The sequence below is a fragment of the Colossoma macropomum genome, unplaced genomic scaffold (assembly GCF_904425465.1).
Source record: "Colossoma macropomum unplaced genomic scaffold, Colossoma_macropomum, whole genome shotgun sequence".
In the NCBI taxonomy this organism is placed as follows: Eukaryota; Metazoa; Chordata; class Actinopteri; order Characiformes; family Serrasalmidae; genus Colossoma; species Colossoma macropomum.
The window spans coordinates 10,884,218-10,956,306 of record NW_023494801.1 but is presented as its reverse complement, the minus strand read 5'-3'; the positions used below and the strand labels follow the sequence as shown (position 1 = coordinate 10,956,306).

The window sequence follows — 72,089 nt, the reverse complement described above, 5'->3', positions numbered from 1 at the left end:
TCTTCGACATATTTAGCTAGTTTGCTGCGCGCTCTCTGTGTTTCTGTGCGTCAGGAAGCCAGTCGCGTTTTTTTCTTTGTTTTCTCTTTTTTGCATTAGTAGTAAGATTACTGCACTAATCCCTTGTGATTGGCGTTTTATGCAAAGTATTGAAAATGGCCATCCGATGTTTTTGTGGCTACTCGGTAGTACCGAGAAGTTTCAGTCAGTGCCTTTTCGGTATTGAATTTCGGTACCCAGCCCTACTCACATCTACTGTGTCTCCTGATGAAGTATTCAAGTTTCCCTCTTACCAAAATCGCTGGTTCTCAGTGTGAAGTTATAAGTGCTTTATGGCTGCAGTCTTGACTAAATGTCACTGAGTAAATGAAGCTGCAGGTCCAGTCAGAGAAGAAAAGCTCTTAAACTTTAGCTAACTTCATTACCACAGTGCAGCGCACTACACTGTAATTTTACAGTAGTGCTGCCACCATCAGGTCAAAGGAAAAACTGCAACGTACTAGCTGGTGGGTCACTTTTAACACACTCTGAAGCCACAGAGTTTCTACACACTGTGTCCAATCATTGTCCACTCTAGTAGACACTCCTAGCTTGTTGGTCCACCTTATAAATGTAAAGTCAAAGACAGTAGCTCATCTGTTGCTACACAGTTTGTGTTGGTCATCCTGTAGTCCTTCATCAGTGGTCACAGGATGCTGCCTACAGGACGCTGCTGGCTGGATATCTTTGGTTGGTGGGGCTACCTCTCAGCTTAGCAGGGAGACTGATGTGTTTAAAAACTCCAGCAGCATTGCTGTGTTTGATCCACTCATAACACACCACCACCACATCAGTGTCACTACAGTGCTGAGAATGATCCACCACCCAAATAATACCTGCTCTGTAGTGGTCCCGTAGGGGTCCTGACCATTAAAGAACAGGGTGAAAGGGGGCTAACAAGGTATGCAGAGAAACAGATGGACTACAGTCTATAACTGTAGAAATATAGAGTGCTCCTATAGGGTGATAAAATGCACAATGATTGTAGAAACGAGGAGGTGTACTGAGTGAAGTAATGGTTAAACTCCAACAGTGCTTTAGTCACACCAAAGACTGGATCTAAATGAACAGCTACTGCAGTGACTAGTGCTAAATTATTTTGGCTGAATCCTAATGTATGCATGGTTTCTTGCTGTTAGACTGAACGGCTCTGCAGCCGTATTTAGCGCCTGTAGTTAACAAGTGTAACACTCTCATAGCAAGCTAGCAGGCGTAGAGGGTGGGAAGCTAATATCATTGCTTGTTCAAGCTGTAGTGCAATAAGAAACAGTACAATCCCAACTTCACTATCACACATCTGTCATTAGCACGGACACATACAACACACACGCACACACAAATGTTTGGCCACCGTACAGGCCAGGTGGAATGGGACTGGGTGTCTGGCAGCATGTTCCGGCCCTTGCCCCTGTCTGTCAGAGTCCTTGGCCAATCGCTTGCCCCCTGCTTAGTGACTGCCGCAGCAGAAGCGCAGGCGCTGTCCCAGACCAGCCAAAAACCTGCTGCTGTACAATATGGCCTCCCACCCTTTAGAGGAAAACAAAGAAACGCTCATTCACACTTCACCACCGCCCCCACCATAACGCTTGTCTTGCTTTCATCATTCATTTCCTTCCCTATCAATGCAAGCATACACACACATGCGCTCACAGCTGCCAGTCAGACAGCAAATCTCAGAAGGTGGCAAAGCACCAGGGAAATCAGTCAACCTTCACACCTACACTGAAAACACAGACATTATACTACACACACTCTCGCACACACACACACATACACACACACACACACACACACACACGTACACACACGTATATATGTATATATTTATAGACCTGAATCATATGTTACATTACATTTCATATAAACATTTCAATAATTTTAGTATTAGCTCTGAATTCTCTGGAGCGAGAGAGTGACAGGGATAGACAGAGAGAGCGAGAAAGAGGGAGAGATAGAGCAAGAGATAAGAGATGGAGGTAAGAGATAGAGAATGAGGGAGAGAGAGTGCGAGAAAGAAAGATAGAATAACAGAAAGAGTTATGACAGGAGGGAAAGTGATATGATGGAAAAGAGATAGAGAGAGAGGGAGGGAGGAGGTAAAGGAGAGATAGTGAGATGCGATAGATAGAGAGAGCAGAGAGAGAGAGAGAGAGAGAGAGAGAGAGAGATACAGAGACAGAGAGTAAGGAAGGGAAGGAAAGAGGAGGTAAAAGAAGTACTGAGAGGCAATAGAGAGAGCAGAGAGAGAGAGATACAGAGACAGAGAGTAAGGAAGGGAAGGAAAGAGGAGATAAAAGAGAGGTACTGAGAGGCAATAGAGAGAGCAGAGAGAGAGAGAGAAACAGAAAGTGCAAATGGGAGAGAGGGGAGAGAAAGAGAGAGAGAGAGACTGGTGTGTTGTACAATGTGGTTCTTGTCTACACTGAGGCTGCACTGACAACTGCAGAGTCAGAGAACGACAGCTGTACACACACACACACACACACACACATACACACACACACACACACACACACACACAGTTTCTGTTTTACTATAGTTTTCGTTCATCATAATTCTGCTGTTTACATCTTTTGATTTCAAATTTTATGGAATATTTAACAAGTTGATTTTTATTTGTGGTTTTTGATTGATTTATAAGTAAGATGTTAAGAACATACGGATGGTCATGTTGGGTGGGCCAGTGACAAATGAGGGTGGGCTTAGGGCCATTCATACTGAAATCAATGGTGTTAATAGGGAGTTTGTCCCTCTTTACTGCAGCAACAGTCTCTACTCCTCTGTGAGGGCTTTACACTAGATGTTGGAACATTGCCCAATGCTGGGGGGCTTTATACCCCTGTAGCTGACACTTGGCATTAGGCACGGTCACCTTAGGCTGCTCCGGAGTCCCATTCTATCTAGTGCTTTCCTATGGAGATTATACAAGATGTGTGTGTGCAGTTGAACACCTGTCTCAGCAAAAGTGCACCTTAAAGTAACTAAACTGACTAATTACAAGGGGCTTCTGGATACTTTTGGACGATAGTGTCTATGTCAGGATACCTTGAGTACTATATATTGTATTTATTGGTATTATTAGTTTGCTGTTTGTGTTTTGTATTGCTAGCACTAATTTCACTAAGAGTAATGCTGTGTACATACAAGGATAACCAGAAAATAAAGTGATCTCTGAAAACACACACACACACGTGTTGTGGCCCGGAGTGTGTGAGCATTCGTCTGGAAAAAGGTGCCTTCATAAAAAGAAATTAGATTTTATAGGATTAGGAATTCCAGTTTTGGTAAATCAGTCAAATTTAAGCTCTCACACATGAACACACATGAACACACACACACACACACACAAACTCACACACTTAATCAGCTTTTTTACCCTGATTAGCAAACATTGTTTCATATTCTAATTTTCTCCAAAATAAGCCCCCTTACATCATCTCCTCTACTGCTGTCCTCATGACATGACTCGCTCTCTCTCTCTCTGCATTCTCATCTCTTTCTCTTTACTACTCTTTCTCCATTTTTCCCTGTTTATCTTTCGCTCTCTTTTTCCTTCTCTCTCGGTTGCTCTCTATTTCTCTCTGTCCTCTCTCCATCTTTCTCTCTTCCTTTCTTTCCCCCTTTCTCTATGAAAACACTCAGTGAGAGGGAGCAATTTATACCAACAATATAGCAACACACACACACACACACACACACACACACACACAAACACATACACACACACACGCACACACACACACACACGCACACAAACACACACACACACACACACACTGTTATGTGTTTATGAGGCTGTTGAAGTATCACTCAATTTGTCCTTTAGTCAATTCTCACTCTCACACTTTCATATTCTCTCTCTCTCTCTCTCTCTCTCTCTCCCTCCCCACACCCCTCCCCCCAGGCTCTTACAGACTCTATCGTTTTTTCGTTCGATGGCTCTTCAGCTTCATAACAGCTCAACTTTCTGATTACTGCTGCTTCCTCTTGTCATATCCAGCACTTATTGAACTGAACTTATTGGGACATGACAAACATGCTTATGCTAACAGCACACACTTTAAATGTCACTTCCCCTTAAATCACTTTCACCGATTGGGTTCGTCAATAAAAGTGAATGTCCCAATTTCTGCTTTTGACTCAACATTGTGTGTGTGTGTGTTTATAAATTTCAATGCACCCCCCACCTCCCCAAGGTCATGTCTGTAATGAACTATTCCATGTTGTTACATCACAACAACAAACTGGCATGAAGAAGACTACAAAACGATTACCTACAATTTCAAGAGGCGGCTCTTCAGAATGATTTTCTAAATGTCGATACTGAAATCAAAGATATCCAAGTACAGCAGAGAAACACGAAAGAGAAAGAAAGCAAAGACGGCTGCACCACTCAGGAGGCCAGAGCCTCAACTATTTTAAAAAGGTACATTCAGGAGGCCCCACTCCTTTCTATTGCCTAGAGCCCCACATTCACTAAATTTATTACTAATTAGCACTGATTTTTACTAAAATATAATGGAAGGTAGAGTTACACCTTTTTTCTAAGTCATTTTGAGCTGTTTCTGTTGGTCTGTTTATCATGACATTTTAACAATTTAAAGGGTACCTGAAGTTTTCAAATTGTGCGACAAAAGTAAAAACATGACAAAAATGGAGATACAAGTTTGTTGCCTAACAGACGTAATATGTATATGAGATATATGAATGACCCCACATCCTGACATTGTATGTACAAACAAACCTGTGTGCGTGTGTGTTGTGTCTGTCTGTCTGCCTCTCTATTTAATTAGACCTAGAAAGACTGCTAATGAGGCCCCTGGAAAGCAGCCCACAGACACCCAACTCGGCAAGCACACACACACACACACACACACACACACACACACACACACACACACAGATGCACCCAGGCTGGCATATGGAACAATAAAATAAACATGATGTATATCCTACTCTCATTCTGCACTGTTCACAGGACCTATACGAAAATTACTGATACTATAGCCATCATCACACACACACACACACACACACACACACACACACACACACGTACACAATGCGCCCACTATGAGGCAATCAGAAAGACAATCTCTCACTCTCTCCTTTTCTCTCTCTCAGTGGGTGGTCTATAGTGAGCTGTGAGAGTTTGTGGTGTGTGCGTGTATATGTGTGTGTGTGTGTGTGTGTGTGTGTATGATGCTCTGAAATGCCACTTCAGCTCAAACACAGGCAGAAAGAGCGAGGCAGTGTGTGTTTGGGGCAGCGGGAGAGAACGCAGGAGAGCTAAAGCAGCACACTGCTGAAACAAGCACTTCTGTTTGATTTGCTCTGAGATTAGGGAATAACACTGACCCACACAAATAAACAAGCAAACACGCTCGCATTCGTATTCCTATCTTTGTGGGGTTTTTCCATTGCCTTCTTTAATCCTGTAGCCACATGCTGTTATGCTAAACTTAACTCAAGCCTGACCTTAAACCTCAGGACCTAAAAGAAACTGTTGAGCTCTCTAATAAAAGGAGATTTTCTGTGAGTGAATGTGCAAATAAATGAATGAATGAACGAATGAATGAATAAATACAAATGGACACAATGAATACAAAAACAACCATTCTGTGGGACATTTGGTCCCGACAAAGAGCTAAACACACACATATCTTTTATGATTTTGTTTATCACACTATCTAGGCTACATCAGTGGTCACCAACTCCAAATCCACTTTCCTGCAAAGTTTAGTTCCATCCAACTTTTAACATGCTACCCCCGCCCCCCTTTAGCTAATACTAATGCATTCACCCAGCCAATCAAGGACTTCTGAAGAAGAGAATTAGCTATAGCAGGTGTGACACATTGTGCTTGAAAGCAGACTCACAAGGAAGGTACGTCTCTAGGACCAGGGCTGGTGACCACTGATCTACATTAGCTACACAGCACACAAAAAAATTTAAATGAATTTTCGGTCTTCCAGCCCAGAGGAAAGACCACCTCCCTGCAGCCATGATATATTATTTTGTGGCTTCAAGCACAGTGCTGTCCTCCCACCATGCAAACTGCGTGTTACATTAACAGAACAGATCATCCACCTTACTGTTAGAAAGTGTTCAGTGTAATGCTCGCTCTACCATTTGAGAATCACCTTTGTGCTAAGATGCTCCTGGGAAACCCAGCCCTGAGTATTAAACCGTTGCACAAAAATCTTATGTGTATATTCTGCCCTCTTGTGGTGAACATCAGTCATTGCTCCGGCGTTACATACTTCATTACCATTATTTGATCCTCACAGCTCTGAGTCAGCCCAGATCTGGTGGCTTATTTTTCCATGGTGATGTAATCAAAAATGAGAAGATATTTTAGGGATAGGTAAAAGTCAAAAGATGTACTACAACTTACTTATCTCTGGCACGAGGGGCATCACTAGAGGGCTGCTAAGCCTGTTCTAGTGGTGTGTGAGGGCATGGTCCTCCATGAGAATCTTTTAATGGCCCCAAAATGTCTGTTGACCATGAACTTTTATAGCAGCAACAGCCAGAAAATGTATTAAAAATGGCGATTTGGTCAAATTGGCACAAGCAGATCTGTCTCTTCATAGTTTGTATTAAGCAACGAGCTAGTATGAGTCAAACAATATTTCCATGCACTTACAACAGGCACAGATCAAGCAAAGGTACCGAAGTCAAGCAATGTTATCTCCTCTCTCTTAGATAAGCTGCAATGTCCTAAATATACTATTAAATACACAGACTGCAGATCGGTTCAGTCTCAGTAGGTGATTATGACTAGGCATATTAAATATGCTAGGTATCATAATTTCATGGCCATAGTGACACATATTATATTTTCCTCAGTTAAGTTCAATTAAATTCTGTATTCATTTTAACTGAACGCTTAAACAATTCTTAATCGCTTTCTTCTTGATCACTAACCTCCACCAAATCTGCTGCTTTAGCTCTCAGTCTACCTCAGCTTCTTTCTCACCCCCTCCTCACATGTGTTTCGTAATAGATATTTTTTATTAAACTCTGATTTAAAAGACCTCAGGGAAATAATGAGAGATCAGTCAATTCGCTGTTTTTGTTTTAACTGGTAAAAATCTAGTTTTAACCCCTTAAATGGCCAGAGACCACTGGCAGGCCCAAACTTTAATTACATACTTGTAGAACTTCAGAATAGCTCAGCCAGTTTGCAATGAAGTCCCTGTAGTTACTGAACAATAAGCCTTAGCATGTAATAAGCCTGGGATTTTAAGAGGTTAACTAGTACAAATCTCTGACTAGCCCTCGACTGAGCTGCCACCTTTTAATTTCCATCTACAGGTTGAGGAATTGATGGATATAAAATTGCATTATGATCCACATTATATGACTTTTTCACTTAAAATAACTTACTGTAAACAACAATAAATGGCAAATACTGGTGTCATTTCTTTCCAAATACTGCAGAGAACTATAAAAGCAAAAAATATATACTCTCATTATAAAGTCAAAGTAGTTGTTTTGTCAGCTAGCTAGCTAATGTTAGTGTTAGCTTAACCCTTTTCTTTGCCACAAATCCCTACTGTAGGCGGGAATCTTCACTCTGTAACTACTTACTGTTTCACTCAGTAGATTATAGTTTTTGAATAAGGTTGAATGTTTTAATTACTGAGTTTGTTGCCAAAATCCTACCTTCAGCTTCAGAAGTTGCCGACTTACATTACTTTGTAAGTGAGTAAAACCAGAGAGCCTTCCCCAGGTCTGATATGATTGGATTACAATTTATAAGGTCTGATATGATTGGTCAAGGTTTGGGTTACGTTACATTAGTGAATCTCTGCTAGCACAGCAGAGGCAGTGCTGCATTAGAGCAGCAGCAGCGCCTCCACCTGGTAGCCACAAATTAATTATCCCATTACCATGTCCTACTAAGTCATGGTCATGACTTTGCTAACTCATTCCCCCACCTTACTGAGTCATGGCCACAACTTAACTATCACAACTTAATTATCTCATTCCACTATCTTACTAAGTCATGGTCATGACTTAGCTAACTCATTCCCACACCTCACTATATCGGAGCCACAACTTAATTATCTTATTTCCACACCTTACTTAATTGTGGCAACAACTTGTTTTCACAACTCACTGGTCACAACATATATACCATAACTTAATTATCTAATTCCTATGACTTACTAAATTGTGGCCACGACATAATTAACTCGTTCCCACGGCTTACTAAGTCAGGGCCACAACTTAATTATCTCAACTTAGTTTTCTCTTTCCCATATGTTATTAAGTTGGGGCCATAATTTACAAAACACATTCCTCACCTTACTAAGTTGTGGCCATGACTTATCTATCACAACGTATCTCATTCCCATGTCTTAATAAGTTGTGGTCATACATTGGGATCACGTTCCCACACTTTAGTAAGTGGCCGTGTATTATTTTATTAAGATGGGATGTCACCAGAGAGGCCCCATAGAAAACAATAATAACAGTCTCACTGAAACTGACTACCAGCTCCAATAAATGTCTAGAACTGCCACATAGCCAACATATACTTTATTCATTTCATATAAAAACAAACAAAAAAATCAGAACAAGCAGACAACAGGTGCATATTTGAACAATGTTTTCACAGGAAATCAAGATGATCCATTTAATCCTCAAAGAAAAGAAGGAAAACAAAAAAAGCACATTTCCCACTTTGAACCATACACTTATCCTTCATGTTGCCTGATACTGAGCCACTGATGGTGACTTGATCTTCCACCCACATTCAAACTCTACTCCCAATGTTCAACCTCTACAGCACGGTCATAATAGAATGTGATGGTCATAATAGTGTCATAATTTCATATGTAGTCATATTACATTGACATTGTGTGGTCATAGTGTATAGATGTCCGTGATGCTACACTATAAGCTACAGTATGATTATTTGTCAAAATGGTCAGTATATGGCACATATTCAGGTCACACACCTACTTGCTCATAATGTCATGTCAAACAGTAATAAAATACTAATGTGTTACCACTCTGGTCACATTACCTGGTCAAACCTGGAGGGTAATAACAGCTGCAATGTTCTGTGATCACATGAGTTTCAAAGGCATTTCAAAATACTCAAATATTCTGTGGACCGAGTCTCTATAAAAGATGCACATCGACACTTGCCTGCGTGGCTACAGTTTCACTGAAATGGCCCTTTTTGAAGGTGTACTGACCACAGCATTAGCTGCGTCCTTTCATCACCTTTCTGCATATTCCTGACTGGCTATTCTGTTGTACAACACAAGCACACATAGTTGAAATTCCCAGCATGTGCAATTACTGTGATAAACCACAGGCATGAGCCCGCTTACTGTAAAAGCAGTGGTCCTCAAGTCTGGTCCTGGAGTACCACTGCCCTGCATAGGTTAGTATTTCCCCTACTCTAACACACCCACACTGCATCCCAATTATATTCTAACTTCTAATTCTTACTGGTTTTTGAGTATGTAGTATACAGTATGTTCACAAGTGCCAAAGTTGAGTATATAAAGAACCCAACATTGCATACTTGATATATATGCAGTGCAGATTTTTTCAACAGACTGCTGACAGTAGTAACATGCGTATCAGCCAATCACCAGTGTAGATTTTGGAACAAGCATGTTCATTGGCTCACGGGTGCTGATAAGACTGACAACTTAGGTACTGAAGTGAAAAAAAGTACTTATCCTCTACGAAAAAACTTCTGCACATTTTACTGAACAATTACTGTTTATTTACTGAATTTAGCATATTGAAAAAACATAAAATGTGTCTTGTGCAAAAACTACGGCACATATATTTTTACCAATATGTAAAAATCAGCAAATGAATAGAAACTGTGTGAAAGTGAATTCAAACGTATTTACAATGGCTTAATTCATATTGTATGTCTGTGGCTGAAAACTACTTCAACTGCTATGATTTGTTCAAGCCTGTATTGCAAGAAATTTTGAGTAATGAAAAACCTACAGCTCTGCATTCCCTGTGGACATGTTAAAATGACTGCAAGACCCAATTTGGACAGCGCCAGTGGGGATGTTGGACACTACTGTCTCACATTGTGATGCAAAGCAGCAAGGTAAACGTTATAGATGGCTCGAAAATTAGGGAATCATGGCAGTTATGGGGTTGAGCACTACCCAGCTAACATGATCAAGGTGGAACTTAAGGTTAGTAAATTAAGCAGCGCTCTTCTACAGGAATGTTAGTATAAAGCAAAAAATGAAGCTTAAAGCTTTACTATGTAAGTTTTGTGGATTTGGAGACCTCTCTGGTGGAAATCTGTAATTGCAGACAATGCAAGAACATTTTGTAACATTGTGCTTCGGCCCCATTTCCCCATAAACATCAAGCCAGACCTTCTTTTTGACCCTGTGTGTGAAGACATATGATGTGGGCTGAAAACTCATGCACACCATATTTTAGAGTTTTTTTTTTACCTGACTCAGTAATGCTACTTACTTACAAAGTGCAGTGTACATGGTCACATCTTGTTGTGACGTAACCTATACTAGCATAGCAACATCACTTCCCATTAGGACAAATTGGGGCAGCATGTTAACATTCTGTATACTAACCTGCCAAAATCTTATGCCATCACACTAAAGATTAGCATGCAAAATAAACGTTATAGTAGGGGTCCCCAATCCCGCTCCTGGAGATCTACCATCCTACAGTGTTTAGCTTCAACCTCTGAACTTGCCAGGACAGGACTGGGCACCCCTGCCTTATAGTATTGGTGTATATTATTCAACTGGAACCCAGTACTAGTTCAACTCAGGAAAGGTTTTTTTTTTAAGAAGCTGTGCCGGGAAAACACTACAATGTGCAGGGGGTGGAATTCCAGGGCTGCATTCAAAATCACACGCTATTGGAGAACTAGTGCAGTATATAGTGTGTCAGCCATGCTGCAATGTTTGAAATCTCAACAATCAGTCTTTTGGCTGTTCTCCAGTCAGCTCACTATTTCAAACGCTACGAAGTGAATAGTGAATGAGTTAATGAGTGTACAACTCAACACAACGCCAGTCTAACACTGCTGTAAAGACAAAGAACTTCCACTAGAGGGCGCTTCAGCGACTGCTTCTTTCCCTCAGTAATCTACTCACACCCTCTAACTCTTGTCCACCTAAAACCTCTCTCATTCCTTCCTCTCCACTAGGACACTTCCTTTCTCTCCTTCTTTCTCTCCTCACGAGCTGTGATTGGTTCCAGACCTGTTCCGCTCGCTGACTCGACATTCCACAGCTGGCCGTGGCAAAGTTTCAACCTCATGCTCTCGCCAAGAAGGGGGAAAAAATGAAAAGAAAAGAAAAAAAAACTAACACCACACAATCTAAACCCCTAAAGAATTCTGGAAAGAAAGATGAGGAAAAAAAAGGGAATAGGAATGGAGTAAGAGAGATAACAAATGAATGAATACGCTGCTGTTAGATGTCCACAAATGTAAGAAAAGATCAGCAAGCTAGAGGTTTGAGTTACTCACATTCACAAAGAGGAATGCTAAAGCAAAGTCATCTCAGCAAGAGTACAGCTTTAACCCACTCATGTCCTACTACATTTAGTATGATCAGGAAAACTGCCACAGAACTCGGTATTAACTGAAATTGTTGTAGAGCTATACCTTTGAAGTACATCTAATAGGATGCATTACATATTATTTTCATACTCAAATTCAAATTTGGATTTTCTACTGTTTTGTTTAAAAACCAGGGGTCCCACGTGGCTGAAAGACTGAATGTGATAAGTCATGCAAACTCACTTTTCAGCCATATGGTTTGATCACTTTTAAAATGTTCTCCACATTTGTGGTCAGGCAAGCTCGGAGAACATATAGATCAAAATAAATGTGATAAAATTTCAGAAGCGGACATCAGTGGGTTAAGGCAAAATGGCCAGAGTGAAAAGCATTTGAAATCACTCATTCTTTAAATCACTCCAGCTCGTTTCTGTCCCACTGCGTCTTTCTTTTCGTCGTATTTCTGCATTGTTAAACATATCACATGCTATCATTTCCTTTCCTCTATAATCACTATGATTATCGCATACAGACAGCGCACGATTCAGCTGGAGATACTGCCTACAAAGAGAGAGACAAAGATAGAGAGTGCAAAGAGGTGAGGTGAGAGAAAAGATGCATGAAGGGGGGAGGAAAAAGGAAAAAGAAAACACTCCACAGGCAGACGATACGTGGACTCTGACCTAAAAACCAAAGAATTCATTCCACTTCAGTTGTAAAATGAATGAGAAAAAGAACCGCCACCCACCCCATTCCCCGGAGTCACAGTCTGACAAAAATACTGCTGTGGTATAATACTTTGGTTCGGATTATGCATTTGCTTGTGTTTCAACCTCCGTCGTTTGGAAGTTTCGAGTTCATTTTTTTTTGGTTTGTTTCATTTCAGCGATACAGAAAATCTAAAGTACCTAAGGCAGGGTAACACTGGAGTGAAAGTACGGTTATAAACAGCATTTCCATAAAGAGTTACAGTGGAGAAAAAAATACACTTCGGTATGTGCGTATCAGCCAATCTTAGCTGACCTTCTAAATTGGTGGAATCTGATTGGTTGACGATCTCGATGTGTTGGAATGACGCAACAGTAAGAAATGGGGTGGAGTTTCACCTCTGTTCACTTTTGATTGGCATCTGCTGCGCTCCACACAGCTTTCAGAATGTCTCCACAAAATCAAAAACAAAAATAAAAATTGAATTCAGTTCAATTAGTCATTGAATGTGCAGGCTAGTTTTCATTCTTAATAATCACTCGTCCTCCATTATTCCCCTTGCTCGTTTAGCTCCATATCTGACACCAGGATGTTTTTCTCTGCCTCCTCAGAGGGGGTGGAATTAGTGCGGCTGTACCGAGCACCCTCGTACGACCCAGAGGAGCCAGAGCTTCTCCTCCGGTAGAGATAAACTCCGCCCACCACGAGGGCAATCAGGACCAGCACAGCGAGAAGGATGAACACCAAAGCAGGAAGATGATCCACGTCAGCTATGAACACACAGAGAGAGAGAACCATCCAGATTGTGAGTCAAATTTATTGTATTTATTGACTAACATCATTCCAAACACATGCATTTCAAGAGCTGTTGCAAATTAAAGCAACAATTTAGCAAAAAATCTGACCAAAAGTTTGTCTCTTTAGTTTTCTTTCACATTGTTCTAACTGCAGGCCTAATTTATAACATCTGATTCAAATCGCCTCAAATAGTGAGTCATCTCAAATAGACTTATTTAGTTTCTGACAATGTATGACACACTGTTATTTATAAAAATGGACAAAAGTACAAAAGTACAGACAAAATTAAGAACTCAAGGCTGCTACTATTGACTTTAGCAACCTACTTTTGTTCAAATGTGATTTTTGGCTAAATTATTCCTTTAAAAGCTTCTTTCATGATTAGTATATGATTAGTATCACATTGTAGAGTTAAGCAGAGACAGCACTTACCTGCTACACCTGAAGAATCCAGTCCTATAAGAATAAAGAGTTGAAAATGAAATTTTTTTAAAAGATGATAAAAAAGCAGCTAAGAAACATAATAAAACATGATGCGTGATTCTGTACCTCTTGCTCATTTGCATATTTAGACATAATTGTGTGTGTAAATGTCTTGTGAGTAGGGATGCAATTGTGGGCTGATGCCAATATCTGATATTTATCATGTGCATATCTGCAGATACCCACATGGATACATTTATAATATACTGATATCGGGACTACAGCTACAACATTACAGCATTACAGACAAAATGTCACATTTTGGCTCTGTCCATTTTTATAATCTACATTCTTTGATCCCAGCAGCTGCTCAAATTTACATTGTGCGACAAAAATCATGATGAATGGACCAACAGAAATGCTCCAAAGTTGCCTGAAATAAAATCTCTTTACATGAACTTAATTTAAGGTAAAGAATGTTTTTGCTTTCTCCAGTGAAGCTGTTATTTTGAAGATACGTGTTTTTTGAATTGTACAGCGACGATTATTTTGGTGGGGTTACAAATACATGAATGAATAAAATGCAGATATTTTAGATGCCCTTCTCTTCCAGAATACAATAAATCATAAAATATCGATTTGCAATATCTCTCTGGTGCTGATAAATGGTTTAAGCAATTATCTGCTGACGCTGATATAATATTATCGTGCAGATTTGTGTCCCACCTCGTGGCCGTTTGCAGATGACTCCGTGAGTGCGATTCTTGCAGGATCCAGGTCTCCAGAACCCCGTGTTGCTCTGCACCCAGAAGCAGCTGTTAGCAGAGAGCATGCTCAGATTAGCGTCCTGCTGCTCCCAGTTGGTGTACTCCACCACCGAACTGTCCTGCCACTGCAGACCGCCTCCTGCACACAAACACACACACATAGAGAGAGTTGTGCTCAAAGTTAAAGAAAGAATAAAAAGCCCTGGATCAGTCAAGATGAATGAGGCTGCTCTTACCTCTGGGGTTAAAGGTCATGCCGAGCCACGCGCCATTTGCCTGCTCTTGATAGCCCTGAATGTGCTCCCATACGAAACCATTCTCATTCTCATCCAGCACTGACAACAGCTCCGCTCCCACTGAGAGAGAGAGAGAGAGAGGTAAAGTGAGAGGTATCACAACTGTAACGCGCCAAGCAGATTCAGACGCTCGCAGACGTAAAACTCCAAGGAGGCTTTACTGATAGAATCACAATCCAAAGTCGTCGTCACAAAACAATCATGGGTGAATTCCAGAAAGCACAAAAGAAGCAAACACTCAATCATAACACCAGGTGGAATGTCCAAAAAGGGAGAGGCAAAAACGTAGTCAGGAATACAGGCAAAAGGTCATAAGTCAGAGATCGTACACAATGGCAAATAATCCGAAGGGCAGAGCAAAAAGGGCAAAGTCGAGAAACGAAAGGCAATAAAAAGGTCATACACGAAAAAACATACAATGGAATGAATGCTTAGTAGATCATGCAGTGGATACAATACCTCACAAAGTCCCTATGCTAAAGCCCGGGCTATAAACTAAATTCAGAATTCAGGTGAACGAGAGCGCTGATAGGAGCGCGAAGTCACGTGAGGAGTCAGGTGATCTCCCATAGAATTCTGGGATGTTGAGTCCAGGTTAGTGTCGGCATTGGTTGGCTGTGTGGAGGTCATGTGATCTCCCAGAGGATTCTGGGAGATTGAGTCCGAATCCAACGAGATACTCGGAGGATGCGTGACAACAACAAAAGCAAAAAAACTGTAGCCTGTACAGTGTATACATTAGCCTGCAAGATATTATTAGCGAAGGCCATTTTAACAATTTTAAACATATGGTGCCGGTTTCCTAGATCAACATTACGGATTAAAATTTAGACCAAAACCTGGCCTAAAGCCTGGAAAACTGGCGCAAAGTATTCAAATATCCGAACATGTGATTAACTGGAAATCATGGAGGGTTCACCATTAATTCATTACGTGCAACTAACATAAGAGATGATGCATATCTGATCATTCAGTTGGCTTATTGATTTGTGTTTTAGGTGTGTATGATTGGACATGCTATCAGCTGACCTACAGAATGTTAACTCAGCAAGAAAGAGAACTCTCATGATTATACGCTGCACAAATGTCATAAATAAATATGTCACTATATATATATATATATATATATATATATGCCCTTATTCGAACACCTCAATAAGCAAACACAGACTAGGATGAGTTTAGATATCCATATGTTCAAAAAACAACACCCATTTGTACCTTTAGCCAATTGCGTGTGTGTGTGTGTGTGTGTGTATGTGTATGTGTGTGTGTGTGAGTGTTACCTTTTTTGCAGGTGTGCACGGCATCATGCTGTAGCCGTAGCTGGTTCAGGTTAAAAGCATAACAGTAGTTTCTAAAAGGAATCCAGGGCCAGTCACCCAGCTTCTGAAGGCAATGTCCCGGATACCTCCACCTGTGAGCAATGTCGTGCTCTGAGAACAGAAACATGCAACACACACATAAAACAGATTCTCAGAGGTAAAGTATTTAAACTCATTTCATTTTGATGTGTTTCCCTGTGCTTAAAAAACAAGTACTGGGACAGAATTGTTCACAGTGGTGATGACAGGAACCAGATGTCTGAGAGTTTAAAGCCTCTAAAAGCTTGGGTTTATCACCAAGATTGATTTATGCAGAAATGTTTAAAAATCTGTGGAATTCCCCTTTAAGAACTGAAGCAAATCAAAAATATTTTTATTCAAATTGTATATCAATTTAATCAAAGTCACTGAATAATTCAGTGTAGTTACTGAATAATTTATAATGGTACCTGAATAATTCAAAGTAGTCATTGAATAATTTGTAGGTATGTAATAATAAATCCTAAAACAAACTGCAGAACAATAACCCTGCAGTTTAAGGGGTTAAATTTCTGCATCAGCCTTACAAAAACACTCTCTCACTCACACACACACACACACACACACACACACACACACACACACACACACACACACACACACACCCTACCTGTATTAATTTCACAGATGGCTGCGTCTAATTTAGCATCACAAGCAGACACAGTCCATTGGCCCCTGGGAGTCATGTGACCACAGCCAAACACCTGATTGGGCTCTCCATCCTGCCAGTCACTGAAGATGACATCCTCTTCACCCAGCCATCTGTAGCTCCGACCCTAACAAAACAGAGGTGTCATTTATATATGTTTGAGAAGACATTTAAATTTTCACTGGGAACTCATAAACTGAACAGCACCGCCTCACCCCGTCGTTATGCAGGGCGATCCAGGCAGGTTTGCGGAGCGTACTGAGCAGGAGTGTGAGGTATGCGTGCTGCCGCGGGTCTCTTATTGCAGCCAGACTGCCATTAACAGACTCACACACCTGCAGAGCCCCCTTCCAGTCCAGTCGCTTCTGTAACAAACGATACTGAACCCCTTGAAACTCCAATGGCCCATCTACCGCAGGGGGGAGTGGGTCCACACCAGGGGGTATAGCACGGTCTGAACACACATACAAATACATTCTTTTTATACAATGTCAGGATATGCGGTCATACTTATGTCCCATACATACATATACTCAAATAGCATTTCTGTGCATCATTAAAAGAGATGAAACTGACACATGAACCCACACCAGCAGGATTTTGCATTTGGTTGTAGTCACAGATTTCAAAACAGGAGGCAAAACAGTTTTTCTTTACTGCTAGGACTTGCAACTCTTGGATTTAAGTATTTGGATTTGTAATTGAACTACCTGATGGACTACAATTACCATAAACACTAGAACTTAGCCTGAGCTAAGCAGTATATAAAAGCAGTAGGACAAAATATTTGAATAGAGTGCTGAGAATGAACTACTACCCAAATAATATCTGCTCTGTGGTGGGTCCTGACCATTGAAGAACAAGGAGAAAGGGGGCTAACAAAGAGAATGCAGAGAAACAGATGGACTACAGTCTGTAATTGTAGAACTACCTGTGCACCTATATGGTCAGTGAAGCTGATAAATAGTAGTAAATAATGGAGTGGACTTTGTGTGTGGCCAGTTGTTGTGTGTGTGTGTGTATATATATATATATATATATATATATATATATATATATATATATATATATATATATATATATATATCAAGATTATTTATATATGATAAAATGTATACACACCCTTAGTCCTGCTTAGTTTGTCAGAACACTTTGTGCTAAAAATGTATGAAAACAGCCACACTCATCCACAAAGGTTTGGTTTTTAATTTTGAAATCTAAAGAATTCAAACATCTAATATCCCAAAACAACTAGAATATAATAATAGAACAATATATTCCTATTTTTTTCATTAAACCCAAACTGTACGCTCTGCATACCTAGCACCAGAACAGAAGAAAAGCCAGGCATTTAAATCCTTCATGTAAGTATGAAAACCCTGCAACACAGCATGGACTTCCATGTAGCTGTGATACCAAACTGACAGAATGAGGTAGTGGCTACAGAGGAATGTTGTTTTACTGACCTAGTTATGCTGTTCTACAATAATTTGACTTTGCTGCTTAATAAGGAGAACATACCAGTACCTATGTCATTCCCTAATTGAACATGTACGTATATGATTATGACTTCGCTGTGAGCGAGTTACCTTTGTTCTTCATGCAGATGTAGCCATGTTTCTCTCCTTCACAGCTTCGAGATGACCACATCCCTGTGGTTCTGTGAGGACTACTGTGCAGAAGCACCACACAGTTACGCTAGTAAAACACACAAATACACACACAAACAAAAAAGAATATAAAGAGAGACATCAAAAAAAAAGACACTGATAATAAGCCTGCACAATATCAACAAACTATGAATATTGCAATTATACTGCTATATATGATATTCACGATATGCCTATGTCACAATGTAACAGTTAAAGGCTGGACTACATTGCTTTGATACATAGATTCATCAAAACACCCATAAAAACACTCAAACACATGAACTGTGAATGGACAAGACGCTCACAGAACATTGCATAAATAAACTGACTGGTTGGATGGCTCATTTGCATATTGCAGATTTCTTATTTGCATATTGCACATTTCTTAAGGCCAATATGGCAAAAATGATACTAACTAAATATTTATGTGACAGAATAAAAAACAGGCAAATAAGAATTACAGAAGAACAGATCATCAAGAAAGTAAAGATTAAAACTGGTAGAAAGCAACTGAGGTTGGATGGATAGATGGATGGATGGATAGTTATGAGAAGTAAGAGGAAGAACTACTGGTTAGATGGTTTAATTAGGGAGTTTTAGAACACTTTTCTAGTACCGAGTTTTTGTTGTGTCCACTCTTGTCCACAGGCTCCCCAGGAGCCCAGTTTGTGTAGCTAAGCAACCCAGGCTCTGCCCACTTGAACTGTCCTTGAGAATCTGAGGTAAGCCCCACCCACAGATGGAAACTGGTGTTGGGCAGCAGAGTCACCAGGAAGGCTAAGGCAGACAAAGGTGTGGAAGAGTGCGAATAGAGAAAAAAAATATGTTAAACAAAAGAAATTTGTCTGTCACACAGTTCGCTGAAGGATTATCTTTATTGCCAACTGCTATCCTGTTGTTTTGGGGTTCCACAAGGGTGGGCTCTAGGCCACATTCAGATTATTAAAACCATGCTCTTCGCCTTGGCTCGCATTAAAGAGAAGGCAGCTTGAGTTCATTTTGTGTAAGATTCAAGCATGCTTCTTTGTAAACCCAAACTACATGATCAGCACATTAGGCATGCCTTGGACCACAGAGGAGAAACCAGACATTTAAGGCCTTCATAAGTATTTAAAACCCTGCAACACAATATATGAATTTCCATGTAGCTGTGATACCACACTGACAGAATGAAGTAGTGGCTACAGAGGAATGACAGACACCAGTGTTTCACTGGCCACAATACTGCATAACGTTACTTTAACCCTTAAGGTCTCCATACATTTCTTGTAGAGATGATATTTACCAGGCTTAGGCCAACAATATGACGTTAGGGCGGAGAAAGCTAACAACCGCAGACGCTGTGCATAGGCACATGGCAGCTGGGGGAACTCCACGGCCAAACACACTATGTGGCAACGCCTGTGATTGGACGGTGTTTTGGCCCAGCTAAAATAAAACCTTAGAAAGTATGCACGATTATAAGCTTGTGATGGTGGTTTTGGTGTCGCACAAGCCTCACAAGCTACATTTTTCTGGAAGTACACTGAGGCCATTAGAAGTCACAGTTAGTACAACATCAAAAGCATATTGTAATCATATATTAATTGCTGTCATTTGTAGCTCACTGAAACAAGAAGAGAAGTATCTCTGAATGTGTGAATTTTAAACCTTCAATTCCCACCACTACCTCTACTTTATAACCCTTAACTACATGCTTTATAACTACTTTATAACCTTATCTTTGTTTCCAACACTGAAGGTGCCTCAAGTTGGCTTTCCAATGCCACTCTTGTTCTCACAGGTGGCCGCATATGCTGTCCAGATTTGACCAGAGAATATAAAAAAATCCACTGTATATGTATCGTCGTTTTGTTACATACATTTATAAGTTTCTCTTCCATATTTGTGTAATACTGTAGGGAATAAGAACGAAATGCAAAGAATGAAAGGAAGAAAAAGTTCAGAGAGGTAGGGCTGGGGACTTTGGAACCCCGCTTCTACGATTAGTCCAAGAAATTTCTTTAAGACAATCATTTAATTTAGACTGTTGCTCCATCTCATCGTAATTCATTCGCATAAAACTGAGATAATTTTAGCTCAATTTATCACGTCATTTTGCTGCTGTGTTGCTTGTTACTAGGTCGTGGCTACACATCACCTGCTCCCTTAGGAAATGACTTAAAATAATTTTATTTTGCTTGACATTTTCAATACAAAAGAGACATTCATTTATTTGCATGTTTGTGTGTGTCTGTACCTTGTTCAATGTGACTGGGCACTGTAGTTAGTTTTGCCTCTTGAGACTGGCACATCATGTTGGCGGCAGACCAAGTGACACGCCTCAATTCCTCTTGCCCAAACAACTTGTAACACTAGCAGAGAGGGGAGGGGTCAAAATACAGAATATAAACACAAATAGACAAATTTAATTGTTCTATAATGTTTAGGCTAATCATTACAGAAAGTATTCAGCGTTCACGTTCAATAAAGCACCACTGAGGATGATGTTCTACAGAAGTACTACTGAGTAGAAAGTTATGTCTTTACTTTGTGAAGGAACGGACTCCAGCCATCAGGACAGCCTGCTGGGATGAGGGGCGGAGTCGGGGTGGGTGGGGGCGTGCCCGTGACATTTACTCTTTTACAAACATATGGCAAATCTATATGACACTTCTGTTCCGCCCATTCACCTGAGAGGGAGAGAAACTGAGAGTAAGTTTTACTGAATTTTAGCTGTTATGCTACCAAAAATATTTGTGATATTAGATATTATATACTAACATACACTGGAATGGCTTTTACTGTTCGATTAGTAACACTTTATGACATTATCTTCTTTTGGGAACTGGACTTTGACCAAATAGTGAAAGCAAAATGCATTTCTTTTTTACTCCTGTATCGAAAATGTATTGTGTCATGGTAAAAAAAACATGATACATATTGTCTTACGACATGTACTGCATTAGATGTCACGCCTCTAGTGTATGTAAAAGAGAGACACAATGCACACTGCCGAACCTTTAGACCCAGATATGTAGACACACTTGGAGTCTCTAGTGAGGGGGCGAGGTTGCCCAGGTCCCCAGGACACATAGTTGAGCACAGAGTGATCAGACCACCTGTATCGGCCATCGTTCTCAAATGTGTGCAGTCCAATCCAATAAGGATCACTGTCCATTCTTGACACCTGGAGACATACATACACAGAAACACACTTTTCTGAAATAGAAGGTAGAAGTGGGTTGTTCGCTTCACAAGATATCTTTATAACATTTCACACTGTAGGATGTTTATGCTTATCAGAGTATATTGATATGTGTGGATATCTTTAAAGCAATAGTTGAGGGAAAAAAAATCAAATTTACACAATTTTCCATTTACTTCAAATGTAGTCACTCACCCAAACTGTGCCCTGCTTCTTTAATTTTGCACTGGAGCAACAAGGCTAATGTAGCGAAGACGTGATGGACGCTTATAGCCACTTGTTAGCATGGTGCAAGCTGCATGCCTAAATCATCACATACTTTCCTTAAACCATGACAAGTAATGTTGAATAGACCCGCTTAAGTGCTTTCTGACACTGTATGACATACTGTTATCTATAAAAATGGAAAAAAAAATGTATGTCACACAGCAGCCATTCTGAAGCCTGGACTCTGTCTGTACGTTTGTCTGGTTTTATAGATAACAGTATGTCATACAGTTTGAGGCAAATACACTCATCGTCAAAAAAAGTTGCACCCAGAAGGAAGTGTCGGATTGCAGTGCTATTCAGAATAAAGACAAAGGTTACCAGACTGATATGGGCAATATTTATTAAGCTACACATACAGAAGTATTGTCTCTCAGTATGGCGTCGGGCCACCATGTTTGCTAACGAAACATGCCAGACGTCTCGGCATGGAGTTGTAGATGTTCCTAATGGATAATCCATCCCATGCAGCTTGAATATTCTCACACAGTTCCTGCAGATTTTGTGGTAGGGGTGGAGTGTTAGTAGCATGTCCAATAGCATCCCACACATTTTCAATCGGGGACAGAACTGGCGATGCGGCTGGCCATGGCACAGTATCTGTGTCTTCAAGGCAAGCTCTTGAGACGGCAGCAGTATGCGTACGAGCGTTGTCCTGCTGGAATAGTGCACCGGAGTATGAGTTCAGAAAAGGTAGAGCCATTGATTGCAGAACCTCTTTAATGTAACGGTGGGCTGTCAAAGTGCCTGTAATGAAGTCCAAAGGCGATCTTGCATCGTATGAAATTGCAACCCACACCATGACATCAGGCCTTCTGGACGCGTGACGCCTGACAACAAACCGTTCATCTTGACGCTGACCACGGTGCCTCCTCACACAGATTCGTTGGTCATCTCCACCAAGACAAAAATGGGACTCGTCACTGAAGATGACCCGCTGCCATTCTGAGTCACTCTATGACATTCTGGCACAACGCCATTGCAGTCTTTGGCGACATTGATGTGGTGTTAAGGGCAGTTGTCTAAACAGTCTGCGTGCATGTAGTCCTGCGCCGTGCAGCCGTCTGCCAATAGGGCTGGCACTAACAGGATGACTCATGTGACCCCTCTAGAACTCTTCCGACTGCTCGAATTGCTTTCGAACTCTTCTCCGAGGCATACTTTGTTTGGAAAGGATGCTACCAACATAAAAGCACGAGTCAGAATTGAAAGCACGTGCAACGGGACGACCTTATATAGTCAGTCAGGTACAGCGACAAGGCCCATCCTTGCTTATGTCATTTGTGCGGTCAAGCGTGAAACTTGAATCATTTGCACATCTTACGATGTCAAACCTACCCACAAAGTTTCATTCCTTTTGGTTGATTCCTTTTGGGTGCAACTATTTTTTATAGATAAGTGTATGTGATGATTAGGCAGGTAGTTTTAAGAATGCATGCTAAACACTATCAGCAGAGATTTGCTCTTAAAAAATATATGGAGATTAGAAAGGTGTTTAGATTTGACCGATGTTTCAAACTGATATTTGATATGTTTATTGTACTCTGGAACAGCAGACTGTTTTGGGTACGCTGGACTCTTGTATGAAAATGTTTGCATTTTATACAAATACCCATAATGATCCATAAATCCATAATGAGAATTTAGGTTGATCTACTCCAAATTTGTCCAAATTTATCTGCATCAGTATCAGAATCGACAGATACGTGTGTGAAAAATATCAGACATCAGCACTGGCCCACATTTCTCATATGCGTGTATCCCTAGTTTGTATGATACTAATTCCTACAGTTTAAGCTTCTATTACTTGTTACTGTACCAGCCTCATAGCTGCAGTGCAAAATCAAAGAAGTAAACTTTAGACACGGAACATGTTGCTGAATGACTACATTTGGAGGAATGGAGGAAATTGTAAAAATGTTTTTTTTACAAAACTTAACCTTTAAATGACTGACGCAAAAATCTGTGTGTACCTTGTGCACGATGCTTGCCACAAACTGTCTCTCTTCGATAGAGTGTATGGAGGCGAGGGAGGCGGAAAACCAGGAGCAAATCCTCCGGGCCTGTTTCCATGTGGAACGATGCGGAAACAGCTTGTACTGGGCCTCTTCGAAATTCACCCACTCAAGACCAGAGTCTACACACCAGGGTACAGACACATGGACACAAAACATATTCCATATATTTACCATAAAGTTTTACTGAGCTTGTTTAATTTTTGGTGAAACACAAATAAGAACGTCACCATCTTGAGTAATTTACAGATTTTTACCTATTTTTTTCCCCAGTCTAGCCATGGCCAAATGCATTCGCTAGCTAGGTTTCCCCTTGTCACACAGTGCTACCAAGATGGGAGGATGAGGGCTAGCACATGCTTCCTCCGAGACAAAGCAAGCCACTGCATATTTTGGACCCATTGCTATTTTAGTGTCAAACATCATTGGGTAGCTCAACATGCTTGAAGGAGAGCGCTAACTGGCAATTCTGTCATGTCACCTAGTAGACGCCCACAATGGCTAGCATCGTGCTAAATGATGGGGGAGAGGCAGGGCCATCTACTTATGCAATCTCGGACTCCCGACCACAAATGGCTGTGGCATCGCCAGGGATTGAACACACAATCTTCAGTTTCCCAATTATTTTGATGATTAATTAAGTAATCAGAGCTTTTAAAAAAGGCAGATATTAAAAGTGAAACAATAAGCATCCACACACAGCCTCTGAGATTCCAAAATACAAGACAGCTTTTAAAGACTTCATTAAAACATAAAAAATGTGTGTCTATAAGGGTGTTTCTTACTGTAAGAGAGAAACTCTTATCAATTATTTTTTAAATCTGAGTAATTGTTTAATTGATTAATCTTAACAGATCTAATTCATACTGGCTCTTCCACACATACAAGAACACACTTTCACACTGGATGCTCAGACAGATTACAGTGAGCTGTTGTGAAATGGACACACTCTCAGTCCACAACATACACACACTGTGTCACACAAACCGACACAAACACACAGAAATACACACTAAAGATGATCCAGCATTACAGACCTTCAGCTGTCTCAGGCTCCAACTCCGCTTTTCCTGAATCAGACAAGACACAAACATTTAGACTCAAATAACCAGTGTGTGTTTGTCTGAGTGTGGTAAGTGTGTGTGTGTGTGTGTGTGTGTGTGTGTGTGTGTGTGTGTGTGTATGACAGAGAGAGAGAAAGAGAAATATTACCTTTGGGTATTTTGCAGATCCAGTCCAGTTCAGTGTCACATTCTGTCTTTAGCCAGTTCATGTCTGCAGGGTTCGCTGCTCCACACTGTGCTGAGCTATACGGACCCCTGCCAAAGTTCTGATAGGACACCTGAGAGAGAGAGAGAGAGAGAGAGAGAGAGAGAGAGAGAGAGAGAGAGAAATAGAAATGCTTCAGCCTTATAAAGATATACAATACTGTGCAAAAGTCAGAGACCACCCCTCATTTATTTAATTTCCCGTCAAAATAATTTTCGGGACTTCAGATTTGCAGTATCTTCTATCTGATCTCCTCAGAAATATCTCCTGGAAAATAAATTATGAGGATGATATGAGTACAGAAAGCCATTACTTACACTGTTATTCAAAAGTTTGAAATCAGTGTTAATATTTAACAATAAAAAACAATTTTTCTGAAGATAAATTTATAAAATGAATCTAATTTGAAGCTAGTTTTCTACATCTTCGTAGGTTTATAATAATTAGCGGCAAGCTGTAAAAATATGATTTGTCTGTCACTCCGGGAATTTGTGATCACAGATTCATGTAAATTCAATCAACTCAATAGCTTGACATTTTTTTTTCCTCCAGTGCATTTCAATGCATTATTACTGTACTAAATGTCAAATAACATGGATAAGATGATTCTAAAATGACTAGGAAAGCTGTAAAACACTGAGAATGAAGTTATCATAAGATTAATATTCAGAATACTTTATGTATCAAATTTACTTGATGGGAAATTACCATAAATAGATCATTACAGTATACTTTTTATCATCTCATATTGAAATAATCTTGTCTTTAAAAACTGAATAAAACATCTAAAAATACCTTCTGGTGTTTATAATATTTTAATTTAGTGCATAATATTTCAATCTACACTGTATAAGAGTAGAACAGGCTCACTTACAACTGTTCTATCACTCCATGTCCAGCTGTCGCTGTTCCGGCGGGATAAACCAATCCAGATCCAGTGACCCTCCTCATCCCTACACACACAGCCAGTCAAAACACACACACACACACACACACACACACACACATAGCCGTAAGTACTCCTGTTCGTAATTGCTCATGCATGAGTGCAGAGTGAAATTTATGACTTTTGTCATTGGCTCACATTTTTGGGACCAAGGCCCAATCCCATTTCACCCCTTGCCCCTACCACTTAGCCCTCAGCCCTCTGTTTTGCATGTTCACGTCTAGGGTTAGAGTGTTCCGATTTTTATTGAGATGGAGGGGTAGGGCGAAGTGTTAGGGCTACATGGCCCTCCAAACGGAGGTTTTTCAGAGACACACTCCAAACAGAGTGTTATGAGAAAAAAAAGAAAAACTGGCAAGATGGCTGCGCGAGCGACCAAAGAAACCCACAAATGTGAGCATTTTCTCCATTAAAAATTATGATAATCATTGTATTATCTTACTTTAATGTTGTTTCAATGTATTATGGTCATTTTCTTCATAACAAGCATAAAAAATCGCTAATAGCATGCCAATATCTCAGTAGCTAGCTAGCTAACTTTCCCGTTCCACCTTAAATGGTGCAGCAGTCACATTCTGGCGCTTAAGGCGTCAGAACTGCTGGAACGGGAAAATTCGAACGAGAAGCTGGTGAATGGCTGACTTCAGCTTCGTATCACCAAAGAATTAGGGTGGGCGATAATAAATAATTGTCTTAAACCCCCTCTTTTAAGGCATTTGAATGCCCTAAATGTAACTAAAGCCCAGCAGCAAAGTTACTGAACTTTTCCCTTCTCTGCTATCACGGAAGACGGGCCGGGTCGCCTACAGAGCACCGCTAGTAGCCTGTTAATAAAGCAATGCTCTTTTAATTTGAGGGTTGTCCCATTTCGTATGGTAAGATTTCAACCACTACCCCTTGTAACTCCAGTTCAAAGGGGTTAGGGTGACACTTGAAAACAAGGGGTAGGGGTAAAAAGAAGAAATGGGATTGGGCCCAAGAAAGTCTCCATGAAGCAAATATGGTGGCATTCAAGACATACTTCTGGGAGCCATGCACCACTGAGCAATTCTATTGAAAACAATAAGCACTAATGCTAAGTCTCGCCGAAGTCCTATACTACCTCTATGGTATCATATGAACATTATAGAGCATTATGAAGTATTTTTAAGTCAACAATGCATTGACAGTAAAATGTCAAAATGACTGCATGTATTGCGGCCATTTTAGCAAATTGTGTATATCCATTTTTAAACAATTTAAATAATTTGAAAACACCAGCTGCCCTTTACATTTTGGGAAAACTTCATGATTAGTGACTCCTGTGAACTCCTGCAAACTTACCATTGCGGAGATATAAAGTTCTCGTCCAGCCACGAAGGTATATACATTAAAGAGCATTATAAAGCATTTTTAATAATGGCATAGTGAGTATAAAACAACACATCAGCAATTGTTTCATAATCTTCATCCTTGACAAATCATCTAAAGTCGCTGCAGCCCTACTTCACAGGCAAACGCAGCTACTCAGAACAATGCAGTAAAGCCACGTACACACACAAATACACACACACTCCCTTTCACAACCACACTCACCCGAAGGCCTCATGAAGGACCTGAAAGACGAAGGCTTCCTCATCTGAGTTGCCAAAGCTGGCCAGCTCAGCACCGTGCTTCTGACAAAACATATGAGCCTGGATCCACGTCAGCTTCTTCTCCAGCTCCCCCGCTTGGAAGACCTGCAAGAGTCAGCAGTGAGAACACACACATACACACGCCTGCAGCCAATGACAATCCCACAAACGTTCTACAACCCACAAAAAACAGTGTTGGGAAATATATATCGCCTGTATTAGCACTAGCGTCACACATCCATCCATCATCTTAACCGCTTATCCTTCTGGGTCGCGGTTAGCGTCACACAATGATGCTTATTTTAGCTTTAGCATGATTTATACACAACAAAAAACATAAACCACATCGACTATAAGTGACTTTATATACAAGACAGGCACTAAATAAACAAAACAAACAAACAAATAAATCATTGTATGTCACTTACTGGGCACTTCAGATTATTTTGAAAGGACATAATATTCAAAGTACATCTTACACAATATTTCCTTTCTGGAAATGTGCTTTGTGGTTAGTTCATGTTTATAATACTGATCCTTTGGCGTAAATTTTTTGTAGCAAAACAGACCAAAACAGTTCAATATGCAAATTATGTCAGGTCTGTTAGAGATTCTTTTAGTGTAGAAGATCACTTATCAGGAACGTCTGGGTTCTAGGTATCTAGAGTCAGAAGTTTCAAAAAGTCAAATAATAAATTATGATTTTTGATAAACAATTTAGCTTTTCTCCAACATTATATGTTCTCATATTGAAGAACCATGAGATGACTGAACAGAGATGGAGACTCAAATCAGTGACTGGGACACGAGTCGCATGGTGACCTGATTCGTAACTCACCTTGGACTCGTGCTTAACTGACTCCTGACCTGGCTCGTGCTTAACTGAATTACGATTCGACTCAGACTCAAGTTTAACTGAATCCCAACTAGATTCAGACTTGCACTTAACGGACTCCTGACTCATCTCAGACTCACGGCTAACTGACTCCTGACTCGTCTTAGACTCGTGGTTAACTGACTCCCAACTCATCTCGGACTCACGCTTAACTGACTCCCAACTCATCTCTGACCCACGCTTAACTGACTCCTAACTCATCTCAGACTCACACTTAACTGACTCCCAACTCATCTCAGACTCTCGCTTAACTGACTCGCAACTCATCTCAGACTCACGCTTAACTGACTCACAAATTAACTCAGACTCTCACTTAACTGACTCCCAAACAGACCCATGACTTGAAAAAAATCAGCCAGGGGGAAAAAAAGCACAAGCGAAACTGACTGAATAAAGAGCGCCAACAATAATACAGTAAATAAATACAACCATACATGTGCAAATTTGCCTTTTAGTTTTACTATGGTCATGCACAGTGCATTATGGGTACTGTAGTCAATTTAAGTTATTACTTTGGCAACTGCAGTCACTGCTGTGATGCAGAACACTCTTTTTTCACTTTTTCTCGTTGGCACCATGTTTTTTGTTTAATAAATGAACTGTCTGCAATAATGCTGAATACTTCACCAACATTCCAGTCCAACTCAACCTTTTGATAAAGGAGAGATGCCAAGGTCCGTTCAGTACTGCTTCAAATGAGTCTTTTATTATGGAACATCTTTCAGTCTGAAGGACAGAACTAAAGCACTTCTCGTAGTAAATGTGTTTAAGGGAATGAGGCAAAACTAGCAGTAGCTAATTCAGCTGTAGTTGTCAGTGAATCTACCTGAAGCACCATATTTTCTGCACTCTGTCATGAAAGGCTTGTTATTTGGCAGGAGCAGCTTATGACAAACTGAAATTCTCTACTAAAGACTCAAGACACGACTCGACTCAATCTGCCTCAGGCTGAATGGTTTTCTGTAATGTAAGGCTTGTTATATAAAGCGGTGTCAGACTTGACAGATACAGCTAATAATGAGACTGAAATTCTGTACTAAAGACTCGAGACTCAACTCAGACTTACACCTCAGAGACTCGAGACTCGACTGGGACTCACACCTCAGAGACTCGAGACTCAACTCAGACTTACACCTCAGAGACTCGAGACTCGACTGGGACTCACACCTCAGAGACTCGAGACTCAACTCAGACTTACACCTCAGAGACTCGAGACTCGACTGGGACTCACACCTCAGAGACTCGAGACTCAACTCAGACTTACACCTCAGAGACTCGAGACTCGACTGGGACTCACACCTCAGGGACTCGAGACTCAACCCAGACTTACACCTAAAAGACTCAAGACTCGACTGGGACTCACACCTCAGAGACTCGAGATTCAAGTCAGACTTACACCTAAGAGACTCGAGACTCGACTGGGACTCAAACCTTAGAGACTCAAGACTCAATTCAGACTTACACCTAAGAGACTCGAGACTCGACTGGGACTCACACCTCAGAGACTCGAGACTCAACCCAGACTTACACCTAAGAGACTCAAGACTCGACTGGGACTCACACCTCAGAGACTCGAGACTCAACTCAGACTTACACCTAAGAGACTCAAGACTCGACTGGGACTCACACCTCAGAGACTCGAGACTCAACTCAGACTTACACCTCAGAGACTCGAGACTCGTCTGGGACTCACACCTCAGAGACTCAAGACTTGATTCAGACTCGCACCTCAGAGACTCGAAACTCGACTGGGACTCACACCTCAGAGACTTAAGACTCGACTTCAACTCGCACCACAGAGACTTGAGCCTCAACTCAGACTCGAGACTCGACTCAAACATCTCAGAGACTGGACACTTGAGTCAGACTCACACCTTAGAGGCCACAGCGTCAACTCAGACTCACACCTCAGAGACTCGAAACTCGACTCAAACATCTCAGAGACTGGACACTCGAGTCAGACTCACACTTTATGCTGGCCTTACACCAAACGACTTTTCAAGGGATTTCGCTGTCTCAGACAAATATCCAATGTCGAAATAAAATCATGAGGGTCTTGCTAGAGTCGCGTCGTCTCAATCGTTTAGTGTAAGGTGGTCAAGATGGTGGTCTTAAGTCAGTCTTTTTGCCGTCTGGACGCCACGACAAAATCAACCGTGTTTAATATTATCGTAAGTTTTAAGTCTTGGCTCACGCAAATAGTGACGCGCCAGGGGTGCGTGTGAGTACTTGCGAGCTCCACTTTAATACAATAATCATATTAACTTGAATGTAAACTGCCTGCTTTAATATTTTAGGTTCACTGAGGTAACAGTGATGTAATGAAATGCACAGAGGACTTTAAGAACGACATTATTGAAGAATCATCGATTTTTTTTCCTATTTTGCTTCCTGTTACACTGTTTGTTTTTTATGGTTTAGTTCATAATATCCAATCAACAATGCTGAATCGCTGCATGTTGTGTTGATGTGTAAATCTTCATATCAAATTTAAAAAGTATCTGCACTTTTTACAGGTTAATTAAAAGATTCTGGGTGATGATCTGCCAGAATATGCAGTTCTACAGTGAACTGGGCTGAGCCTCAGATCCTGACATGTTCAGCCAGTGTATCTTCCCATCTGTATCACTATAGAGTGGAAGGAAAAGTGTTTATCTGCTTGTGAATGTCCACCAGGTGCATGATGGGGAATAATCTCAAAAATCTAGTTGCAGTCTTGTAAATAGTGACACTGCAAGATTCCTAGTCTTTGCAAAATCATAGTCTGTGACTAAAAACCGTGACACTGTCTTTAGGTGTGAGATGGTGTAAGACTTCGGTCTTTCAAAAGTCTTTTCAAAGTCTTTTCAAAGTCTTCTAGTGTATGGATAGCATTAGAGGCCACAGTGTCAACTCAGACTCAGTTAGGGGTTTTTGGCTGTGCTCATGGCTTGGAGAGGAGATGAGCACCATTAAATCTCACAAAGCTCTCTGAAAAGACCAGATGGGCAGACAGCAGCTACTAATCAACAAGCCAGAACGGTTGAGGCCCAGATTAAGACTGACCCCGCATCCAACTTGCAAGCTCCAGGGTGGGAGTGACCAGTGTGCTACTAGAGCCAATTCCACCAATTCCACTATCAAGCTACCACATAAGAAGTGTTGCAGAAAAGTGGCAAGAAAAAATAAAGGTAAGCTCAAATTTACAAGTACAGTCTAGTTATTTAGATATAATAAATGTTTTTATCATTTAGTAAATTTATCACATTTGGTATTGTAATAAACTCTTTACAAACTTGCCCTTTTTAAGCCAAACAGTACGATGTGACAAGGCTAGTAAGTAGACATTAGCTGAGGTGAAAACAGGCACATTTGACTTTATGTTGCCTTTTTCAGCGTAAAATTCAAGTCACATGTGACCTACTATGGGTTTTTGTGGACAGGGTCTAGGTTTCTATATAGTACATTAACAGTAAGATGCTAAGTGGTGCTTCTTTGTGTCCAGCGTTCAGTAGGCCGCTCTACCAGTGACATGGAAACATCAACAGATATTCTTATTGATATATTCAACAGAAATATAATTCAAAATGTAATTGTTTCAAAATATTTAAAAATTCCAATTGAATTAAAAATAATAAAGACTGAAACTGCTTTTGTGATAACCTGTTGCCATGGCTTACTAAATTTAGAAAATACTGATGATGAATTTAATCAATACCGCCTACTACGTGTACTGAAAAAAATCCATTTAAATATAACACAAGATCAACACCATTATTATCCAGAGAAAGACAGTTGTATTAAAGTAATAAATTTCATTAATGTCTACACATTTCAATCAATTACATTCAATGCCTCTTGTTTATCAGTCTAAAAACACGCTTCAGTCACACAAACACACACACCTTATAGCAGTGGCGCAGCGTGCCGGATGTTTTCCACTCAGAAGGGCACGTCCCGCTAAGAGAGGGAGTGGGCTGTGGTTTGGGGGGTCCAGGGAAGATAGTAGAGTCTTTTTCTTGTCTGCAGATGTATTTGGAGCGTGCACTCATGCACTCCTTCACCTCCCACAGGCCTGTAGCATGTCCTGTCGCCATTGCAACACATCCGCCTTTTATAGGGGCTGAAGGTAAAAGAATATCATACAATAGGTTGGCCAAATTTACACCATTTTCACAAGTGTAGTCGATCAGGCGAGACATGTTTGGTGGAAAAAGTTTGATTTTTTGGTTGTGCAGTGGAGACATAAGACTAACATTGCTAAAAAATTAAATAGGGGCTTAAAAACAAAAACACAAAATCTTAACAAACCAGAGAAAACAAGGAATAGATCTTGCTTTTTTATTGAAAGATTAACAGGCTATGGTAGATTTGTAAGTATAAAATTAATCAGATAGCTAATAGCTTTTAGTAACTTCGTCCACATTTTCTTACTTCGACAAATTAGCTAATTTCACAGACTTCTTACAGTGAAATAAGAAACTTCCTTTCAGAGAACTGAAAAGTTTTAAGGCTCTCCACTATGAAAGAAGAAATTCAAGAATTTCAAGATAACGGCACATATTTTAGGAATATAAATAACTTTATATCTTAAAAACATTCCAAAGCTTTTTTTTCTCAAAATAAGTAAAACTGTCTTAAATTTAGTCTTTCATAGTGGAGAACTTCAACCCTTTTCAAGATGGCTGATTAATCTCATACATACTAATCTAGTCTAGTACAGAATGTTTTGATTTGAGCATTACAGTATTGATTTATGACCATTTTAAAGACTTTTTACAGTTAAAAGCTTCTCTAGTATTGAGTATAAAGCTTGTTCAAACATTCCCATTTCAAGAAATTTTGTACAAAGTGAGGTTTTGAGAAGATGCTTAAAACAAGATTGATGTGCTAGTTTTTTCTCAGTTTAGTTGGATGACATTAGATCAAACTAGTGTTACTTAAACCCAATAACAACACCTGAAAGCAATGAAATATTTACTGATTTTACAATACTAAGATCATTTACAGCACAAGGTATTTTTAAGTCTTTTAAGAGATCTTTATTAAGCATTTTTTCACCATGTTGACATATTTTTTTTAATTTTGCACCTTGATTTGAATCAGTTTAGCACTGTTTAAACTGCATGGCTAAATCATCACAAACTTGATTCAAACTACAAGGAGTTGTTCAGTTATATCAAGTAGACTTGCTAACATGGTTTCTGACACTGTATGACAGACTATTATCTATAAAAATGGACCAAAAGTTTGAGGCATAGCTAAACACAGGAGTAGCAGCCACACTGAGGCTAAAATGTTGTTTTTACTCCCAAGTTGCTGGCCATAGAGCTCTAATTTACTCACCACAAAAACAAACACAATGGCCAATCTCATCTCTGTGACTACTGGGTAAGCCTGGGTTTTTATTGTCTGTAACTGTCTGTAACTGTCTGTCTGTCTGTCTGTTGGATAGAAAGCAAGCTAATCAGATTTTCCTACTATGCACTAAAAGCGTAATTTTGCTAGTATTACTCAGTGCACTACACAGCGACGATGGCCTTGGTCTAAATAGTTTTGTATTTGTTGGACATCCTTCCTATACATGCAAGCAATGTGAAAATGTGGCATTTGACAAAACGATGCATTGTGCAAAAGTGTGCGCGGTTGTAGATGCGTGTGTCTTTATGTGCGTGCCTTTATGTGTGTGTGTGTGTGTGTGTGTGTGTATACCTGGCTGGTCCCGGTTCCAGTTGGCGTATGTCAGTTTCTCTCCAGTGAGCCAGCGGAAGGGGCCAGTGCTGTTCTCATCATGCAGACCCAGCCAGAAATGATCGTTTGAACGGCCAAACACGAGACTGTTCACAAACGCCTGCTCAAACCTACACACAAACAATAAGCAGCACATCAAATCACCAAATAGATACTCTTAATATTATACGTACATCCAGTGCAGACGTCAGAGACCACTCTTAATTTAATTAACTTCCAGTCAAAACAGCCATTAAGTACAAATTATTCTTTTTTTAATGTCAGGAAAAAAACAGAAAATATATATTTAACAGAAAATTACACAAAAGTCTCGACAACTAAATGTAAAAGGTTCAGTAATTAATGTATCCACTCCTTGCCTTTATTACAGCTTCCATTCCTTTTGGAGACTTGCTTTCAGTTTTTCAAAGAATGATACAGAGATATTTTTGAGTTGTCTTCTCACAGTGGAGGGATTTGTTGATTTATTCAGATCTGAAGTAAGAGTGGCGCTTGACTTTCTCCTCTCTCTCAAAGATGGAAGCTTTCAGTACTTTTTATCTGATGGCGACAGTGTTGGTGGTCCACCAGGTCTTCAAAGGTTGTGAGTCCCATTTTCTCCATATCTGATCTACTTATTTTTTGAACTCCTGTTTTGGAAACTCCATTTTCCATTTACTTCCCCATTTATTATGCAACTGCAAGTAGTTATCTTACATTTACTCTCCTCAGAAATATCTCCTGAAAAATGGCTGTTTTGGCTGGAAATTGAAAAATTCTTTGACATTTGCACTATATAAAGAAAAGGTCTTTGACATTTGCACTGTATAAAGAACTGTATAAAGAAAGCAGTGATGGACACAATGTACATATCGCTGTTGTCGGAAAAAAACCTCATATCTCCAAAATGATAACTTTACAGGAGAAGACAAAAAAACACTTTTCTTGTAATGTAAGTCAATGGAACCAGACTTTTTTCCAAGTCTTTTTGTGCAGTTTCTTTTGGTCCATTCATCATGACATTTACATACAATGTAAAGGGCAAGAGGCATTTTCAAATTATGTCAAAAACAACATGGAGATATGAGGCTTTGTCCCGACAGCAGCGATATACACATTACACACATACACATATAGTATGACAAAAAGATAATATTAATTAAAGTTACCCTGTAATTATTGCAGACTTTAGAATGTATTTTTAGATTCTGATATGTTTCGATGTGTTGCTTGTGTTTAAGAGGTACACAACATGTCAAAAATGCTAAACTGTTCACACACCGCTTGTATAACCTGTATAGAACAACTACTTTGTATTGCGATTTAAAGAACCACATAACATGCATTTCAGTCTGGTTAACGTGGCTTCCATCACTTTTGAGATAAAGGCAAAACAGAATTTATAAATTTTTGGGATAACAGTGCAATATTTAGCCTCCAACAGTGTCAATTAAATGGAATCACCAATGCATAACTATGCTTGCTCCTTCTCCAATACTATAAGTGAAGTAGAACATCACTAAAAATAAAACCTCTAAGGTGTTAATTAATCCTTAGCATAGCAGTGCTAGCATTTAACCCCAAAAGAGTTACACTTAGATAAACAACATTTTCCTCAACAATATATAGACTGATGCATTAACGTTTTGGCACAATAAAACTTTAAAGAAGTCCCAGAGTAAAGAGGAGAAAAAGGTGTAAAAAGGAGTAAAAAGGTGTTTACGAAAAAAATAAATAATTAAAAAGAAGTTGAAGGTAGAGGCAAAATGTGCCTAAGTGTCAGAGCACTTAATGACCAAAGGGGTAAAGTATGGTCATTTTTATTTTGGCTGTCCAGAAATGAGGTGTTACACTGAAAATAAAGTAGTTTTTCCATGTTAATGAGGATGAGGACTTTTATTTTGAAAAATGTCTCTCAGTAAAATGACATAGTTGCCCATATTAATATAATGTAAGACATGTATGCTTTATAAAAGTTGCTTTAAACATTCATGAACATGTTATGAAGTGTTTATGTAAGATGTTATGAATGTGTTGTATAGACACCCAAGTAAAGTGTTACCAATTTTTCCCATGTTAAAAAGTGAATTAAATGGAAAATTGTCATACAGCTGTCATGTATAGGCAGAAGACTTTTACCTGTTGTTGATAATGGCTAATGTGGAATTCTTGCTGGCACATGCCCTTTTGGCATTGTTAAAGGTTACAGACTCCTCTCCAACCCAGAAACACGCAGGACTGTGCCACTTCCAGCCCTGGATGGAGAAATCAGGAAAAGGTGGGTGGGGGGAGAGATTAAGAGAGAGAGAGAGAGATAGAGAGAGAGAGAGAGAGAGAGAGAGAGAGAGAGAAAAATGTATTTGTATGTATATGTAATCATAGACTGAGATGGACATGCTCTCACAAGAAGCCAAATAACCCAAAGGCATCCAGCTGTCAGCCCAGCCGCTCACGCTGGGGACAGATGTGTTCTCTCTTTGGGTGTCTGACCTCTCAGTAACTCCTAATGCAGACAGTCTCATGAGATATGAATGCAAAACAGGATGAACTTAGCTTTAATTAGGTAGAACCCAAAAACATTAGGCTGGTACACTTTACAAAAATCCTACACATAATCTCACTGCTGTCTTACCAGAACCTCACACACTGTAACCTTAAGGGAATGGTAAATGGTAACTTTGCAGCAGAAGGTAAAACCCTTAAAGCTACACTATGTCAGATTTGGGGATCTGGAGACCTTTCTGGGGGAAATGTGTAATTGTAAACAACATGTGGAAGAACATTTTATAACGCTGGTTGTGCTTCTGATCCCCTCCTCAAGCTGATCACAGCCCATGTAAAGAGCAGTAAGAGCAGCTGGAGTTTTCAAATGGTGTAAAAATAGAAATTAATTTAAACAAAGAAATTACAAAATTTTGACTTGACAGTGAAGATTTACTGTTTTGTTTTGCTATTTGCTATTTATTTTGCTGCATTTGGAGCCTTGTGAGCCTGAGAAGTTTGGTGGGCCTAGAAGTAGCCTTTAACCTTTGACCTCCTGACAGGGCCATCTAGGATGCAGCCATTTGGGAGGGAACTCATATTACAACTTAGACAAAAGGAGAGGTCACAGTGAGGTAACAAGACACACACACACATTCATACACAGACTTATTTACCTAATTAAATGAAAGCATATATAAGAATGTTCTAGATGGCCCAGGAATGGGAAGCTTTAGATGAAGGATAGAACTAAGAGACAGAAGGCAGAAGGAGAGAAAGAGTGAAACAGAGAGAAAAAACAGAATAACAGAGAGGAAAGAGGTCAGAGAGAGGAACAGATTTAGCAGACGTATGAAAATACTCACAACTTGGTGTGTGTGTGTGTGTGAGTGTGTCTGTGTGTGTGTGAGTGTGAGTGTGTGTGTGAGTGTGTCTGTGTGTGTGTGTGAGTGTGAGTGTGTGTGTGTGTCTGTGTGTGTGTATGTGTGAGTGTGAGTGTGTGTGAGTGTGTCTGTGTGTGTGTGTGAGTGTGTGAGTGTGTTTGTGTGTGTGTGTGAGTGTGTCTGTGTGTGTGTGTGTGTGAGTGTGTGTGTGTGAGTGTGTGTGTGTGTGTGTGTGTGTGTGTGAGTGTGTGTGTGTAAGAGTGTGTATGACTGCAGTATTTACAGTGTGTCTCTGGCAGGTTTGTGCAGATTGACTACATCTGGAGTTCCAACAGCATGACACAGCAACACTGAAAAGACTCTTTATGTGAGAAAGGGAGAGAGAGAGAGAGAGAGAGAGAGAGAGAGAAAGAGAGAGAGAAAGAGAGAAAGCGATAGATAAAGAGAGAGACAGATAGAGAGGGGTATATAAACACAGAGAGATTCAGAAAGAAAAAGACAGGAATCAAGAGAGAGACAGAAATAGAGAGAGGTACATAAACAGCAAGAGAGTCAGAAAGAAAAAAGAGACAGAGGGACCAAGAGAGAGAGAGAGAGACACAGACAGGGGAAGAGAGACACATATAAAGAGTGAGAGAAAATGAGAGAGAGAGACAGAGATAGAGAGAGAGATAAAGACAGACAGCGAGACAGAGACAGAGAGAGAGACAGAGAGAGAGAGATAAAGACTGAACTTTCTAAAATAAAAACTGAATTTAACAGGAGGAAACACAAACAGTTGGTGTAGTGTAGAGGTAACACTGCTGCCCTCCTTGAGTTTGACCGGAGTTTGGTTTCCCCGTCTGGTCAAGCACACCACACTTAACCAATAAGAGTCCAAGACTCCTAACGCTACATTTGCCTTCCTCTGTAACACGATTAAAACTTGAAATTACTTTGGATAAGAACGTCTGCCAAATGGTGTGAATGTGAAACTACAGGCTTTAGAGTAGTTTTACATGGGAATGTGAGCTGATGCAGTTATTACAAAATTATCTACTATAAAACAACAGTAGAAATAATCCTGGTTACATTATTCCAGTATTAGAATGAGAATGAGGTTTCACATATGAAGTATGGAGGCACTTACTTAAGAACAAAACTAACAACACACTGCATTCATCTGAGAAAGCCAGGCATGTGGCTCCGGTAAGCGCAATTATGATAAAACTTATGTACTTGTGAGCAGCTGAACTTAGTCAGTATGCAAGATCCCTTATCAGTGAATCAGTCATAAAAATTACAGACATCTTATGTTAAATTACATCACCACACCTCCCCACGCAAAACTAATCCTGTAGCAGTGCTTCAGCCAGACAATTCATTTAAAATAACAGAAACAAGAGACATCATATCTTTGCCTATCTAGTCTGTGGGAATACTAGTATGACCTTTAAATGTGTTCCTTAATTTCTATTTCCCTTTAATGATTATTTTATTTGTTTTATTATCATCCTGTTCTTCTATTTTTTTATTTGCTTCCATTTTGTTCATGAATTATTATTATTATATCTCTGCTGTCGGAACAAAACCTCGTATCTCCATATCTCCAGTTTTTCACGTAACTTGAAAATGCCTGCTGCTCTTTACATTCTGATGAATGGACCAAATTAAATGGCGCAAAACTACTTTGAAAAAAGTCTGGTTCCATTGACTTACATTGAAAGTGATTGATGTTTTTTCCTCCTCCTGTAAAGTTACCATTGTGAAGATATGAGGTTTTGTTTTGACAGAAACGAAATATTATGTAAAAATATACATTTATAATAAAACTACAGTTACTCTCCAAACTGTATGACTTATTTTTATGAGAGCTCCTTTTAATTGTTTATATGTATATTACTGATAATATAACCAATATAATCAACATGAATTATATTATTTGATTTGATCTGAGAGACAGAGCGATGAAGAGTCAAAGGGAAGGAGAGTAAAAAAATGGAGATGCTTAACATGTTAATACTTAACATGGTGCACAGCACAGACTGTAGACAGAATGAGAGAGGACGGACAGAGAGAGAGTTAAAGATGAAGACATGTAGAGTACCGGTCTGCAGCCGTGGTCCTGGATCGGTCCATCTGTCTTCTGAGCAGCTTTCTTACAGATGGAGGGCAAGGAGACATTACAGGGGCTGTCATTCCAGCGGCCCTCCTACACACACACACACACACACACACACATTCATGTACAAACAGAGAAAAATTAATGAGTTACATGATGCAGGTGTATCAAATTCATTTTTAATGCTTGTTCATGAATTTGTTACTTAAAAGGCCACAGTCCATAACAAAAGCATGGTATAATCTGTAGGGATGTGATATTTGAGTATCTGTGGAAGTTCATTACTATTACAGTTGTTTTGTAAAAATACAGGAAATGACTGTGTTTTAATTTGTAGCTCAATACAACTACATTACAGTAATCTTGTGGTCTGAGTGGAGTCACAGTATAAAGTTGCTATTTTACTGTTACTTAGTCACTATGGAAAGGAAAATTAGTGTGAAGATAAGGCAGCTGGTAGCTGGTAATTTACTCTACTTTTACACTTATTTTGTTTTACAGTTAACGTAAATTAAACATAATCCACTACGTAAGTAACTGTATACTTAACTGTGTAATTATGTAAGTAGATCTGAATTAAAATGACAGCAATAACGAAACTTCTGAGGGTTAAATGCCTTCAATTCCAAATGCCTTTTCATCGCACTTCTGAGCCACGTAGCATAGCAGAGTGACTCAACATAGCTGGACAGCTCTAACTGACTGCCCACACTTATTACAGAATGCCTGACCAAAACAGCTCTCTGGGAAGCAGAGGAGTCTATTGTGCAATACCTCCATCATAATAATAAAGCAGCCAAACGCCTTCTGCCGGCACTTCCGGTCGCAGCCTGCATATTAACTGACCGCTCTATTCAGGACAACCGTCCACTAATGCTAAATGGAAAACATTTCATAAGCAGGGTATATGTTTTCTTCACTGAGCTCCAAATAATGTTAAGCACTTTTAAAAGGGTTTCATTCCATTACCCAGATCTGAACAGACAAGAGGTTCCAAAACCACCACCTACAGTGTAGAGCCTGACTGTCTGACTGTGTAACTAAAACTACTGGAGTATAAAATTATATCCTAGTATATATATTTAAAATATAAAATCATATCAGTCAATATTATCAGTACTCTAATTTTTTAGCCCCTTAAAATCAGTATTAGCCACACAATTTTCATATCAGTTTAGTCTTACTACAGTATACATAAGTAGTGGGTGATAGTGAATATATATCACAATACTTCACAATACTTCTAAGAAATGTTCACAATACACAGCACCACAATATTTATTATCTTCTAACATCTGATAAGTTGAAACAAGCAATAAAGAGCCAGTAGTGCCACATTAAAAAAACACAAAACTAAGCCCAAATGATTATTATTTAAATTCTGACATTCACTAAACCTAATTAAAAAGCACTAACTGTGCTGTCATTGTAATAAAGCACAGTTAGTCTGTGTTCTAGAAGTACTGACGATAACTACAACATACTCAAAAAAGCATACTGTGACACATTGTGATACAATTTATATTGCCCTAAGTGCGCACTGGACCAATGGGGTACAAATAGCTGTGAGTGATGTGGTGTGGCAGGGCAGGTTTTGCCTGATCAGGAAGCTATTTAATCTACATAAATCTAGAGTTATTATTATTATAATTAATATATTCTATTTATATATTCTATGTGAACTGCATGTTGTATATTCCATTTGAATAGCATATTATTTAAATGTAATTGTGTAATTCCAAAGTTACTTACATAATGAACTACATTTACATTCGACAGGTTCAAATCTGCAGTCAGATGCAAGCGAGGGGCTAGAGGGGGTACTCACCGGGCCCCACATGGTGACGCAATCCTCCTGCGTGTTCAAGAAGTTGTTGGGCTCAAACGGGTGCCAGAAAGTGAAGATGACTGGGGTGCGGTCTGTCCACTCAAAATTCATCTGCATGGCGGTGTCATGCAGGCCTATCCATAATTCATCTACATCTGAGAGAGACGAACAGAAAGACTTGAGTTGTACACTCAGATACTGTGAGTGTGTGTGTATGAGAGAGAATATGACAGTGTCATAGATGCCATGTTTGAAATTTGGCCTTTAGGGTCTGTCACACTGTCAATGTCTTATTAAGGCTCTTTTTTGCACCGTTTGAAAAACCCAGCTTTACACTGGGTGAAGATTTTATTATGAATAAATCAACAGAAATGGTAAAATAATTATTTAGAATAAAGCTCTGTTACTTAAATTTATATTAAAAGTTAAGAATGTTTTCTTTCACCTATTGACAAGATATGAAGCTGAGGCTTTGTTATAACAGCATTGATATGTGTGTACCTCTTTTCATTTGCACAGTGATGAACTCCAGCTCCGGCAGGGTGTGGATGCTGACTAGGTGGGCATCCATCTTCTGGCAGGTTTTCTGGGCAGAGTTCCAGTCCATCTTCTCAGAGTTCAGCCTATAGCATCCAGCCTGGAAGTTCTGCCAGCCTACATCACACTGATACTGACCATCATCTGCCCACGAGTCTGAAATACACACACATACACACAGTGATGAATACCTGCCCTGGGTTTGAGATGATCTTCAGAGCCTAGAACAATAAAGACATACTAATAATTTGTTACAAACCCAATTCCAAAAATACTGAGACAATTAATAAAATGCAAATAAAAACAGAAAGCAGTGATTTGCAAATTATTCTGACCTGCATTCAGTTGAAAGTGGTAAAAAGACAAGATATTTAAAGTTTCAACTAATTAACTTTTGCGTATATATGATTCTAAATTTGATGCCTCAAAAGTTGAGACAGGGGCATGTTTTACATCACCTTTCCTTTACATCAACATTCAGTAATCGTTTGGAAACAGACACTAATTGTTGTAGTTGTGAAAGTGGAATGTTTCCAATTCTTCCTTGATGTAACAACTCAGCTGCCCAAAAGTCCAAGGTCTCTATTATTTTGCGTCACACTCCATGTACTGCACTTCGTAAAGTGCCACACATTTTCAATGGGAGACGTGTTTGGTGTTGTTTTCCTGAAACAAGCAAAGACGTACCTGAAAAAGATGGCAACATATGTTGCTCCAAAATGCACACGTACCCCGCGCACTAATGGTGCCCTCACAGATGCACAAGCTAACACTGATGACATTGCCACTAACCCACCCCTATACCACGACAGGTGCTGGCTTTTAAACTTTGGGTTGGTAACATTCTGGATGGTCCTTTACCTCTTTGGCCCTGAGAACCAGATGTCCATTATTTCCAAAAACAGTTTGAAAACTGAACACTCCTTTCCCACCTTTCCAATTTGTGTCAGTCCATCTCACATGAGCTTTAGCCCAGAGAAGTCGGCGGTGTTTCTGGATGTTGTTGATATATAAGCCTTCTGCTTTGCGTAGTAAAGTCTTAACTTGCATTTACAGATGCAGTGATGAAATGTGTTTACTGGCATTCATTGAAGTTCACAGGGATTCAGTATTGGTTTTTGGCCTTGTACTGTACACAGAGAGATTTCTCCAGATTCTCTGAATCTTTTAAAAATGTCATGGGCTGTAGATGGTGAAATCTCTGAATGTCATGCATGTTTAATTATATGCTGAGAAACGTTTTTTTAAACTGTTGGACTATTCGTTTATGCATTTTTCGCAAAGTGGCGACTGAGTCTTTCATGAACGCTCCTTTTATACACAATCATGACAACATCATTTATTACCTGTTCACCTGCAGAAAGTTCCAAAACAGTGTTTTTAATCATTTTACAAACTTACACTTTTTTGGAATGTGTTACAGGCGTCAAATTTGGAATTAGTATATATTTACAAAAATCAATAAAGTTGATGTGGTAAAATATTAAATATCTCTTCTTTGCACTGTTTTCAATTAAAAACCTATTTTAAGAGTTTACAATTCACTGCTTTCTGATTTGATTTGCATTTTCCTACTGTCATAATTTTTTTGGAGTTGGATGTGTACTTTGTATACAATATTAAGTATTGAGATATAATAATAACTCTCTAATATGTCTATTTAATTAATATAAACTATTCACCATACTGTACTTCTAGTTTCATTCAATATGTCAAATATTGGCACAGGAAGAAGTTTGATAATATAATTTAATTCTCTGTTTTAAATATTTTTTTGCCAAGTCATGTGCCTTGAGATTTGATCACCCCCTTAAAATATGAAGCAATAACTAATTTTGGACATTTTTATATAACTTTAATCTTAACGTTATACAGCTTTCTCATTTAATATGGAATTGTCTACAGCTCTGTTCATCTTTTTACCTTTTTCACAGCTCCCCAGCTACCTGCTAATTATTCAAAACCTGTGGAGGTGCACAAGACTGGCATATATCTGCAGCAACTAGTTTTATATTACTAAAAACATTGATTCCAACATTTTTAAAAATGTTAACATGTTTTTTACCAATTTTTAAAATCACATTAAATCTTTTAAATACCTTCCTAAGACCTCTACAAAGGAAGAATAATAGATTTTCCACTTCAGCTCAAATATGGCATTTATTAAACGGCCCATATTCTGTATTGTCCTTCTATTTTATTTTTTTCTCTTAAGGTCCACTTACAATATTTGTTTGGTTGTATGTGCCAAAAATGGCTATAATTCATTTTTACATTAGCATTTTTCAACCTTTCTTTATCCTTTACAATTAAACAGTGGCTTCAAGACTGATATAAAATAAATGAGCTCTGTTTTGAATTGGCCGTCCAGTATTGCGCCTCAGTCAAAAAGCACTCAGAGCTGAAACACTTCCAAGAACTTCAGATAAACTGTTATCTTTTCTACTGCTTAATCCGCGGTCAGTTTCTGAGCAGAGGACTACAGTCTGCTGGATATTTTTGGTTGGTGGACTATTGTAAAGCAATTTAATATACATGACTTTTTCACCCCAGCCTTTACGCTGAATATTATAATATATTAAACTGAATAACTTATATATGAAAAAATTAGACATTTCTAGTCTTTTCATTGCCTAAAGACCTTTTTAAGGTATTATTAAAACTTTTGAATGACCTGCAGTAACCTTGTGCCAGTGTATACATATACACACACCTGTGGTGAAGGGGTCCAGGGTGGCGTTGGGTCTTTTCTTGCAGATGTAAGGCAGAGCCATTGAACAGTCTCTGTTTTGCCAGCGGCCTGAGCTTTCAGTGCGGATCACAGCACAGTTCTGATCCTCCTCATGATTTGGCTGGTCTAGAAACACACAGACACAGAGTCTTTATTCAAATCAAGCCTGCCTTATACAGACAATTACCTGCAATCTCTCAGGCACCAAATAATGCTCTCACTTGCCACACTGGGTGAATGCCAGGCTTACAAGCTGTCATTTGAAGCCACCATGAGTCAGCGCTAGCTTAAAGACTTACAGTAATCAGCAAATAAATCAAGCTATTGTTCCACCTGGGAGAAACGAGTGAGCACATGTTATAAAGTCTGTAGCTCTGTGAGTGTGATTCTCTCACCTGTCTCCCAGTTGAGGTATTTAAGAGGGGCAGAGTCAGCCCACTGCCAGCCTCCATTAAGGTCCAGATCATTCAGACCCATCCACAGGGCAGCACTATAACCAGTCAGCAAACCTGAGGAAGTGATTTTGTTCCAGATTTAGCACTTTTTTACTATCATCAACATTATATATAAAAACTAAAAACAAATGTAACTGTTTTGAAAAGTATAATAAAATGGAAAAAATTTGCACTGCAGGCATCACAACCCCTGGTTCCTATCACTACCACTGTAAAGAAATTAGAGTCAGTGAGTTTCTCTGCAACATAACATTTCACATCAGACCACCCTCAATGACTGTTTGCATGTCAACAATTGAAGTATGAAGAAATCCTGAAAAACTGAAATGTGGAATTCCTCTTCAAGTCATCACAAATAGAGATTTCCCTGCTTTTTTCTACAAAAATGGACAAAATAATGGATCTAATTAAGGTCGCGAGTACCGCCCAAAGGTACATTTTCTTGCTCAAATGTTGCTGTTTGGTGGCTAAGAAGGCCGAATTGTGATTCTCCTGAAATTCATTAGACAAAAAGGAAATATGAGATATGACGAGAGAGGAGAGTTTAGCTGCAGATAAACATGAGTGTTATTATCTCATTTACTGAAACTCAAGAGGCACATGTGAGATTAGTGAGGTCCTCTTCTCAGGAGAAACATTTGAGCAGCAGGAGACTCCAGCAAAAGTCTCCTTTATCTTTCCTTATGATCTCACTGTTATCTAGGAGAAACTGCAGAGATATTAAGGAGGTCTCTTTTTAATTTTTGTCTCCTATTGGCGTTTCATCTGTTTAAAATACTGGTTTAGCACTGTTTCATATTAAAGATAAGAGTAAGTCATAGAGTCAGAAACCATGTAAGTATAAGCTCCCTTTACTTGCTAGTTTCATTAGCCTAATTGCACCAGTGTAACACTAAAGAAGCAAACTTCAGCTACCAAACATGTCTTGGCTGCTCAATTCCATTATGACTAAGGGGGAAATTGTTGAGAGCACAGGTTTAATCATAGAAACTCATATTTTCTTTGAAAGTTCTTTCAATTGTTACTGATAGTCCATTTTTACCATGACTACCATCAGCTTCATTATCTCTGTTCCTTTCTCTCTGTCTCTTTGTCAGTCTCACCATTGATGTAGCTCTGCTCCTCCACCTTGGTAATGCTCAGCAGGTCTGCCCCCTGCTGCTGGCAGCTGGTACGAGCCTCACTCCACGACAGAGTGGCCTGGAAATTAAACTGGTAGCAGTTATCCATCAGAGAGTCGGTGTCCCAGAATGTCTCACAGTCCGCACCTACACATACAGAGAGAAAGAGAGAGGGAAAGAGAGAGAGAGAGAGAGAGAGAGAGAGAGAGAGAGAGATTAAACAGGCATGTTCTTCTCTGAGCCAAACTACTGAACTGCAAGCCACTTACGTTAGTGGCACATCTGAATCACTTGAACAAACAGCATTAACTGTTATGGTAGGCTGGGGACAGCTGTAAGAGTAGGCGGTTTCTGGTAAACTGGACTCACTCTTAATGGGGCAGAATCCCCAGCGCTCGTCCTTGCCGTAATCGTGGGTGGTAGCACACCAAAGATGGCCGTCCTCCCGCCCAACACTGGTGCAGCTGTGGAACCACTGGCCATCGTACAGGAAGGGCAAGTAGCAGGGCCGGCCATGAGAGTTCCCCTGAATAGTGTAGATCTCTATGGAGATAAATTTGCAAGGTAGCCTTAGTCAGCTAATCGGCCAGGCATACAAACTCTGCAATGCAAGAAGTTCTTTCGAGAAGTTCGCGCATGAAATTTGAGCCCTGAAGTAGTGCCCTTCTTTTTGTTGCAGTTACTCACATAGGCTTTAGCATTCAAACTTAGCAACTTAGCAGAGCAAAGTGATGAAGACTTGGAGTAATTTGCCACCTAAAACCAGCAAACTGAATGCTGTAGCTTTGAATCATGAAGTATTTGAAAGCAGTTTACTGCTGTTACTTATACACAGATTTGTCCACCATTATTTTGGGGAATGAAATAGGAAATGTGTCAGGTCGCAGTGATTTCTGGGCAAGTTTTGCTCAGCCCTCTGAGGGCTCATCTAACACCCTTTTCACTTGGTCTTAACACGGCATCTGGGATTCCCCTGAGGAGAAACGCCAAGGCCAAGTGGACGAGGGCATGTTAAAACTGGTACTGAAGTGGGCAGATTGTTAACTTTGGGTAGATCAGGTATCTTGTACCTTTTTTGACTGACTTTGTACCTTTTTGACTGAGCACCTCACGTTAAACAAAATGGTGACAATAACTGAAGTCGTATATGGAAATATATGTCAGCAAAAAGTTAGTGTGAGTTTTTTGATCATGGAGTTACTACATGAACACCTGCATTTCATTTTTTTGTTAAAATCATACAACCACCAAAGTACAAGCCTAACGTGGCCAGACTGGCTGACTACTTAGTAGCTAATGTCTAATGACTGTCCTGAAAATAGACACTTTTGCTTTTATGTTTTTGACACTTTTACACTACACTGTTGTGTAGAATTATGTGTAAATCTTACGTTTCTCTTGAAAACATGAAAATTTGAGGGAAGTAAACTCACTATGCTAGCATACATGCTAACAACATTAGCGTTAGCTACCAAGCTAGCTAATTAGCAAAAGTCTTTACAAAGTTATAATTCAAGAAACCGCAATCCACACAACATATCATTCTAGTTAACTTTCTGGAGCACTTAGCAGTCCAGTAATACGGCTCGGTGAGTTTATTCTCACCTCAAACAGCAAGGAATTCTGTGAAACTGTGTTCAGTAAGTCTGTTGACTTCAACTGCAAGTGCTTCCAAAGATAGAGGCAAACTTCTAACTGCATTCTTAAAGGGCTCATGTCATGCAAAACTGGACTGTTCTCACTTTTTTTTTTTTTAAATAAAAGACTGTAATGTAGTATAAAGACATTGCTAAAGTTTCAAAACCATCCACTCACTAGTCTTTAAGGTCAATATATCGCTGCTGTCGGACCAAAACCTCATATCTCCATTTTTCAGTTTTTGACATAATTTGAAAATGCCTGTGGTCCTTTACATTGTGTGTAAATTTCATGATAAATGGACCAAAAGAAACAAAATTACTTGGAAAAAAGTCTGGTTCCATTAACTTGCATTAAAAGTATAATATGTTTTTTCCTTCTCCTGTAAAGTTACCATTTTGGAGATACAAGGTTTTGGTCTGACAGCCAGCAATATAGAAATTAAGCTGCCTGTTTTGAATTAATTGTTTTTGTGACATCATGAAAAGTAATATATTTGCTTATATTTCCGCCTATTCAGCCTACAGCAGCTTAGCTCCGCCCATTCACAGTGAAGATATATGGAAAGTTTCAGGCGCAATAGAGGACAGCCAATCAGAACACAGATCACTTACATATATCAGTCTTAAAGGCACAGTAACAAAAACAGCCTGTTTAATTCTAAAGGATAAGGAGAGGTTAGAAAATGGTCATATAAAAATGAATTCTAACTGCTTTTAGTACATGAAAGCACCAACAGCATTATAAGTGGACCTCAGAGCTTCTGTTGCTTTTGTGAGACGCATCTCAGTCAATGCATTTACTGCTTTATTTATACTTCTATTTTTTGTTGCAATGAAAACATGACTATAGGAAATGATTAGAGTCAGCTTAAATAATAGCGATCAGCTGAAATAACTGCAGCCAGGCAATTATGTAATAACTGTGACAGGCCTGTAGGTCAGTTTGTAACATGTTAAATCACATACAGCTAAACACTAAATCAACCCGAGCAATCGGGTCACCTCTGTCACACTAGCTGCACACAAAAGTTAAGCAAAGGTTAAACTCTGTGTTATAATTTTTTAATCATAAAAATATTTAACTGTTCCTTGTTGAGATGTTCAAATACTGTTCCATTAAACTCTGGATGTCTGAGAAGCAGAAGTGGTTAAAATACTCATGCCTAGTTCTCAGTCTTGTTCAGCTTGGCAAAAAGCCTGTTCAGAGGAGGCCAAAAACACTCAACTGCTGTTGCTACACCAACACAGAAATCATTACTGGACACATTTGGCTGTTCTGACTCGGTAAACAACAGCGACAGACTAAGCCAAGAAAGGCATAACTTCAGTCAATGATATGACAAAAGAGCATGTTTATTAAAAGAGAGCCTCTCAGGACGCATCTGTCTGCCTGAGCGGCTTTGGCTGCTGCGCACTACTGTAACTATAGAACGGTTTTGAGCAATGATCTCTGTCTTTTCCAGGAATGACTCGCTTTTGGGTAAATGTGCACAGGCATATTCCATCACCCCACACAAACTCTTTCTCTTTCTCTCTCTCTCCCTCTTTCCCTCCTTCTCCCGTCGCTCTCTTTACTCGCTATTGACCGAAGTTAATCTCTACAGTCAAATGGGATGCCCGGCGGTTTCTATAGCAACAGCCACATTCCGAAGGAGGAGCAACGGAGAGAAAGAGGGAGAAGGGACAGAAAGAAAGAAGAGAGATGGAGAGAAATATGGACAGAGAGTGAGACAGAGAGATACACAGAGACACAGAAAAAGAGAGAGAGAGAGAGAGAGAGAGAGAGAGAGAGAAAGAGAGAGAGAGAGGAAACCAGAGAGAAAAAGTAAGCAAAAAAAGTAGAAAGAAATAAAACGAAAACAGAGAGAGAGAAAGAGAGAGAGAGAGACAGAGAGACAGAGAGAGAGAGAGAGAGAGAGACAAAGAAAGAGAGAGGAAAAAAAGGAAGAGAGAGAAACAGAGAAAGTGAGAGAAAGAATAAGAGAAGAGAGATGAGGAGGAATATAAAGACTCAGATAAAAGAGAGAAAGGGGACAGAAAAAGTGCAAGACAGAGAGAGAGATGGAGAGAAACAGAGAGACTTGCACTTTTTTCTCTCTTTTATCTTAGTTTATACTTTATACTCCTCCTCATCTCTCTTCTCTTATTCTTTCTCTCACTTTTATATATATATATATATATATATATATATATATATATTTATATATACACACACATAAAGAGAGAGAGGGTGAAAACGAGAGAGAAAGCATGAGAGAGAGAAACACAGAGAGCGAGACACAGAGAGAGAGAGTGCAGTGGAGAACTTTGAGACTATGTGAATGTGAATATGGGAGAGAAAGTGAGAGAATGAAAGACAGAGTGTTCTGCTGTTCCACTGACTGTCACTCGTCTGTGGAAAAGTACGACACTCCTATTAAAACCACACACGCACACACTCAGACACACGGAGTGAGTAACGTTAGTGGCATCTCCTCAGGTTGGAGTACACTTCACTGCTGCTGCCTCACTATGACAAAGATGACAAGAATCACAGACGAGCAGAGAAAGAAGACAGCTGTGTTAAAAACAACACATCATCTTTAATCCAGTTTAGGTCAGCCTCAATTCTGCACTACTTTCAACACAACCACTTTGTTGCCTTTCAGTCTGGCAAAAATTCTAATTTACTCAGTTTTCCCTTCAGCCCATATAAAGTCAGTCAGCCAGACATGACTTGCTTCTTTAGTTTTTGCACTGGAACTATGAGGCTGACGTAGCCAACGAGTAATGGAAGCTTATAAATGCCAGATTAACAACATTCAACCTTAAATCATCACACATGCTCCAAAATGTGTTGAGTTGTTTAATAATCTCAAAAAGACTTGCTTACAGGAACGCATCAATATAGGATTTCTAATAAAGTGTTGAAACTGGGGAATCAAACTGGATTAGCATTATAGAGAAATGTTACATTCATTTCTATACATTATAAATGCAGTAAAAATTAATAAAATGCAGATTGGCTAAACATTCTGCTCCAGAGTATAGCACACATAATCAAATATTGGTTTGAAATATTGGTCCAATCTAAGCATCTGTCTACAATTTCAAGCAATTATCTTCCCTTACGGATATGAAACCAATATTATCGTGCATTCCTGCTTGCATATGTGGTTTCTGACACTGTATGATGTACTGTTGTCTATAAAACGGGATAAAAGTACAGACAAAGGGTGACACACTTTGGTTCATTTTTATAGATAACAGGCCTGTCATGATACAATCAATAATCATGATTCTTTAACAGGGATCTCTAATGTACAAGACTAAAGTGGCTCCTAACTTTAACTCCAATAAACCCCCTGACCCGTCTCAATAAATGTGGTTTCTGCGTTCTTCTATTTACACGTGCATGCCTCAACGGACGCAAATGCAGCCCATTCACATTCTGTTCGTTGTGACATATACATGTTGCGTACGTAAAGGCAACGACTGTGTGTAAATAACAACTGCAATCAGCTCAAATAACTGCGGTCAGGAGATTATATAATAATGATGATAGGCTTAATAACAGCAGAGGTGGCCAATATAATATGTTATCATTATTGTGATAAATAACCTCACAATATGCACAATTCTAAAGATTATAGAGAGCCTATACAATAATGATAACCAGCGTAATAGTAACTACATAAACTGCACATTAACAGGTATGTTTGATTTTCCTGTTCCTTCTTAAATAGACTATTTCTGCAAGCAAATGATTTTTTAATGTGACACAACTATTCTGCTGCACTTTGTCCACTCCAACTGCACAGAAAAACTAAAGATTGTGATATATATGGCGCATCATGAAAGTGAAGTATCGTGATGCTATATTTTTTGCCATATTGCACATTTTTATGTCATACAGTATCAAAACACAGACAGTGTGTTTCAAATGTCTAAGTCAGAGATATGCTTTGTTCTCATGTCCTGAAAAAAAGCGTGTTAAAACAGCGATAACACAAAAAAATGTGTCGTTATTTAAAAAAAATCTGTGCTGGCTGAGACATTCAGGAAAAAGAGTGTACCAGCCCTCAGACTTTCGCTGGCTGTAGTTAAACCACACGGACTGTCCCTAGAATACTGAGCTCAGTCTGTGAGCTCGGTTACAGCTTTCTCACTCGGGACACGAAGATGTAATTCTGGAACACTGACACAGTGCTGAGATGTTAACTGAACAATGACAAAAACCTTATTTGGACAATTTTCCACATACCTAAAAAAGCCAAAGGTATGTCAGACACATAGCTAAAGACGGTAGTAGCAGCCTGAATCTTGTGCTTTGGTCCATTTTATAGCTAACAGAATGTCATACAGTGTCAGAAATTGCAGAATTGGACCCAATTTTCCCCCCTTAATTTTGTCATGTCCAATGTCCCACCTGCTAGCTAGGTCTCCCCCAATTACAGAACGCTACCAAGCTGGGACGGTGAAGGCTATCACATGCTTTTTGTGAGACACATAAAAAAAGCCATAGCATCGTTTTAAACGGCGATTAAGGCAAAGTTATCGGACAGCTCAACACACCCATGTTGCCCAGTATTGTGTTGAGTGATGGGAAAAAGCCATCACACCCACCCAGAGAAAGCGAGGATAATTTTCTTTATCAAAGTTGGGAACCACCATCAAATAGAAGCAGACAATCATGTAAACAATCACATGAAACATGTGAACTGCTTGCTTGGAGGCTACGGAAAAGGCAAATCCTTCAGGCAGTCAGATGGCCACGGCTGTGGAAAGCATTTTTAGTTGAAAACTTGCCAAAAATTAACTAAAGGTATCAACAGAATGTGAAGAAAGAAGTTTTGATGTTATGTCAAAGACACCAATGTACTGTGTTGCAGAGATATCCACTGAAGTTAGCATGCTGATCAGCTCGTCTAAGGCCCGCCATGTCTTGTAATACCACTTTGTACCTCAAAAGGTGACAGTGAGTCACTGTAGCATCGAGTCTGCCATCAGTCCAACATGAGAGGTTGAAGAAGTAGAATGCCCGCTCCCAGCAAGAAACTGCAGAGAATAAGTGACTTAAGTAAAGGGAGTAAAGGGAAGAAGTTTGATGCTAAAGTCGCAACACTTCTTCTAGACTGGTAAGTAAGAGGGAGGAGGAGGTACTGTTTATTGTTTATTTAAGAAGGGTGAACATGTCAAAATAAAGCTGAGTTTAGGCAGTTGGATGGTCGCGCTACTTGGGAGCAATGCAGTTTGAGTCAAGTAAGTGATGATTTAATCCGTAGTTAGCAAGACGCTAATTAGCAAGGTAAAACTTCTATTACTTGTTCGCTACATTAGCGTTAAAGTAAAGAAGGCACGTCTTGGCTGACTGAGTACATCTGGAGTAAAGAGATGGTCATTTGTGTTTGATTTTTTTGCCAAATTATTCCTTTAAAGGCTGTAATACAATTGTAACTAATGACAGACAATAAACAGCAAACACTGTATGATATCACGACAACATATTTGTAATGAAGTAATCTTAAATGGAGCAGTGTGTTTACAATCACTTTAATCTGCTATTTTCTCTTCAGACCCCTTGACATCATTGCTTAGCTTATGGCAGACATCTGGACAAGCTCACTTCATGTCTTAGATAAGCTGAATCCAGTGGACAGAAAGGCGAGTGAATCAGTGTGATTCTCAAGCAGACCATTGGACGATTGGACACTGGCACGGCATTTCACTAGACTACACTTTTGGTATTTAGTTCATGATATCAGTTTAGATTTTATGAGATAGAATTAACCTTCAGAAGTCACATTTATTGTTAAATGTAATTTTGTATGATATATTTCTTGTAGCTCATTGAAACAAGAGGAGAAATTCTGTTGAACATGCAGATTGTTTCAATCTACACCACATTTGTGTTTGTCAGTAAAAGAGCAGTTTTTATTATAATTTGAATTTGAGGAAAAGCTACTGTCTGCACTTCTCTTGTTTGATGGAAAGGAAACACATACTTTAAATTTTTGCCATGTTTTTTTTGGCATTTTCCAAAATCAAAGCGTTAAAAAAGTCGGACAATAAAATTTCAACATAACATGTTGTAACATAAGCTGAATGTGCTGCAAAACCACAGTAATAATTGGTGAGAAGTAAAATGGGTGAAAAGTAGAGAGAGAGAAAGAGACAAAAAGTGGAGAGACAGATTGAGAGAGAGGCAGAGAAAGAGAGAGACAGTGAGAGAGAGAGAATAAGAAAGAGACAGAGAGATGGACGTAGTGAAAGCTGATAAAGTTCTAATATCAGGCTGCATTGCTGCACAGCTGTCGGACGCTGAGTCTCTCTACTGTTTACAAACATGATCCAGCCTCCTCACTGGCCGTCTCTCTGGCAAGCAGCCAAACAGGCGGCATTCAGAGTTGCCCTTGGCTACAAATCCGCCAGTGAGAAGCAGATCCTGGCCTAAAGATCCCCAGATGTGCTGCAGACCTCCATCACAACGGCTTACATGCTCACTCTGTTTTTCTGCCGCTCACACTTGAACGGATGAGCGTAGCCTAGATCAGTACTCTAGTGATATCACTGATACGTGGATACAACACTGACACAAGCAGAAGTAAAAGCACCTTCCCAAAAATAACTTACATAGAAGTACAAAAGTGTCAGGTCAAAAAGCTACTGAGTAACTTGGGGAGCTCCAGTGGAACTTCTTAGTAAATCCAGCGTCACTCAGCGTAGGACCTGAAACTTGTTACGCTCTATTCTTCTCTTTTTGGGTTTTTCTTTAGCCTGAAATAAAATGCTAAAGCTGCAAGGAGTCAGATGTGACCAATCACAAAGCAGTACAGATGTTATCACCAATGAAACACATTGCGATTAAACACAAAAAAGGTATTAGTAACTAAATATGAACTGCAAAAATGTAACTGATTGGACACCCCTGCTTCAGTAGATAGTGGTGTAGGCTACAACCCAACCAGCTAGATACGTTAAATCTCATCATTTCTCACTGGATTGAACAGGATTTTTGCCAAAGCTCTCTAAAGCTTGTCATAACGGTTACTACGGAGGAACGCAATTGTGGAGCATGGATAGGTCAATTGCTGACATTGTTGGACAGCGTAAAGGCCTATTCACACCTTCCGATTTTTAAAAAAAACAAAAATGCATGTCAGGTTTTATGGATGGATGTGGATCAGACTGACTAAATACAGCTACACTGCCATGGTTGCAGTTTTAATAAAAGTCTGTTTATTCCCAGTCTTTTTGTGGACTGAGGTGTACCCAGTATAAGCCTTCTAATTGCAGTGCTTAAAGAAAAAAATGATAAATTCATCATCGCTACTTTGCAAATTTTTCTTCCTCTTCCATCTTCTTCCTGTTTTCCCAGAGCATTAAAAATAAGACCATTAGATTTGGGGTGACGGTTCCACTATGCGAAATATTGCATCTGTTTTTCCATATGAAAAAATTGTACTTGTTGTGAAAAGCCTTAACTCTGATGCTCTGCTTACATTATGACAGCAGTGTACGACAAAACTTTTGCCTTTAGCTGCAGCAGGGTATAAACTGAAAGTAGATTTTTTGCACTGGACGCTTTTAGTTGAGGTCTGCACGTATGCATTCACGTACAATATCAACAAGAACACATCATTAGAAACATTAGCATGCAATCGAAACACTTTTGGGATAAAATAGCGTTTAATATAATCACCTCGCATACCGGTTGGAACCCCACTGTTATTCCAGTAATACTATCCCCACAATGCTGTTTACATGGCTGCATGTCGGTGTAGGATGCTAATTACAACACCTCTGCTGTGATGCACAGAATAAGATGTAAACGCAACAAAACATTCAAGATTCTTTGTTGAAGACTTTTTTTGTCACACAACTACACTGGCTGTATTTGGATTCTGCATAGCTTCAGGTCCAAAGTAAACAATACACAATATGCTAAACACACTGATAGCTCTGCAAAAGCAGATTTCGCAAACATTCTCCTCCACTTTCCTCCAGAAACACAGCCCACCCTTGTCTTACCGCGGTATGTCTTTGTGCAGAGGTCCTGATCGTCCCCGTACAGTCTCCACTGCAGGTTGTCGGGTGGGCGTCTGACAGGCAGGGTAACTGTGGCCGAGCCGTTGCGGTCAGTAGCTGGTGGTTTGGGATTGGGCAGGTGCGTATTGAGGGACTCCAGGAACTTGCTGCAGCTCCAGGACCAGCGTACCCGGGGGGGCTCCCAGTCACAGCGGAACATGCCCAGCGGAGAGCGGTCGGCCAGTCCGCTCAAGTTGCCCACGGTAATGCCCAGGCAGAGGGAGGATCCGAGGTTGAAGAGGCGGTTCCTGGTCACCCACTTCCACAGCTGAGCATCTTCATTGCAGGATGAGGAGAGGTAAAGACTGTGATCCCGAACACCCAAACAGCCCTGAGCACCCTCATGGTAAAAGGCAAAAGTGTCCGACTCAGTCGACTTAGCAGTGTGTGCTAAAAGAGAGACAGAGAAGAAGGGGAGATGAGAAAGAGAGTTTATTTTTATTAATGTATTTTCCTCTGTAATCATTATTAACATTAACCATGTCATTTTTTTATTGTGTGTAAATGCAATTTTTTTGTCATGCCAGCTGTACAAAACAATTCAATATCAAAAAGCTGCCGTTGTGCCGTCCATTTTATCTAAGTACAACCAGAGAACTGGACAGAACTGTGAACTGTTTTCACAGCAGGGGGTTCTAAATCCCCCGCTTTCATCCATCATTGCTCACCAGCAGCTCGACATAGTGTCCCGAGCGACAAGATTAATTGGTTTCATATCAAACTTGCAATTTGAAAGAATGAAATTTTCAAATCACAAGAGCTGCAGGTCTAAATGATCACCTGCATGTCTTAAAAGTTTAAAGTGGGAAGATTTTTGCACATTTTTTTGGGCGACTGAAATACTGGGATTACACACTAAACGATTAGGGATCACACACTGCTTAACTTTTCAGCTGCTGCTAAACCGAACCGAACTCACTGAACTCGAGCGAACTCTCGCGTTCTTCCGTTACTAGGTTCCGTTACTGATTTAAAAATGTGATCAGTGTGGTATTTTTTAGAGTTTTAAATGTTCATTAACTCGATTGTGCTCATGCCTTAAACTCCACTCATTAGAAAGCTTCTCTCCACACGTGAGTGACTTCTTGCCATTTTTCTTTATTTACTTGCTGTATTTTCTTCTTTTGTGCTCCCTGTTTTCATTGGCTGTTGCAGGAATCTGTTCAGATTGAGTGTTGACCAATTTACACTACTAGATTACGCTCAGAGTCCAGTCGGAAAAATCAAATGCAATCGGGAGGCACAAAATCTGAGTCTGCGCCGCTCACACACTGCTTGATTCTCTCTCCAACTGTCCACTCCGACTGACCCAAAAATCTGCAGACTTGAGCCAACGAGCACAGACTAAGAATCAGGGCTAAAATCATGGAAAAAGTTGTGTAGTGTAACCTCGGCTTCAGCTGACAATACAAAGCTTGTGAACCACTTGTGGATGAGTCAAACCAATCAGTAGCAACAAACACAAACTAACTGGCAGTCAGCTACACTATGCTTAGTGTTCAAGCCCTGGGCCAGAAAAAGTAGATGAAAGCGGGTATTGAAAAAAGGGGTCACTTTTTAAATCTCAATCCCAAAACATTCAATTAGATATCTTGCCCAAATCATTCAGCCCTAACAGAGCCAGAACATTCATACACTGAGAGTCACAACACTTTATAAACAGAGAATCAACAGTGGCCTAGTTAATCTGACAACACAGACAAGGGGAAAATTTTATTTGATTAAATTAATTACAAAAACCCAGTTGATTTAGATTCCACCAGCGAAAAATGTCACTAGGGGGCAAAAACTACTCATAAATTTAGGCCTGCGAAGCCTTTTAAATCTGAATAGGAGCAAGAGAGATAAAGAGAAAGAGAACGTGAGGGAGTGAGAGAGGGAGAGATGGAGATACGCACAGAAAGAAAATGAGAGAGAGAGATTTCATAAAGAGAGATAGAGACAAAAAGAGAGACACGGAAAGAGAGAATGAGACGACGAAAGGACGAGAGTGGTGAGAGGGAAAAGGACATGAGACACAGAAAAAGTAAGAGAGAGAGAAAGAGAAAAAAGAGATGGACTGAGTGAAAGGACAAAGCGAGAATGCAGTTACTAGCGCAATACTAGAAAACCGATAGAGAACCGTTATCTGAACGCTGTTAATGTGGAAAAGGGAAAACAATCAATATCCATAACAGATACAGGCCCTAGTGTCCTCTGTGGCTTACGATCAAAACCAGAAACACTAGGAAATCAATAGCGCACTGTATGATTAATAGCATTTACTTATCTGTATTAGAAAGTGCTGCTCAGCTCATCCCAACACACTGAGAGTGAACAGACAAGCCTTAACTCGCCCCAATTCACACTAAAGGTTCCTTTAGTTATGGACCTAATAGTGGACTCACTCTCCCAGAAGTGAAAAGTGTTTCCACATGGCCGATTCAACACCTTGATTTCCTGGTGGTCATTTTTGTGTGTGTGTGTGTGTGTGTGTGTGTGTGAGCGAGCTGTTAATAAAAGCTGCCGAGCTGTGACCTGACATGGCCTTCTCTCCCCCAACAGTGGAAGATTTTGTGGTGAATGTTCAGCAAAGTTGTTGGACGCTATTCACACAGCGCTTCTCAGACTGAATCTACACTCTATTACTTGATGGTTTGGCTTTGCAGCCCATCGTAATTCAAACTGCAAAACACATTAAATACATAACAGAGTTCTAAAATCCAACAACCAGCCTAAGAAAAACGCTTTGGGAAATTAGAAGCTCTGTAGCTTTTGCAATGCACATGAAAGCGTACGTCTACAATAAACCAACAGCAATTTTCACTCGCTTTGGGGACGTTTTTGAGCAGCAGCAGCTTAAATGAAGGAGGGACCTGGAGGCCGAGAGTAAACTGAGCTCTGAAAGAACCTTTATTTAACAACATGGAATATACAGAGACCAAGAACTGAGGAGGTGAAGGAAGACAGAAAACAGGGAAAAGAGGGGATCTGGAGCTTGACTGAGGTCACAGGGCTGGAAGGGTAGAGAGAGAGAAAAAAAGAGAGAAAAAGAGGGAGACAGAAAGAAAGAGAGACAAAATTAGAGACAAAATGAGAGAGAGAGAGAGACAAAGAAAGAGAGGCAAAATGAGAGACAAAGAAAGACAAAATTAGAGAGAAAGCCAGAAAGAAAGAGACAAAATGAGAGTGAGACAAAATGAGAGAGAGACACACACAAAGAAAGAGAGACAAAATGACAGTGAGAGACGGAAAGAAAGAGAGACAAAATGACAAAGAGAGCAAGACAGAGAGAGAAATACAGACAAAATGACAGAGACAGAGAGACAAAAAGAGAGAAAGAAAGCCAGAACAAAAGAGAGTGAATAAGAGTGAGACAGAAAGAAAGAAAGAGATAGAAAGAGAGAGAGAGAAAGGGAAAGACAAAGAGAATGACAAAGATCAAAACAGAGAAAGCAAGAGACAGAGATGAAGCCAGAATGAGAGAGAGAGACAGAATGACAAAAAAATAGATCAGAAAAAGAGTAAGAGAGAGAAACAAAGGTATAGAGAGAAGGAGAGACAGAATGACAGTGGAAGACAGAGAGAAAGAGAAAGAATGACTAAAGGAGAGATAAAGAGAAAGACAGAAAGTAAGTGATTAAAAAGATTAAATTAAAAAGAAAACAAGACCGAACAAGAGCAAGAGGAAGAGAAAGGAAGGAGAGAGGAGAAACAGGAATGAAAGAATAGAGACAGAATGAGAGAGAAAGAGAGAGAGAATGAGAGACAGAGAAAGATAAAATGAGAGAGATGAGTGAAAGAGAAAGAAAGAAAGAGACTCAAAGAGTGCCAAAACCAACAGCCTTCCCAAAAGCATGGTTTCCTCTCATCCCTCTCTCTTTCCTTCTCTTGGAGTGGGAGGTGTGTGTGAAGTTACAACCACAGATCCACTGAGAGAGAGAAAGGGTGAGAAAAAGAACGAGTACCAGAGCGCAAGAACAAATGCAGACAAGTGTAAATGAGTGCAGAAAATGATGGTGAATGAAGAAAAGAATGAAAGAGAAAAAGGCTAAATATAACGAGAGAGAAAGATTACTTAAAAATAACTTAATTTCTAATGTTCTACTGTAATCTATAATATTACCTTTCTCTTATTTATGTTTATGTGTTTCTTGTTAACTGCTTTGGCAATAGTGTATTTTACTACCACGACAATAAAGCACTGTTGAACTGAACTGAACTGAACGAGAGAGACAGTAAGAGAGAGAGAGAGAGAGAGAGAGAGAGAGAGAGAGAGAGAGAGCAGGAACAACACAGCTGTGATTTCAAACTGTGGCAAGGATAAAAAAGAGAAAAAAAAAAGAAGTTTGTGATGAAAGTGGTGGGCAGAGAGGGGAGCACCAACCCAAAACCAAACACAGGCTCTCCTTACTGACCTCAAGCCTAAAGAAAGAAAATAAGTGAGGAGGTAAAGATGAATAAACAGTGGACAGTGAACCGCTGTAAACCTACGACAAACTCCCGGAAGGAAAATGTGTTTTACAGTAACTGCAGTCTATAAATACCACTCACACACAAACAAACACACAAACAAAGCTGTTAACTCCTTAAACTGCAGGCCTTAAACTAAGAAATTAAGACTTATTATTCAGGAACTACTTCATTATTTGGTAACTACTAATTACTACTAACTACTAGAGCTGCATGGCATGAACAGTGCATTAGTATTAGGATCACACTGCCACATATTGTGACTACAACAGAGCTTTCATTGGTGAAATGTGACATGGTTAAATAACGGGATGCTTTAACTTTTGCTGGACTGCACAAACACCTTGATTCATCATGAGACCGACAGAAAATGCTGTGACTGGTCAGGATGCTCACAGCACACAGTACAAAACACTGTGATTGGCTCCCCAGTTACAGTGTCTAAACATTAGCCCTGGTGATGCCACAGCCACCCGTGACCAGGATTCTGGGTGTGTAGGACTGTGAAATGGGGGGTGACCCAGCTAGTGGGTGAGAATCGGCTATGACAAACTTGGGGAGAAAAACTGGGTTAAACACCCCCACCCACCCACAAAGAAAGTGTGATTGGTTAGCAGCCTCATTTCCATATTTCCATGCTTCATCTTTCTACAATATCAAATATCAAGACAAAGCAACAGTAGTAGGGATGTGCGTGGGTACTTGGTCAACCGCTTTCAATCCCAGGCTTATCTACACAGACTACAATGCATATTCGCTGAGCTGTTCTTAGGTTATAGAAGCGTGTAGTAAAACTTTAGGCCTAAAGGGTTAAGCCTATAGCCCTCCCTTAATGTTTTGTTGTTTTCTTCTTTCCCATGGTTAACCAGATATCCATTCAAAAACCCTTTCAGATACTCAAATATTAAAATTATGATCTCTAATAACAACCTGAAACAAACCTGATTATAAGGGTGTGGAGGAGGCTTAGGCTTAATACAATACCCACCTTCAATTAACACACAAACACACACCCACATCAAAATGCGTCATCATCATTATCATGACCTCAATACCATAGCTGATGATGATGATGATGATGATTGCTGTAGACCTGTAAACGCTTTTCTTTTTCCATAAACACGCACAAAGCTGAAACAGGCCGCAGTTTGCTACTAATATCTCCTGTCTTCCTCTCTTGATTGTGAGTGAATGGTCTGTTCAGACTGCGGTCAGTTCACCCAGTCGCTGCCCCGAAGCACACAATGGGAGTGAGTGAACCACCAGCTGGGGTGAAGCCGTAACTCTCTAGAGTGCACGTCTGTGTGTTTTGAGAAACGTGTGGCAGCCTGTGTGTGTGTGTGTGTGTGTGTGGTGTGTGTGCTTCAGGGAGTGTAATCAGATATAATCACTGCCCTCCTCTTCTCTCTCCACGCTGTTCACTGAAAAAATGTGACTCGCTGACGTTACTTGATTCGACTTTGTGCATCATTTTCACATTATTAAACTATATTACATCAATAGAGTTATTACCAAAAGTGAGTGAACTGAAAGCAAAATGCCTGGATGTAGTATATATTTCAATCATGTGGAAGTGATGTACATTTTCGAATCATCGTGTTTTCAGTGTGGATGCTAACTGTGAGCGAAGGCCAACAAACACTGGCTACGTTACGATGCCATAAATGCGTCCTAACTAGGACAAAGCCCTGGCAGTAGTGAGCCTTTGGAAAAATCCAAACTGGGAAAAAAAAGCAGAAAGAACACAAGTCGAAAAAATTGAAACAGAAGGTTTGAACTAGGACGAATCTTTCCATGAGGCAATGATTCTGCATTTAATGAAACCCAATCTGTGACAGGCGTGGATTAGATGACTCCTTCCATCTGTGTTTTCACCCCTTTTTCTCCTGCTGAACCCAATTCACCTTCTCTCAGCTCAGAATGCAAGTCACGTGACCGAGGAGAGCGCTGTGATTGGTGGAAGCCAGATACCCTTTATTACATCACAGCGGACTGAACCTTTAAAGACAGCAGTCTCGTAAGCCGTCTTGTAAACTTCAAAGGGCTTTTTTTCACTGCAGGCTGAGCAATTAGCTACAGCCGGATGAAGAGGATGGATATTTTTGCGATTTACTTCAAACCATCTTAATACTGTCACGCTGAATCTGGAGGTGTTCCTGCATAGTATTGATAAAATGGAAATTCCAAATAGAAATGCAGACGAATTAGATGATGAAATCCCAGTGCAATAACCTACCACAGTTGCACTGTGAGGCACTATTGCCTTTTGGCCAGTCATAACACAGTATGTTACTGTTTATAACAAAGTCATTCTATATTTATTACACATTAACAAGAAATTTGTTAGTCATGCATTTCTCTAATACACTACGCCATCAGGTTACTGATCCATATTGAATCAACTTACTAGAACAATTGCAGGTATAGGCTGAACTTTATTTAAACTTAATTCTTGTGGTATATGATATTACATGCAAAATCTAAACCTATAAGTCAAATCTGACCTACTATTTGGCTGCGGCCCCATACAATGGGAAAAAATGGTGCTACGCTTTAATTCCATTATTCAAAATGAAAGGTTCCCTGAAGCATAAAGCCCTCTGACTTGGTTCTGGCGCTGTTGCTGTAGTGTAGGCCACTGGCAAGACATACTGGCTGAAAGCAGGCTGAGTGGACGGCCATATGAACCTCCACAGTGAGAGCTCACTTACATAATGCTGCTTTTGGCTTCAACGGTAGCAAAGTGTGGGCGAATCTACTCACGGAGAGCAGTCTGCGATGCTCATTGGTGGGGAGTTTCAAGTGATTCTGATATCACTGTAACCATCAGAAAGAAAGTCAGGGCAGTGTTATGTCTGATGCAATTTATCTGGTGGAGATGTTGTGGATCCAATACCTAATATCGGTGTCGGGCCGATACTAGCAGCAAACACTGAATCAGATATTGGAGTAAAGAAAAAAACAAATCCAAGTCTTTAACAAACTTATCCTGAGATGTCATAAAATGAAAGTATAGTAAAGTAGGTCAGATGATATGTAGCCATTGTAGCCATATCATTATCCTAAGAACAAGTAGCTAATTAAATAGTCTAATTTTGCACACATTTCAATTGTAAGTGATTAATATTGTTGGCTATACTTGTCTTCTTATAGGGTAGTAAGTACTTGCTTGATCATTTTAGCATGGTACTTAGGCAAAGTGCTTTAGTTAGCCTAAATATAGCTCATTTTGAAGTTTTCAGAAAAAATATCATATTGGTGTTAATATTCAAGGTTTTAATATCAAATCAGAAAAAAAGTGATACTGTGCCATCTCTGCTAGCCTATCTGGCCAAACAAGGCTAACATGCCAGTGGCCTCTCCTGCCACGCAACCTTCAGCATTCAGAGCAGCAGGTTTTAACACAGCGTTCAATTTAGCCTGCAGTAGAATCCTGTCATTTAGATAATTAGCCATGTTTCTGGAACATCCCACAACCGTAAAAGGCTGCTAAAGGTTTTGTTGCTGCAGCTACAGTCCAACACTCACGTTCCCAAGCAATAACACAACCTTTAACTTATTGCACATACAAAGCGATATGCTTCAGTCTTGGACGAGTATTTAACTGATGGACCGAACAGCATCCAAACTGCATCTGGTAAGACTATCGCCTGATGTTTTAGCTATTTCTATAATTAGTCGTGTTTTTTCTGGCCTGCTGCTACTTTTTAGTCCTTGTGCAGTTATACATCAACAGTAGAGCATGCTAGCAAAAGCAAAGGCTGCATTGCAAAGGTGGTCCTGGCTGTCTCAAGCATGCATGCACCCTAATACATCTGACTAACATACATGTTCTAAAGGGAATTACAACACTTAGTCTGCACATATTACAGACATAATACTGTATGGTAGCTACACTCTGTGGCTATTACTAAACCTAAAAGAAGATCTTATCAGTAAGTACTAACATGTTAGCTTATAGCTACAGTGTTAGTTTAGGGCTAACATATTAGCTTGTGGCCGAAGCTTTAGATCTAGACTCTCTAAAGCACAGCTTTTGTTTCAATTTTTGGAATTCCACCATGTTAAATGCTCTATTCAACTGAAAACGGGAAGCATTAACATTAAAAAAACATAAGGCACATTTTCAGCCACTCCATATTTTTGCTTTATCAAAAAGTACCATCTGTATACCGTATCAAATCAGATTCTTAAATGTGTGTTTTGTTGCACCCTTACATACAAAATACAAGAAGTATCCATATAACAGACATAAGCAGAATAATCATGTTTGCTGGATGGCCTATGAGGGCCAGCAGCTCCCTTGGTGTGAGGAGCGTGATCTTAGTCATGCATTATACTGTGGTCTTCTCATGTTCTGCTTCTGGGCTACCAGCTCACTGAAGGTTTTATTATGACAGATGTTGGGGTGGGGGGTGGAGGGCACAGTGTGAGAGTGGAAAAGGATTGAGGGAAAAGGAGAGAGAGAAAAAAGAAAACAGACGGGACAAGGAATAGAGGGTAGAGAGAAGTCAGGGTTTTATATAGATGATCCTTTTGTTCTGTAAACACAGAAAACCAACACACAGGAAATTCTGGCAGCTGTTTGTTTCTCCACTCCCACTGCCTCAGCGAATGAGTGCTGATCAAGAATCAGCTTTCACTACATGACTCAGTTAACAATGATAAAAAAAGAGGCGCTGGTCCAGAGCTTCTGGATCGGGATATGGCCTCAGGTCTAACTCCCATGGTTTCCAATCACCGTCAGTCCACATAATGGAAATACAACAAAGGGCCTCACTGTCCTCTGATTTAACATGATCATCAGGCCTAACCTGGACATTAGGGTTGTGGTGATTTGAATCAGGACCTGCCAGTGAGCAATTTTTTTTTAGTGGTCATTTTTTTAAGTTAACTATCTATCAATACTGTGACAATGCATGTCATTTTTTGAAGGGACATATCAGTATTGATGGGCATATCAGCTTAAAATGCTGAATCAGATATCGGAGTGGAAAATATCTTATCTAATCCAGTATATGACGTAAAGTGTTTGAGTAGTTATATATTAGTTATATATTAGTTATATATAGTTATATATTATACACTACTCCTCTATACTCAATTTATAAAAATAACACTGTCGTTTTTAACACCTTAGCATTCCAGGCTTATTACATAGTAAGGGTTATTATTCATTAACTACATTAACTAATGGAGCTTTTCTTTGGTTATGGAAGTGTGTAATAAAACTTTGGGCAGGCTCGCAGCTTGGTAAGGGGTGAGAGAAACAATATTAGCTGATCCTCACAGGTATCGAAAAAGAAAAAATGGTATTAAGCCATCTCTAGCTCTGAGATTCAAATAGCTTAAAGAGAACAGTTCAGAATACATTAAACTATACGAACTGTAAGTTTCCTGATTGGAAATGTGGCTTCTGACTGGTTAGAGTTTACAGTAAGTTTAAGGTTATCTTTGGTGTTATTACAAAAGAAGCACAGCAAGTACCACATTTAGCAAAAGGCCATGCCTTACTTACCTTTATAAATTCAAACTTAAATATAATCTAATAACATGCTGTGAAATATAAGGAAAATAATGATATTGAACATTATGAATACCACTCAGATCTACCTGATTTTCAGGTTGAATGTAGTTGTTCTTTGCAAACCGACAACCTTAAATGTCCTCTTTATTTCTCAAAAACAGTCTCTCTGTCTACCTCTGAAGACATATACACTCATTTATAATGTCTATTTCCAGTGCTTTTGTACCGCTACCTTTGTGCAGACTCCTTCAGGCTGCTTTGACTGGCAAACGCGTCGAGAAAAGTGACGTTAGCTTTGAAGCCTGAGGAAGCAGTGCTGCTTAAAGAAACGGGAAACTTGAAAAGATTCTGTGAACACGCTCTGTGAAGTATTTTCTGTCAGGTTTTAAGTTTTTTGTGCGTGTTTCCACAGATATGTGCCTAAGATAGAGCCGTGACAGCTGTTGCCACAAAGGTGTAAAAACCGTCTGGGCTGTCTCGTGGATTTCCGTGAGGGAAACTAACATCAAGCAAAGCTGTAAAATTGAAACAAAACACAACGACTGCAGCTTGGCATCGTGTAAGTTACTACAGTTAAACAGAAGTTTAGGTAGGATCTGCTTCTGAGACATGAAAAAAGTGGAAAGGAAGCATGAAATATGGCCACGACTCTGAAAACAAACTCTCTCACCAGCATCTCTGTTGGGATCACCAGTGTTGGGATTTTGCTAAGACGAGCCAACGGTCGCATAAGCAGAGCTGGGCAATATGATGGTATTTATCGTTATCGTGATAAATTACATATTATATATAAAATGGACATCGTCAGTACTTAAAATCACTTTAAACCTGCATATTTGATTAAAAGGATATGTCATGTTTAATAGGATTTAGTGCAGCACAGTGTGTGAAATGTTGAATTGGATTCATAGTTTTTGATAGTACTTTTAAAATGTGGCACTGCTTGTCTGTTTTAACTTATTACATGTTGGAAAAAATCAATGTGTATCATAAAAAACTTTCTAAAGAATCACAATAGCACATTTTGCAGTATTAACCACCTCTAAGCATTTGGTGCTGTTTTTAGTGCTTCTAGATTATTCAGGTTATTTGGGACTAGATTGGGTTTTGTAACCATAGTTTATTGGACCTATTTTATATTGATATGCCCTCAAAATCAGTAGCCAAATTATACGAACTTCATGTAATTGTGCCACACATTTGCATTCAATATACAGAGATTATGTGACTTTAACTTTAACGATGGAACAAAACTACAGCATTTCAGTGCAATTTCACTGAATGGAGCTTCGGGACTGAAACACCTTCCATTCATTGAAATGTACTTTAATTCATGCTTGTCCACTTCACGGAAATCAGTTACGTAAAAACAACACAACTATTTAAGATTTCTTTTATCAAGCAACACTTTTTTGAATGTGTGCATGGACACAGATGAGAAGAGACACATGCAAGACTAACAAAAATTACAGTGGCCTATTAAGATCGTGCTCTACACGTTAACACTGCTGCGTTGTCTATCACTTTGTAATCGCGTTGGCACCACTGCATGCGAAGCCGTCGTGTCAATAAAGCCCATTAAAGTGAAAAAATCTTACACCTCCCCTCCCCATCCCCCCTCTCCCTCCACATCTGGTTCCACTCAAACTTTGGACTTTTCTTTAGCATTCCGGAGCATCGCTGAAGCCTCTTTGCCAGCACAACCAAGTCAAAGCAGCGTCCTAAAAGCACAAAACCAAACTCGAGCCGTACATCGGCTCTTCACGCACCTCTGTGGCCGCGCATTAATGTGTATGTGAGGGAGGAAAACAAAGTTGCAGAGTCTTTGTGAAGCGGGTTTCTTACCTGTGAGCGCGACCATCGGGTGCAGACTTAGGAGCGATAAATATAAAGTGCATCTACAAAAGTGAAGAAGGTTTTTCCATGAGGGTCCGGGCTTCTCCCGGCGATGCATGGCTGCAGCGAGCGCCGAAAAGCAAGACTGAAGAGTGGAGAGAGAGAGAGGGAGAGAGAGACACACAGAGAGAGAGAGAGACACAGAGAGAGAGAGAGAGTGTTAAGTGTCCGGAGAGGGGAGAATGGTGTGCGCGAGCCCGCGCGCGCGCGTTCAAGTAGGTTTTTATTCCTGAACCCGTTCAGTTCCAACCAGAAGTCGCACCGTGAGGAGTTCACCATAAGTTTATCTGAAGCTATAGCGCCGGTTTACAAACCAAATGTGAACACTGTATGAGCTTCAGAGGAAAGAGAGAGAGAGAGCGAGAGAGAGAGAGAGATGTGAAGCTGTAGCTGAATTAGCCTCAGCAGCAGCTGCACTTCGGTTAGCCTACTTTAGCTTCCCCTCTGCCCACGTCACCACAACGGGCTGCACACTGTGGGCACCAAATTACTGAAATAACACCTCAAACACTCTTTACACGACATCATCCTACAATTGTGCCAGCATAAATGAGGTCTAGTTAACATCTTGAGGTTGAATGAGCATCTGAAATACACTGTCATCGCCAAAACACGCAGAGAGGTTTGTGTTCCCCACTTTGGGGGGTATTTTCACTGCCTTCTGTACAGATGTAGCCTAAATACATTCTCAAGTAAAAGTGATTACTTCTGTCAAAAACGTAGACGTAAAACCTCTTACAAAGACATTTAGAAAATAGGGGAAATTAGAGAATTACGAAAGTAGCTGGTAAGGAAATGTCTGACTTCTGAATTCTTAGTCACATCCAGCATCAGCTTAGCTGGTTTGTTATGCTCTGTTCTTCTCCTTTTGACTTAAAAACAAATGCTAAAGCTCCACAGTGAAGCTGTCCAGGAGCTCAATCGACAGAACTCAACTTAAAAAGAAAAGAATTAGCTAAATCTATCTGAGTGAAAAGCAAATCACTTTCATTACAAATATAGACTACTTATGCACCTACTGGGGCCTTGCTAACCAGGCTAGCCAACAGTAGCAGACGTGTCATTCAGTGCTATTTTCTAGATCATTCAGATCTAGATTCGGATTTCTAAATCATCCAGATTATTTAGCTTTTGTCACCATAATGGAGTATATCTATTTTCTATGTATTGCTATGCCCTCAAAATTAGTGAAACTCATTTAATTATGCCACACATTTCCATCCATAATACAGACTAATACATCTGGTCTAAATCCTTCTACTTTTGGTTTAAAAATAAATGCTACAGCTCCAGAGTGAGAGCTGTGAGCAACAGCAAAGCTGTCCAGAAGCTCATTTGACAGAACTCAACTTAAAAAGAAAAGAATGAACAAAATCTGAGTAAAAAGCAAATCACTTTCCTTACAAATATACTTTTATAACTTTTATAGTATTTATAAAATACTCAGAAAGTACAAATCAATCAGAAATTCTTGACTAACTAAAATGTATAACTGACAAAATGTAAACACAATGAGGTCTAGTTAACATCTTGAGGTTGAATGAGCATCTGAAATACACTGTCATCGCCAAAACACGCAGAGAGGTTTGTGTTCCCCACTTTGGGGGGTATTTTCACTGCCTTTTGTACAGATGTAGCCTAAATACATTCTCAAGTAAAAGTGATTATTTCTGTCAAAAACGTAGACGTAAAACCTCTTACAAAGACATTTAGAAAATAGGGGAAATTAGAGAATTACGAAAGTAGCTGGTAAGGAAATGTCTGACTTCTGAGTTCTTAGTCACATCCAGCATCAGCTTAGCTGGTTTGTTATGCTCTGTTCTGCAAAGCTGTCCAGAAGCTCATTTGACAGAACTCAACTTGAAAAGAAAAGAAAGAACAAAATCTAACGAGTAAAAAGCAAATCACTTTCCTTACAAATATACTTTTATAACTTTTATAGTATTTATAAAATACTCAGAAAGTACAAATCAATCAGAAATTCTTGACTAACTAAAACGTATAACTGACAAAATATAAACACTTACTACTCATTTCTTCTGTACTCCTATATCTAAATCCTGCTGGGCATTACCTAAGCCAGGTCTAGCTTTACCTCAGGAACCGAAAGGTAAGTTTCCTGATTTTTTTTTTTCCCCCAAATAATAAAAAAGAAAGAAAAATAACTGCCAGACTTCCCCACCTATGAAACAAAACATCATCATTATAAGCTCAAGAACGACCTGTTGCTCAAAATGTTGACAAATTATAAACCCCAGTTACTTAATAACTGGTACACTTAACAGCTCTTAAACAGGGGACAAATTAATGTAGACCAAATCAGCTCCATTATTTATCCCCAGTAAAAAAAAAAAGCATACAAATTCTAGTAGCTCTTCAAGGTTGGGTCTGATTCTGAATACTGTGGTTCTGCTCAGTCCAAACTGTCTGTTTTTAATTCAATAGAAAATGATAGGGATTTAAAGGTTTTACAACCCATTTCAAACCACACACACTCCAAGACCATCATAAGCCACCGACCATCGGTCTAAATTACGGCAGCTGTTTGAACATTTAAATGTTTTTCTTTGTGTGTGTAATTTTTTACGCAAACAGCACATACGATTTAGTGATTAAACATGGGACGGGCATACATTCTGAGGCCGTGGCTGAAAACTGAGAATGCTGTATGCTGGAGGAAAGTAGTGAGATATTCTAAATATGTTCTGACGTTCGTTTGTTGACTGACTGAGGGATAAAGGATCATATTACGCATACTGCAAAATGCTTGAGAGTTCCAGGTGGCTTGATTACAAAGATTCTGAGCTGACCTGGAGACGGGGCATGTACAGAACAAGTCTGCAAAGTTCTTCTGTACAGATAAGACCTGCACATGTTGCAGACTTGCTCTGTACATGTCCTGTCTTATATTATTTAGAATATCGTACTACATTCCTCCAGCTTTAGTTTTCAGCCACTGCCTTTAGTCTTTAATACAGCTGTTAACGAACACATACACTGAACTTTTTCCATTTTTGTATGCTTTCTGTTATACAGGCCTTTAGCCATGTACAATCTAGAAAGAACAGAGAACATACAAAATGAAGTGTGAGGAAAAGGTCAGTGCATGTGTTAGTACACAGCTATATTAAAGACTAAATACAAGTTATGAAAAGCCACCATGTGGGTATGCATTAATGCAACATGGACAGGATCAAGCAAATGTGGATGCTCTACAGGGCAGAATACTCTCCTTATCTATTCTCCACAACTGTTTGTGCACTTTATCTAACCATGAAGACAGGAAACATGAAATAAACAGCAATGATCTGCATACACATACTTTAAAAGGTTATTCTTCCAGGGTTCTTCAGTAACGACATTCAGCCTCATTCACCTTGCTTTTTTTCTTAAATTTGTTCTTGAGAAAGGTCGTAAGAAAAAGTCTACGTCAGATTCATGACATTTTTAAACCTCAGAATTGTTCACACCTTTGTACTGGTGGGTGTGTGTAGATTCTGTTCTTACGTAAGAGCAAATCCCAAATAAGTAAACATTGGTGAGCGTCAATCTTTGCGAAAATGGCATAAGTGGGTTTTAAGTAGGAATTTCTTCTTCAGAGCAGTTTGTAAATAAGGCCCTATGGTTCTGTACAACGCTTGAAGAACCATCTTTAAGACTGTGTAGAACATGGGCATATGTCAGATGTTATGGGCAGATACAATACTGGATTCCATGCTTAATTCAGGTCACAGTACACCAATTTTTGAAGGGGTTGCACCCAACTCCACACTGAAATACACAAAAGCAACTAGCATTACCTTTTTTATAGGTTTATTCTGTTTGTCAACCCATTTTCCTTCCTAACCATGACATATTAACTGAAACACGGTGTAAGCAGGGTCTCAGTGCTGGCTGACGATTTCTGCTCTGTGATAGGTGAGAGTGGTGGGAGGTTTAGGTGAAACAATATATTTTTGTTAATGTTTTTTCCCCACCCACTGGTGCACAGTGATGTAATCAAAAGTCTGAAGACATTTTAGAGGTGGGTAAAAAGAACTACACTGAAATGAAAGATTATAGGAATAATTAGCTTGTATAGTGGTGTTTCAGCAAAGGGTTTTTTTTTGATATGGCTATAAGCTAACAGAAGATAGAACACAAAAAAAAGAAGTAGGGTGAAGGGCAAGAGTGAGCGCTGGGCAAGCAGAGTATCTCCTGAGGGGGCTTCTCAGGTATTTACCTTCAAAG

The 72,089-nt window shown here is 39.7% G+C and overlaps 1 protein-coding gene across 1 annotated transcript; it reads right to left on the bottom strand.

Annotated features, from left to right (window-relative positions):
* Window positions 1–12,746: 12,746 nt before the first annotated feature.
* mrc2 (mannose receptor, C type 2) lies at window positions 12,747–68,011 on the bottom strand. The gene is made up of 29 exons (XM_036589863.1): window positions 67,809–68,011; window positions 55,928–56,374; window positions 46,647–46,820; window positions 46,260–46,424; window positions 45,097–45,210; window positions 44,684–44,827; window positions 41,935–42,126; window positions 41,434–41,588; window positions 39,591–39,695; window positions 36,279–36,394; window positions 34,122–34,270; window positions 32,315–32,532; window positions 27,498–27,640; window positions 25,851–25,929; window positions 24,920–25,049; window positions 24,745–24,777; window positions 23,666–23,829; window positions 21,239–21,407; window positions 20,768–20,910; window positions 20,478–20,592; window positions 18,855–19,015; window positions 18,176–18,284; window positions 16,802–17,040; window positions 16,548–16,713; window positions 15,860–16,009; window positions 14,514–14,633; window positions 14,237–14,416; window positions 13,520–13,543; window positions 12,747–13,059 (listed from the first exon to the last, which is right to left on the bottom strand). The coding sequence occupies exons 1-29, from the start codon at window positions 67,915–67,917 to the stop codon at window positions 12,839–12,841; spliced, it is 4,434 nt and encodes a 1,477-aa protein (XP_036445756.1). The 5' UTR covers window positions 67,918–68,011; the 3' UTR covers window positions 12,747–12,838.
* Between the last annotated feature and the right edge of the window lie 4,078 nt (window positions 68,012–72,089).

Coding starts and splice junctions, on each gene's coding strand:
- mrc2 (XM_036589863.1), bottom strand. CDS start 67,917: ATGCATCGCCGGGAGAAGCCCGGACCCTCATGGAAAAACCTTCTTCAC. Junction 20,593..20,767: donor GGAGTCCGTTCCTTCACAAA/GTAAAGACATAA, acceptor CCTCTCTGCTAG/TGTTACAAGTTGTTTGGGCA. Junction 16,010..16,547: donor CATCTGTGAAATTAATACAG/GTAGGGTGTGTG, acceptor TTCTGTTCTCAG/AGCACGACATTGCTCACAGG.